Source organism: Amblyomma mixtum, chromosome 6 (assembly GCF_055824585.1).
Source record: "Amblyomma mixtum isolate Tamu chromosome 6, ASM5582458v1, whole genome shotgun sequence".
NCBI classification, from domain to species: Eukaryota; Metazoa; Arthropoda; class Arachnida; order Ixodida; family Ixodidae; genus Amblyomma; species Amblyomma mixtum.
In genome coordinates, this window is record NC_143017.1 from 118,915,173 (window position 1) to 118,976,120 (window position 60,948).

Consider the following 60,948-nt stretch of genomic DNA (forward strand, 5'->3'; position numbering starts at 1 on the left):
GCTAAATGCAGCTATTTTGCCGCACGTTGTGCCATTCTAACATTCTCACTTTTAAAACAGAGGCGCCACGATGTTTACCCCGTGATGCCATCTGTTGGTTAGGAGGGGAACCATTGTTGTCAACAAACCGACGCACCTATTAAGCCTAAAGGGGCAGAATCTTTACTCTAAATAAAAAAATAAAGCAAATTTATTACTCGTACGTTTTCTTATGGGTGAGATGAGAAGAAGCGAAAGACGGTGGCCCATTTATGGCCAGTGAACGCGCTGAAGAAGGCAGTAACAACGACGAATCCAGTACGATGCAAGGCGTCATGCACCGAAGGGTGCCGCTTCCTCCATGTACAAATCCGAATAACACTAAATTAAGAACACCACAGGCATTGAGCCACTGCAGCTGGTCAGAGAAGTAGCTTTGCATCCCACATTGAATGAAGCGGAAGCACGTACCTTCTCTTGCCGAGGTCTATATGCGTGTCCAGTGAATCTACAGGCATAGTGTGGCCTGTATCTAATGGGCAGACTACATACCCCTTCTGCAATTAGAACGGGGAAGGAAAAGGACAAAAAATGAGTCGATGTTACATGTGTGCAACATTACAAAACAGAATTAACAGGAAATGGCTGCAGAAACAATATAAACAATACTCAACTGCAAAGCAGCGATCAGATTTCCAATTTGCAAAATCTTTCGGCTGAAAGCAAACCACAAAAATTTTAAAAAGTACAGGGTGACCGAAAAATACTGTAGGTCAAATGTTTAGGGGAATCCCCCAAGGTGGAGTAGATTTGTAATAAGGGAGTAATTACTCATTGGCATCCTCCCAAGCGCAGCCATACGGCTACAAAGGAAAGCTATACAGCTTTCTCAGAAACTTCGTAGTTAAAGAAAAATTCGTCCTGGTCCGGGGTTCGAACCCGGAACCACCGCCACACCGGAGCAGTCGCTCTACCAATTGAGCTAACCTGGACTTTTTTTTTATTTTTTTTTATTTATTGCCTGACTTCGGCAAGAACCACAGTACACAAATACACTTACAGAGCGCAATGAGCAATAATTAACAACACTATCCGCCCGGGGGTGCGTGGCTTCATCATATTAAAACTCCTTAAGCGTCACCAAAGGCTCGACTCTTTCGAGCCACTCGGGAGCTTCAGGAGCAAGTTTCTGAACTTCAATATACTTATGCATGCACTCCCGAAAATAGATCCGTGCTGGCCGTGCATCAGGATCGCAATGATATCCTGCCATTCTGGAGCGCCAAATACAATGGAGGCCCATTAGCATAATGAGGTCGAATGGTGTCCCATCCTCACTCTCTACAGGCAAGTACCGAATACCATGAGCGTCGAGCGGAAATTCCTTTTTTAAAGTCCGTTGCAAAATGTCCCAAAAGTATACCCCCTCCCAACAGTGCAAAAAAACGTGGTCTATTGTTTCTGGTTGTTTACAAATTAAACAATGTGATCCCCAAGGTAGAAATAACTGCTTATTGAGCTAACCTGGACGGCAAGCTTATGGTAGGGCGAGAGCGAATTGATCAGTAACTCGAAGTGGCAAAAGTGTTGGTCAAATGTTTAGGGGCATCCCCCAAGGTGGAGTAGATTTGTAATAAGGGAGTAATTACTCATTGGCATCCACCCAAGCGCAGCCATACGGCTACAAAGGAAAGCTATACAGCTTTCTCAGAAACTTCGTAGTTAAAGAAAAATTCGTCCTGGTCCGGGCCTACCATAAGCTTGCCGTCCCGGTTAGCTCAATTGGTAGAGCGACTGCTCCGGTGTGGAGGTGGTTCCGGGTTCGAACCCCGGACCAGGACGAATTTTTCTTTAACTACGAAGTTTCTGCGAAAGCTGTATAGGTTTCCTTTGTAGCCATATGGCTGCGCTTGGGTGGATGCCAATGAGTAATTACTCTCTTATTAAAAATACTGTAACGTGTGTTGAATTTCATGTTATTTATTACTGTTTGCATTTTTAAGCATCCACATCGATTTTTTCATGTCACTTGTGTTTTTCTAAAATAGAGCTACTCTTTTTACTGCCATTGGTGCAATATTTTGTAGGAGAAATGGTCTCTGAAGAATTGCGGTACTCTATTGTTGCCCACCACAAGATGGGGATGCCTATTCCGAAAATTGCAAAGATGGTTAAATTGCACCGAGTCCAAGTGCATCGCGTCGTCAAACAATTCCAGTAGACCGGAGGTGTCCGCGAAGCGGAAGGCCTCGAACTGCAAGAGCCAGGGAACTTAAATTGGCTGTCAGCAAGAAAGTCAAGCGAAATCCCCTGAGGAGCAGGCGAAAACTCGCCTGCGAGCATAGAGTTAGCAACTCCACCATGCAATTACTTGTAAAAGAAGATCCAGGACTTAAGGTGCGCAAACCAGCAAAGGGCCAGCTGCTTATGGACCACGTGAAGGTCTCCAGATTGGAAAAGTGCTGCAGAATGAAGCAGCTGAGCCACGGCGAAGCCCTCAAACGGGTTCTCTTCACAGATGAGAAGATTTTCACTGTTGAACCGGCCTGGAATTCACAAAATCATCGAGAATTGCTGCCAGTCGGGTCTCCTCACAATGCTAGAGTGGAGAAAACGCATTTCCCCAAGAGCATCATGGTTTGGGGTGAAATTTCAGGGCTTGGGAAAACCAAGCTTGTTTTTGTCCCAAACGGAGTCAATAATCAATGCCGAGACCTGCCGTGAGCTCATCCTGGAGGGCGCCGTCATACCCTGGGTTGAAGGAAATGCAAAGAACATTGACTGGCAGCTGCAGCAAGACTGGGCACCTGCCCACGGAGAGAAGAAAACAATCCAGTGGTGTGAGGCGAATCTCTCTGCCTTCTGGGGGAAAGATGTTTGGCCGTCCAATTCCCCTGATCTCAATCATTTGGACTTTGCTGTTTGGGGTATCCTGGAGCAAAAAGTGTGTTCTTCCAAGCACAAATCCATCGAATCCCTGAAACGTGCTCTGCAGAAGGCCTGGAACGAAGTCACTTCAGAAGGCATCGAGTCTATTCTAAAAAATTTCCGAAAGCGTCTGGAGGCCTGTATAAAAGCAGAAGGTCGACATTTTGAAAATCAAATGTAAACTGTTTTTCAAGAATTTAGTGTGCTTACGAAAAAAAAAGCGTGCCTCAATTGGGTTGTGTTTTGAAAAGTTATTGTTGTCTTTTCGCGTTACAGTATTTTTCGGCCACCCTGTATGGTAGAGTGCAGACACTGAATAAATTTAGACCGCCTGTAGTACTTTTACGTGCTCTAAATCGCAGACTGTAGGTGTTCTTTCATTTCACAGCAGTAACATATGTAACGATTAAAGGTACACTAAACAAGAGTCTGAACAGGCCTTTTTACCACGGGAACTCTAACTACACGTTCCGAGCATACTTAAAAACTTTGAGTTATTGTCCTGTGCGGCCGATTTCCCTAATTTAAATCGGATTAAACGTTGCGGCTCCCGCCTTTTTTTGAACTCACCGCTGGCGGTATAAGGAGCCATCAGAACAGAATAGGCTCGGGCAGGTTGGTAATTCATTGTAACACAGTATTCATAGCGCGGGAAGAACGCAGGACAAAGACGAGACGGGACAAGCGCTAGACAAGACGGACAAAACGGGATAGCGCTTGTCCCGTCTCGTCTTTGTCCTGCGTTCTTCCCGCGCTATGATTACTGAGAAAGAGCATAGGAGCCAGCCAACGCGTGGAGTGCCTTTCAGCCAGTCCCGCCGGTTTGCCGCTCTGTCATCGGCGATCGGTGAAAGCAAAGAGTCCAGGCTTATTTTTATTTCCGTGGGCCTAATTTGCAGCTATGTTGTATCTGACTGGATCTATTTATTCATGGAAACCTGAAAAACAAAATAAAAGTGAGAGCGAAGCCACCCCGCGAATGTTTGAAAGGCACTCCTCGCGTTAGTTGACTCCTCCTACCTTCTGGAGAGAGGTAAAAAAAAAAAAGGCGAAAGCCGGGATTTAAATTAGGGAAGTCGGCCACACAGGAGAACGATTTGAAGTTTTAAGAATGCTCGGAACGTGTATATCGAGTTACGTGGTAAAAAGACGAGTTCAGATTCCTCTTTAGTGCACCTTTAAAGCTAGAAATTGTATCCGTAATATTGTATTAACCTGCAAATGCAGAACCAGCACATAGGTCGAACATCAAATTAAACAGTGATAAACGCCAACCAGTTCAATTTGGCTGCACTTGCTGTGCTAGTTAAAGTAATGCAGCACTTCTGAATTCGTTTGTGAAGTTATATGCATGCTCCCTGTACTTCCATATTAACTTTGGATGAGTACACGCTGTTAAAGATGAGGTAACATGGTCGGGCGCCGGAGAGGGAATGAAGGACGTCGGAGACGAGGATGCGGGAAAAGACATGGAGAGAAGACTTTATACAAGAAAAATTACACTATTTACAAGTGAGCTCGGTAACGAGACGCTCACTGCTGAAACGCTGCATGAGGACAGCACATGATCAGACCACCTGATGAAAAGCCCCTGATGAAAAAGCCCCTCGGCGGTACCGCTGCCGAGGTTTTAAAGGGTTCCCTTTCCCTAGGTTCCCTAGATGGGGGCCGGGCCTGCCGAGGAAGGGAGTTCTCAGTGGCACCAATCACAAACACACACACACTCCCGAGGGATCACCGCCGTCACGCGGTGGGAGAGGGGGAACGATGCCATCCACGTAGCGCAGACGCCGGAATGTCCATGAGCGGCGTTCCCGAGCATTTCATGCGTTCGAACGTGCGTTCACACTCGGTGTAGGGGAAAAGCTCGCTCAACCGGGCAGACGGACGCGGCTTCCGTGGCAATCCAGGCGCTCACCCAACGCGCGTCTCGGGGTTAGTCGGCGTTTCGCTGCAGCCATGCCGTTTTCTTCCCCACGACGAAGACGAAACGTAACAACGCCTAGTGTAGCCAAGTTCTTTGCTGGCTTACTCCTTCGGAAGTCGAAGTGTGGTAAGACGGTGATGATGAAGTGTAGGTGAGACAAGATAAGACCATTCTCTGAATTCTATGGTGACCGTTATTTCGTGAAAAGAGGAGGTGGATAGCCGTTCGCGGAATTAGAACTGTAAAGCTGAAGAGTCAAATCAAGCCCCACGAACAAGTTGGCGGCAACACATGGCAATACGTTGGCTGCAATTTGGCAGGAATGCCATGGTAAGCAGATGAGCAGGAATGCAGTCATTCATCTGTTCTGGTAGCAGTCGCGGAGCCCGAGTGCCAAGCTGCATCTGAAGTGCATGAATCGGCGCCACACACTCACAGCACCACCGTAAAACATAACAGAACTACTACAGCCAAATAAAACACCTTTTGAATAAGACACCAAATCTGAGGTATTGCACCGCCATGTATTCCACACACAAGCCATTCCACAGTAAATATGCTTAATTTGCAATTGTCTTTTTTAAGCTCCCTAGCTCCTTAGTCCGCAAAATCACTTTTGAAAAGGGCTTAGTACGAAGCAGTGTTCCAAAGGAATTTTCTTCCAATTACCAAATGTCTTTTTAAGTATGTGCAAAAAATATAGTCTTTAGAAGTAACTGTTGAGCGTTAATGCCGCTGGAGTACGAAGTAACTTGAAGAAGAGAATATATTTTTAGTTTTGCAAAATTTGGAAAGAAAGAAATCGTTGTCAAGTAGCTCTGCTTTCTTTCCTGCAGGTTCTGGCAAATAAATTTTCAATACGACCTTAAGCGCCAGCAAAGTCCTACGTGCGGAGACACTAGCGCCATCAATTGATAGGGTTCTGATTCTGTTGACTTCAGCGGCATCTAGTCGCCGCAACGCGAACTGAAAGACATGAAGTCCTCCGATATATTGGTACTCAAATGCTGCGCACTCTGATTTCATGGATTCCAAACAAGGAATTATTCGAAACATTATTTTTAATTGGTTGCACGTGTTTTAAAATTTTCTCAAAGTGAAAGTGGGCAGCGCGATAAAGTTTAGTGGGGTCGTATTTAGGATCTGTAGTACTCCATCGGAAAACTCTCTTCGTCATTGTGCTAGAGATGGTGCTGAGTGACACAAGTTGTGCAGGCTTTCAATTCGCAAGTAAGGTTAGCTTCGGGGCAGCCAGCCCTCTCGAAAATAGCCTTAACTCTAGTCTGGCGTCGAGGCTTCCTAGTTTCTTCCACGAATGTTCTACACGTTCCACCACATTTAACCGATTTTCAAAGAGGACAAAAATAAACCACATTATTAGTTGGCCAGAGGTGCGGACCGCCGAAGACTCACTCACTCACTCACTCACTCACTCACTCACTCACTCACTCACTCACTCACTCACTCACTCACTCACTCACTCACTCACTCACTCACTCACTCACTCACTCACTCACTCACTCACTCACTCACTCACTCACTCACACTCACTCACTCACTCACTCACTCACTCACTCACACTCACTCACTAACTTACTCACTCACTCACTCACTCACTCACTCACTCACTCACTCACTCACTCACTCACTCACTCACTCACTCACTCACTCACTCACTCACTCACTCACTCACTCACTCACTCACTCACTCACACTCACTCACTCACTCACTCACTCACTCACTCACTCACTCACTCACTCACTCACTCACTCACTCACACTCACTCACTCACTCACTCACTCACTCACTCACTCACTCACACTCACTCACTCACTCACTCACTCACTCACTCACTCACTCACTCACACTCACTTACTCACTCACACTCACTCACTCACTCACTCACTCACTCACTCACACTCACTCACTCACTCACTCACTCACTCACTCACTCACTCACTCACTCACTCACTCACTCACTCTCTCACTCACTCACTCACTCACTCACTCACTCACTCACTCACTCACTCACTCACTCACTCACTCACACTCACTCACTCACTCACTCACTCACTCACTCACTCACTCACTCACTCACTCACTCACTCACTCACTCACTCACTCACTCACTCACTCACTCACTCACTCACTGCAGCATATAATTATGGGGTCCATGGCGCCCCTATGGCTCGGCGCAACAGCCTTCACGGGCCGAGACATGTCATCCAGCGTCTTCAGGGTGCGTACGGGTGCATCTGAGTGCAACACCACCGTGTATATCCGGCAAGCTCTTTAGTGCCAGGCTGGTGAGCATGCACGCAATCTGTCCAATGGCTAGACCAAGGCCAGTCCAGCCGAGCGAACAGCGCACGGAGGGTTTCTTGTAAAATCGCGGTAATGGTTCTGTACCGCCCCCCTCAAGATGATTTAGATAATTTGTTTCGATGGATTGATTCTTTCCTGAACTTTTTAAACCTGAATAAGTGGCGCATTATTGTGTCAGGTAATTTCAATATTACTTTTGTGGAAATTAACCACCTGAAGACCAGATTAAGTGATATAATCCTGTCTATTAGTTGGGACAATGTTATTAATTTACCCACGCGCATATCACAGCACTCCAAAACTTTAATTGATTTATGCTTCACTAATTTTCATTAGATATGCTAGAATACCAGCTGTTTTTTTCATGGTGGTCAGCAATCAGTGGCAATCAGTAGCCCCAGGTAGCTGTCTGTATTAGGCCCGTGTTTTCAGTGATGCTAGACGGCACCGCAGAACTTATATCTCTACTTCTGTTCCGGCCAGAGCGATCATTTGGGTTACACACGTAGTTATAAACCCACATTAAAGCAACGTGGCTTCAGATTCCAGCAGAGTACCTAGGTTTTCACAGAAAGCGTAGACGTTGACCAAACGCCACAAATCGCCATACCTCGAAAATCACAGCCTATGAACCGGCTCTCCGCTTCTACTCGGTAAACAAGGGCAGAAAAGGGTATGCTCTTTTTCAGAAAAAGGAGAAATCCACCGAAAGACCAACATAATGTGACACAACATTGTAATATTCTCGAAAACGCCGGAGGGCTGGTTCTGTGACATCATAACTCTCAATCTTGGTCTCTTGTATAGCAACAAAGTCGAGCCGACCCCCCCCCCCCCCCCCCCGTTCTCTCCAAAGAAGACGTTGCGAATTGGTACCTGCTTTTGCTGTGTGTGGACCTTAAGTGTGAACCTACACCAACAAGCCCAGTTTGCCACACTTGTGCTATGTATGAAATCCAAATTCAGAGTTGCGAAGTTCAGTTGCTGGTCTGTCGATATGTTCGACTACTTGCTCTGAAAATACGCAGTTAAATGACCGGGTAAGGAGTCATAGGCCGAATACTCTCTTGAGGCAACCCCGCTTCTCCTTGCAGTGGCTTGTTTTCCAAGAAAGGAATGGCGCAGTAATTGTCTCATATCTCGGTGGACATCCGAACCACCCGCGATGGCTTGTTCTTTGACGCTTTGCGGCGGGGCTTTTGCCTGGCAGGAAGAACGTCGTCCGTTCCTCTGAAGAGCCATATGCTGGCGGTGCGCATGTCTTCGAAGCGAAATTTTCGCTGCATGGGTCTGATTGCGAACACATCCAAGGCTGCTGAACTCAACGCTCGTTGCTTCTTGGCGAATAAATGCGAACCTAGCGTACGCATTGCCTTACGACTGTATGCCAATGAGTAGGTGTGTCGTTATAAAGGAAGGAAAAAGTATGAATGAAAAATGTAATGATTTTGCCTTCAAAGCTTAAGTAGTTAACTGTTAAGTACAGTCCGTATTCCACCCGCAACGCTTCTCGCATTTCAGATTGTGCACAAACCTTTTTCGATACCTAGTACACCGCGATATACCTAGATTTATCATTTTACTGCAACACATGCATTCACAACGCAATCAGATGCCAAGCTTCTCGAATTCTGCTCCTTCTCGGGCCGCATGCCCTTTGCAATTTGGGCTTGTGTTTTCTTAGTGTCATTTTTTTCCTTTCTTTAGAATGCCACCAACAGGGACCGTTATTTTTATGCATTTAAGTAGGTTTTACTGCAATGTTGTATGAGGCCGTTACTGATAATGTATCTAGAGCTTTGCGTCGGATTATACTCGACTATGCAGAGCCTCGGAACATGTCATCTGAGTTAACGAAACTAGAGTTACCTTCCCTGCTCGCAGACTTTGTTGCTCCACTAATTTGGTGCCTGTGTTTATTCGTTTTGTCCAGGGCCCAATTTTGTTGCTCCACTAATTTGGCGCCTGTGTTTATTCGTTTTGTCCAGGGCCCAATCCTTTCTATTGAGCCGCTCTGACTTTCATAGCTTATCTGTCGTTGGCCAGTCGCCTTGATATTTCGCGTAGATTGAATTGAAAAATACTAACTTCGTCCTCCGGGTCACCGAACTTAATTAAGTCGTGACCCGCGCTCTCTGTTGTGGCAGCCCGTGCGTCAACTGTCTCTCTGGAATTTTGTCGACTCCTTCGCTCGAGAAATTTCGATTTTGGGAACATATTTTTCTGCATCCCTCTCTTCTTTCGCAATCGTCAGTTCGAGTTGCCTGATCTACTGCTCCAACGCTGTCTGTGACAAGGCACTACTATGGCTTCCTACGAAATACCTGTGAGTGCCAGCTCCCTTTCTTCCATTCCAGCTGCGGGCATCTGCCCCGTTGAGGTTTCGCTAGCGTTGTCGCTCCTGAAAACTTAAAAGCTTTGACATCACATGTGTAGGACGGAAACCAAGCGGGTATACGCTTTGCTGCCAAAGTCTTGTTGTGTGGCTCTCAGTGCCCCGGCTGGAATATATTAGCCAGTAAGGTCTGCCGCGTCTTCACGGTAGACCTCGGGGTCGCTCTCTTCGTCACTATTGTCGTTCTCACTTGTATCCAGCGAAGGTCTACAGCTCCATCTGAACAAATCCTGTTGATTACGCTCGGTATGATTATGAAATTCTTTTAGCTGCTGACATCAATTTTGACATACTTTGTTCCTATCAGACATCCACGGTTTATTTTGTCTTTTGTAACATGAATGAAACTGCCCAGATAATCCTACAGACTACAGGGTGAAGTTATTTGGTTCAAACAAAATGGCTCATCCAAAACCTTTACAGGGTACGCGATTAAATAGCACTCGCACACAATAGCCACCAAATGGGTGCCTAGTTCAGCCTATGGGTGGCACCGCCCGTCTCCAGTAATGTTACTCCTTGCCATATGCGATGGCCCCGAATCAGTGGCCCAGACGCACTCTCGCGATTCATCGCACACCATCGCGCAGCTTGACTTCTGACGCGCGTTCTCAGGTGAGCCGTACAGGTCCATCTAATTCCCTGAAGGGCTTCTTGTCGCCGTCGATTTCGCCGCCACCATCCCCGCTGTTGGGAAGGTCATATGGTGTTCTGCTGACGACGAAGTACTTGCACAAAGGAAGAGTTAACGTAGCCATATGTGCCTTCTTCGCTGCATGCCACCTTGCCTGCGGCGATCGGCTTGATGCCGCCAATGACTCTAGGCGCCGCCACAGTACCGAAGAAGCAAGCGATGGCCAGAGAATAGCGCAGGAGCAAAGCCAACGGTGCTTTACGCATGCGACTTGTTTCCGCGAGTTGAACCGAGAAAAAGAAGGTTAACTCGCAGCGCGACAATAGCGCTAATGGCTTTTCTTCGTCGCCTCTTTCCAATTTCGCCACGCCCTCGCGCTTGTCTATCCATTTGAAAATGAATAAGTCCGCGCTCACCGCGGTCTGTGCAATGACCCGCCTGATCGTACACACTGATGACGCTCCGCTCACGCGAACAAGCCTCGCACCCGCTTCCTTTAATGACTCGCTCTAAATCAGAGGAAACTTTTATTTTTAAAACGACCTGTCATCCTGTCTTGACATTGAGGCCCTCTGACGCGTGGAGACGTCGTGACAATGCATCAGGGATTGCTTTATGAACTCGTCTCAGTTCATCTTCGCAGGGATATCTTCCGCCTGCTGTAGGTAAAGATAGATAATTTGAGAATGGGTAAAACAGCGTCTAATGGTGTGTGATGCGTAACCTAAATTCAAAGACGCCTGGACCCGTGCTATGGATGTATTCATTAAGCTTTTCTGTTAAGTATGACCTTTTAGTGTACATGCAATGTCACAGTGCCGCCCCTCCCCCGCCAGGAATCTGCTGTCAGTGTGAAGTGTAGCGTTGTACCACAAACATGGATATATTTTTGACCTAATCGATGAAAAACTTGACTTTATTTGTACTACCTCGTGAGCATGCCCTATTTTGCTGCGCTCAAGAACCTGGAATATGAGTGCTAGTTTTGTAACTTTAATTTTGCCACTTAAGGCCTGGCTAGTTTTTTTCTCATCGCGGCAAAACAATTGTGGAGTTGTAACCCAAAGACACGGCAGAAATGTGAAATATGCTTTCATTATAACCTCTTCTGTGTGTATGAACATTCCACCCAAATATGACATAGACTGAGCGAGAGAGAAATTATTCTTTTTCAGGTCAAATTGAAACCTAGAGGCACTCTTATACGCAAGGACCATGAGCAGCTGATTTTGATGGACGTGCAGCTTTAGAAAACAGTGCTGAATATCTCATCACCCATAGTTTATGCCTGGATTTCTCGCTTCTAAGAAATTCAAATACATAAAAATAGGTAGCTGTGATCGCCAACGGCAAAGTTTCAAAATCCTGAAAGCCAGATGAGTCAAGTTCAAAGGCGACGAAGGGTACGAACGTCAGCAAAAAACATAAAAGTAGTAATGCCTGCTCAAAAACCTTCAGAAAATTATTGAAGTGAATCGGCTTCATACGTGCATAGCAAAGGCCGGGGAAAGCGGGCGCGAACCGAGATTTCGCCGGTGGCGCCACAGCTGCGGCATGAAAAAGGGCGCGCGCTTCCCCGGCGGTCAGCACACTTACTCTGAAATAAGTTTTCGTTGCGTTAGCAGCAATACGCCAGGTTTTCGCCTCGTCGCGTAGCCGGTGGCCAGTAGGCACGAATGGCCGTGAACAGCCGTTGCCTAACAACTGTTTCAGCCGAGCGCCACTCGTCGGCGCCGCGCGCACCCGCGCGCGTAGTCGCTCGCTCCCGCCAGATGCGTGGTCTCCGCCGAGGTAGAGGGTGAGGAGGTGGCCCTTCGCGGGGGTATATGCGTGCTTCGCCTCGGTGGAATCTTTTCGTTATGGGGAGCGCTAAAGAGAAGCAACGGTGACAGAACCAAGCTAGAAAGAGACAACGCGCTCGAGAGACAGCAGAAGAACGCGCTACATGACTCAAAAGCGTCGCAGCTAACGCAACTGACCAGGCTTAGCCAGAGCTAAACCACGCCTAGTTTTTTCCTTCCTCCATGGATTTGAACATGAAGGAAAACGACCCTGGGAGTATAGTGTCTAGATGAGTAGGCATGCTGCTTTCCTTCTTCCATGTTTCAATCGCATGGTTAAACTGATGCCGCTGGCAAACAGGTTGGACGGTTTCTTCCTATCTATCGCGACGACCTCTTGGTAGACCTTGGAACATCGCTGCAGTGGCCACAGTGTAAGATACATTTAGGTGTTCACACTGACCACCCGCCACGGCGGAGAGCGCACACAGATGTTCGCGCTCTAGTACATGCGCCGACCACAGCGCCGTTGCGCTGCGGGGCGTTGGCCAACAAGGGAAGTCTTTTTAAGGCGAAAACCTATAATGCCTCATCGTTGTCGACAGAAGATTGTCAGCAGAGGTGTCCCGCTTTTATAGTCAGACTAGAAAAGAATCTTTGTGCTCGTTGGTATTCGAACCACCATCCTTCCGTTCCTCAGCAGAGCGTGCTAATGGCTACGCTACTTCCTGCCAACGCATACGTAGCTGTCCTTGTCTAGGATGCTGGAGAGTGCAGAAAGGCGTCGAATCAGACGGATGCCTCCCAAACGCAAAGCTTTCGCCTCACCGCACTTTAGGTCTACAAAGTGCCCCCCCCCCCCCCCCCCCCCCTGAATTTTTTGCATACTTTTTTGCCAATTCCAAAGGAAGCTGTATAGTTATCGAGGCCAGGACTGGTTGCTTGAGGAAGAAGTGTGACCGGCAAAAATTTGACCCCACGGATGACGTTCGCTGTTGCTGCATACAACACAGGGAAACGATAGCAGATATTCTTATCCAGTGTAAGACGCTCCAACCCTCAGCTCACGATGCCACCGCAGGAACCCGCAGGAGGTTGGGAACCGCCACAACATGCTGAATAACAAAAAGCGACTAGAGGACTGGTGACAATCGTAGTATAGCCTTTCCAGAACTCGTTGATTTTGTTTTATGAGCGTATGTTAACATTTTACGTTTCAGATTTTAAATTTTTTTTTTAAACACCTATCTTTAGCTCAATGAAGCATTCGCTGAGTACCCATGCTCCAGGCTAAACAGAAATCGTTAATAAAGGTCAAGCAGTATTCGAACAAAAAAAAAAAAATAAGAACGAAAACGTAAGACTATAAAGTTGGCTTGAGCCATAGAGTTTATTAATATTTAGAAATTCTATGGCCTGCGCATATATCTCGTACACGGTAGGCGCGTGTATCGATCCCTAGTGCCTTGGGTAGAGTTTGTTTGAAACTATATTTATAAGTAAGGTAAGAAGAGTTAGACAGATGTGGGCACAGAGGTCTTCAGGGTGAGTAGTACCCCATGTCCGGGGCGGACCACTGCTGTCGATGTTGACACGCTTGTCCTCCATTTGACTCATACAGAAGTTTTCCGCGGGGGCGACGGCACTGCATCTGCTTCACTTGCTGGATTTCTGTTGGTGCGAACACCAGTGGTGAGAGTCTGTCTCTCACCAAGACCTCCCACCCTGCCTACCAGGTCGAACTGTCCAGGTATTCACCATTTTATTGGTAGAGCACCGTACCAAAGGGAAGCCTGCACCCATTGCTGCCGGGTACTCACCGGTTTCCTATAAGTACAATCTTTCCCCTGGCCTGCCTGGTATATGAGGCTCCTCTGGGGTGAAGTGCTGGGAAAATGGGCGTTTGACCCCACCTTATGTGATGTCGAGTTTTGGTCAAGCTGCACTAGCGCCAGTAAATTCATAATCGACATCATAGATTGGCTAATGGGTCTACAGGAAACAACACTGTGACGTTCGACCGAAGAAGCTGCGAGGCTGGAGCTGCATGGTGCTGCAAGAAAGCCCTATCAGACAGCAAATAGGCGGAAAAGGGTTGGATACGAGCTAAGCACACATTAGGCACCGGAGATGTATCTCACCAAGTGTTATAGCATGCAGAGCTCATCAGCACAGTGGGAAGTCCATTGTATATCACTCCAGGCGTTGGTTTTGTGTCCATGAATGCGTTTAAACGGACACCGAGGACTACTCCGTCCATTTTTTTTTAGATTTTATGCCGCTCTCTAGCTATTATGTTGGCCAGGCCGCAGCTGAGCTTCTGCAGCAGCAGCCCGCATAGGATGCCAAGTCCAGGCCGCTGCTGTGCTTTGCTGCTGAACTGTCTCAGTTTTCCACATGGTGTGGAGAAAAATAAGTCTTTGAAGCTTAAGAATTAGAACGCGAAAATTAATATATGCTTACAATATGGACAGGCCGCTGCTGCTGCTGCACCTAGCTGAGTACTGTCCTCACGTCCTGTCCCGTTGCTATACTGTCTGCCTAGCAACGACACGCTTGTGCTGCCTTCATTTTCCAGAGCGCTCTTTCTTGGTATAGCTTGACCGAAACGAAAAAGTACGCAAGTCAGTTTTAGTTTATTATCGATTCGGCGAGCGCGCTGATACAGGCTGCAAACTCTGCAATCTTCTGGGGAGAGAATGAGCTTCAGCGCATGAATAGTGCCTTCCAGGGCCCCATCAGGTTGAACACGTTGTGTTGGTCTTCCCAGCCGTCGCCCGCTACCAGTGGAGTTGTCAGCTCACCACGCAGGGATTCTTGCAGTTTCTGAAAGAGTAAACACGTGCTCAGAATCTCGAAACAACCCAGCCTAACCTTGCCTCTTTGAACCGAGTTTATGGTTTCCAACTGGATTGATCTCAAAGATTCGCTGGGGTGTTTTGATTAGTTTGCGGTAAGCAGAGGGAGTTGGGGAGCAAGAAAGGACACAAATTTGCCAGAGATTGATTTTAAAAAAGTCAGTGCAAAGAAACGTCCTCCATGTCACATTGACAGTGCAGTATGCGAATACCGCAATTGGCTGGGCATATTCCAATATTCTCATCCATAGTTCTGAAGTCTCGAATGAATTTAATATTCCCCTCACAGCCTGTGGCGGAATGAGACTGCTATAGCAGAGAAAAGTAAGCTATTAAAATAAGATATATTAGCTTTCTGAGTGACTGCCGGGTAACAGGTACGTCTTCGTATAATTAAATTGTGTTGAAACTCAACGCCCGTGTAGTCAGGACCTTGGTCATAGCCAAACCCAGTTTAGACATTTTAGTCTTGACATGATCTTTGTGTGCCCCACTTCTGGTCTCTCTAACAGTACTCAGATAGAGCTAGAAGCAGCTTTCTTAGAGAACGTGCTGCACACCATGCAAGCCCTCCTTGGCGCAGATGGCCTGTATCCACAAACGCATACTTTTCTCACTTCAAAAGAAAAAACTATTAAGGCTGTTTAAAATGTTTTTCCGAAGTATTTCCCGTCCCATTTTGCTATTTTGAGGCATTTCTCTCGGCACGATTTGAAACCGCCTGTTTCATTTCACAAGCGAATGACGTTAGTTGGGATCTCAAAGCACCTTACCTCACTACAACTTTAGGCTACAAAAAAAAAAAAAAATGTTTTCAAAGGTCAGGCACGGACAAGAGCGGCTTTGCAGAATTCTTAAGCACTGCGTGTTTAGTTTCTTGGAATATGTAGAAAGCGCGTCCTTTATGTACGTGGAATATGAACTTTGCAGCAACGTGGAGCAAGGTACGCTTTTACGCTGTCTAGTTTATTTCGTCTCTTCGTACTGCCATACACTTTTCTGTTGCAGGTTGATACTATTTCTTATGCGAAGGGGCAAATCATTACAGCGAAACAGTAGCGTAATAATCGCCATTTTCAGCACCCCTTGCGTTGAAACGAAGATTTGAAGAAATGTTGCATTCAACATGAAGGCCTAGGCCATGCCTCGACTTTCTGGAAGAATTAAGCGAGATACTCATTCGCAGAAAGTGTGCGCGCATTTAATTTAAGTATTACGGATTCCGATCTCTTAATGTGATGCACTAAATGGTGGCAAGTAAAATGTGCGGCAACAATGTCGGCCGGGGCGAGCAAAATAAATACAAGTACCATCGATCTTTGATAAAACCACCAGCAACTGATTTTAAAGAGGCACTGGCGGCAAGGGTTATTGCGCGTTTAGTAAAATTAGATAGTTAAGCCTTCCGCGGCTTCTGTTGACGTTTATTCTAGGCCAAATGCTGCTTTCAAAGATGAGAAATTTTGAGTTAAAGGTGCAATACTTGTTTCAGGCAATCCGAATCTAAAATAAGACGTTGGCGATGCGTTTGTTCAGTCCCATATTCCACGTTTAGTTTTTATGCTAGTTTTCTTCAGCGATAAATCTGCCCGAGCAGTTCCGAAACAAAAGTTCTGAACCAATCCTTCCCTTAAATTTTTCGCTTGACCTCATATATAAAAAATAATGTCAATTAAGCTGCGAAAACTTCTTGCGGTGGTGATTCCAGGGTTATATTTTTTGCCTTTTTGTACATTTTAACAACTGTTTTCATAAAAGTAACCCCCATTGTCTTTAGAAAGTGCAATCCATCAATCTAGGTCGATGTCAATTTTTTTCAAAGATCCTTTAAATAACACTTTTTTGTTCTCGCCACAAACAGCCTGTTTCGTTCCTATGGAGCCGGCTGTAACAGTACCTATACTAAAAAGAAAAACTGGGTCAGAGTTTTCGTGATCCAGGAAGGCTGTGTAGAGACGTCGTAATTTGACGCCATAGTTTTAGGATTTTTGTTATCAGTGGACGCTGATTTGTTACGTATGCAATGCTGGAAACTTTGTTAAGCTAGCCCAATAGCGTTCGCGCGACGCCAGAACAGAACAGTTTCTACTGTTCTAAAAAAAAAATTATTTCGACGATGACATGTGCCTGCGGGGCTGTTGCGTGCATATATCAGTACATAAGTAATGCTTTTGCGGCTTTTATCCATACGTGCGTACAAATGCAATTCACGCACAGCTACGCTATGGAGGTTGCCTTCGTGATGAAAATTTTGAATGAAAAGTAAGTTTTTATGCACATCCTTCCTTTTAGAAGTGGCTGTGAGGAAAGCTTGGCGCAAGCAAAATGAAAAAAAAAAAATTTTTTAGGCTAATAGAAAGTAATGAATTTAATTCAAGCGAGATTATGTACAGTACGGTACACTGTTAAAGGGAACATGCGATCGCGTGGCTTCCGCTCTTCGCGAAGCACTGCCGCCCATAACGTACGAGAATTGACGGCACAAGATGCATGCACTGTAAGCATGGCGGCTGGTCTTTCCGCGCATGCGCCTGATGCCGCCCATTCTCGCCGCATCTAGTCAACACGGCTTCGCAAAGCGCGGAGGCCACGCGATCGCATGTTCCCTTTAACAGTGGACCGTACTGCACATAGATAGGAGGTCCCGTGGTCTATGCTGCGGAGTACATTGCATCATCCAGTTGTACCCGATTGCTGTACCCGTTGAATTGATATCATGGCCGGCATAAATCAATATATGGCAAACTTTTTTGCTGTATGTAATATTCTCTTTACAAGCCTGGGCCAGCTTCATTGGTTCCTTTTAAGCCCACATTTCGTCGTCGTATTGTGATAAGAGTCGGCAGAATGAAACTTAGAAACCGGCTGTTTAGTGTGTAGTAAAAAGTGACAATACAAAGCACCACCAATTACTTCAACGACCATTTTTTTTTCGAAGGCCAATAGAAGAGAAAAGGACTAGGAAACCATGAAAACTGCAGAAGGAAGAAAAAAAATGGATCAGAAAAAAATATGGAGCATGCAGGTATCAAGCAGCTGTATAAACGATCGAAGAGTAATCAATTAACGATGTCAGGAAAAAACAAAAAAAAAAGCTTGAAGTGGTCGTGCATGCGCAGAGGGGTAGGGGATCGCATGATCTGAATCCTTCATTTAATTTCCTGTCAACGCAGAGCACCATAATCAAATATTTCCTATTTTGTGAAGCCGCTATGACACAGCAGCTCAAACTAAAGTTTATCTCTGGCTTACACGCGGCAAAGCGAGCCCAAAGGGCTCGCATTTTTCTAAACTTTTATAGCTTACACCGACAGGCCCAAACTTTTATGGCACGAGCATCACTTCAGAAAGGAAACGACGTTTATGAATACTAAAGCAACGGGACAGCCATAAGCTCAAGTTGGTGCGGATAAAATGTAGTGTAAACAGCAACGAAAACAGGAACACAAGAAAAAGTACAGAGGACAGCGCTGGGCTAACAACGTTTGTTTTTTCTTCCCGTCAGTTGTTAGTCCGACGCTGACTTTTACGTGTTCCCGTTTTTGTTGCTGGTTACATTACGTTTAATCCACACCAACTAGTGCTCATGGTTATCCTGCTGCTTTAATATTCATAAACTTTCCTTTCGTTTCCTTTCTGAAGCGACGCTTGCGCCACAAAATTTTGGGCCTGTCGGCGTAAGTTATAGAAGTTTAGTATGCGAGGAGACTGTCCGAAACGATTACGAAGGGTTGCTTGACGTCATAATGACATCTTGCTTGAGCGAAGTTCATGTTTTATGGTATGCGGCTTTTAAGCCCCTATAGGCTGTGCGCTGGCTATGATGGACGCGACAGTAGAGTGCTCCAATTTAATTTCGATGTTCTTTAACATACAGTAACATCGCACATCACGTGAACGGTTTCGCATTTCGCCTCCGCTGAAATGCAGCTCCTGAGTTCCGGATTCAATCTCGCGACCTTGGGCGTAGTGATCAGACAGCATAACCATTGCGGTGAGGCCATGTCATGTTTCAAAGGTCCTAGTTCACTTGTGCCCACAACAAGAAGCGTTCCGACGAGATATTCAGCTTCGACATCTAGTAGAACACGAAAACGGTGCAAGCGCCAAACGTTGTGACGCTAACTCAAGTACCAGAGGTGACGTTTACAAAGTACCAAACTTATCGGCCTGTAATTCGTTTTTTCTAAAGTCATTCTGCATGAGGGACATCTTGCGATGTTTACGACGGCGTCGTGGAATGCCGTGGCCAAAAACTGTCACGTTTATACGGAGGCCAACGAGCTTAAAGCCTAGTTGCCGGGGACATGCTGGCGGAGTAGTGGGTGATCTTGTCTTGACGCAATCCTGAAGCCAAGATCTTATGCGTTTACAAGCGCGAAAATTTGGATGATTATAAAAAAGCACAAGTAAGTCCACGCATATAAGACACGATGCCTTGCTTTCCAATACAGAATGTAATTTGTCCCCCAAAAGTAGCTGCACGCAGTCACCTGTTTCTTCTGCTCGTGTGTCCATTCGCTTTTCGAGAGCACATAGCTGAGCTTGGTCAGTCCGGCCTCTGGGGTCATGTCTGCACCGGGGATCACACCAGCTTGGAGCAGATCCTGGGTGTCAGAAGGCGAGAAGGAATTAAAAACTTTTGCACAAGGAGCAGTACATATGCTTGATTCATATATCCACATCTCTAAGCCAACAGCTTACGTTTCCCGTCTCGTAGGCGGGGTCCACGGCTCCGTGTAGGCACTGGGAGCAGTTGAGGATGAGGACTCCCCGGTCCGTAGCCTTGCGGATGGCGTCCATGAGGTCCTTGCGTGCGGTAGGCGCGTTGCCGGCGCCGTAGGTCTGCAGCACGATGCCTTCGACGGGCGGCTGCAGGTAGGCCTCCACCTAAGAGGGGTGCAACAGTTGAACATGGGTGAGGAGGATGCGCACAGCTGCCGTACCGTTCAACATCGCCAGCCTTGGCCTGGGAGCGTAACGAGCGCCTCAACCTCATTTTCTTTGCAAACATTAAGCTCACAATGAGAAGAGAAAAGAACAGGCGTACTTTACACCAAATGTATGCGGAGAGGTCTGCCTGCTCTAGATTTGAGAGAGCAGAGTGACGTCTATTCGCCCCTTCCCGCCTCTTCCATCCCATAATTTTCCGGAAAAGCCTACATTCTAAGTTTACTAGTGAAAACCATCATCGTCATGGCGCTTAAGTGCTGGGTACCGAATTAAGTTTTCTCTTATTATTCCGGGCTCTCATCTGATGACAGAAGAAAAAGGCAGGGATAGGAAGTTAGAATTACGCGCAATGAACTTATCGCGTGCTTTCTGAAGGTTGATGAATCGTGTATGCTATCAATATAGGCGCGAATCCAAGAGTACAGCTCACCAACGACACGAAGCTGTGTGGAGCTGTCCCAAGTCATAACCATGGCTACGGTGAAATGGAAATCTAGGGATATTTCTAGTTCATTGTAATTGTGGCGACTTACATGAGGCGTGCGCTTTCAGGAGTATGTCACAGCGGGAAAAAAAATGAATCTCTTATTTAGAGATGGCATGTTAACACTTGCCCTAGGCAATAAGCGAATGTAATCAGAATAACCGATCAGCCTAACTCGTAGCGGTAACCTGCGAGCCGGTCATAATTTCGTTGGCATAAGGTGTGGGTTAGAGAGATTAATGAGAGTTTTAAACGCATGCTGCCATGATTTTACGCGACCTATAGGAATATTTTATGCAAAAACATCGTGTAGCGCAATAGGAAAGAACTTGATGATGGTTGACAATGGCTGACTCCATTTCATTCAGGCAATGCTAATGCCGTCGTCTGGAACAGCTCCGCATGCCTATTGCAACCATGTCACTCATTTCGGGAGGCAGCTGGAGAAATGCTGGCTCTTTTGTTGAAGCACGTGAGGCATGTAGGAATGGTGTCCAGTGCTGTTGTGGTGGATATAATTAGACTCAAGCCGCAAAAAATGACAAAAATAAAGAAGATCGCAGGGGGGTTAGGAATGTGTAACGCGAAATTTTGAACGTTAGCTGTGGTGAAACGGCAAATAATTTATATTGTACTCTGGCCTAAACTGCTAGATTATCCTCCCATGCTCGATGGTGAAAACAATCATTGACGTATAGAGAAAAGTGGCCGATGATGGTTGGGAGCCCGAGTACATGGCTCCACTGCTCACGACCATTGCTTTGGCTCGTTCCGCTAGGTGACAGGCCTAGGATATAGAGAGGGGAACTCTGAATAGTGCGGAAATTTTTCCAGGTATTAAGAAAGCTAAAAGCGATTAGTAAGGAGAGGCCTTCAAGGCTTAAGCGCATGTAATGCGGCACGCGTCGACTTGTGCCCCCTTTTGTAGTATCGCAGGCTCTCTTATCACACATACACTGCGCAACCGGCCTCAGCAGCGTCCTGGCACGCTGCAAAATTCCCCGAGTGAGTCACCGCCGCCTGCGCTTCCTTCAGTACATAAACACGCCATGCCGTTGCTAGCGCGCAGCGTTCTGGCTCGATGCAAACGTCTGTACTGCATACGGCGCCCACGCAGACGACACTGCAATCGAGGGGCGACCCAAGAAGAGCGAAGGCAGTGGCAACATATTTGAAAAGGCGATTTACTGATGGTGAAGAAATCACAAGCACACGAAGCCGGTAAGGCAGACAGGGAAGAAACCACCCATGAGTGTGGACAGCTCACGCAGAAGTTAATTTTCCTCTTCGAAAATGTAAAAACAGCACAAAAGAAAAAGAGGGAGCCCGGATCAGCATCGGTTTGCCAGGCTGAACGACAATTCAAGATAAAAGAAGAGAAGCGAAATGCTCCAAAGAAAAAGAAAATAATTTAAAGGGCAGGCCTGTGCGCGACAGCAATGACGAAGAACCGCGGTTTAAAACCGAGGAACGAGTTAAGAAGGGCCTACGCTCAGAAAGAGACTAACCACTTCGGCGGTGATGCTGGGGAAGAGACGGAGCAGGCCCACGTCTCTGTTCAGCTTCTCATGGACACGGAACTCGTGCCCTATCGGGTCTTGGCGGATCAGGCGCCAGTTGACTGAAAAGCGGAGAGAGAAAGAGAAAAAAAAGAAAGTCTTGGGAGACAATTTGTAAGCCTGCAAGCCTCTTTCGCCTAAAAACGCGATACCTGTTTCAGTAAAGGGAAGCTGAGATTGGTTTTGAAAATCGGACGAGATTCTTGTCTGAAGCTTGTAAGCAAGAACTGGCCAAGTATTTTTTTCGCTATAAATTCGCAAGCTGAGGTTAAAGCCGTGACGATCTTGACTTTTCACTGCATTGCAGAAATGCAGAGAAGCCCACTGATGACGTCAGTGTAGCTGAAATTCAGCACGGGTGCGCGAATATCCGAAAAGCGAATAGACGATCCTTCTATTCTATTTGCTGAACGAAAAAAAAAATAGTATATGTACAGCCGCTGCGATGGCTCCGTGGTTTATGCTCGGCTACTGACCCGAAACACGCGCGTTCGATCCCGGTCGCGGTGGCCGCATTACAATAAAGGCGAAATACTAGAAGCCGAAATAATCTGGAGCCCTCAACTATTCTGCGTCCCTCATAGCCTGAGTCTCCTAAAGACGTTAAACTCCACAAACCAAAATCATAAAACCTACCAGTACATGTCCAGAATTTTTAGAAACGAATCGAATTCGTTCTCAAGGTTTTGAAGATTAACAGGCACGAAGTTCGAATAGAGCACGTCGTAGTTTTTTTTTTTTATGGCCGTTTCAAAACCGCAGAGAAGGAGGTTTTATCAGACCCGCGACAATGTCTGTGCATAGTACACGCATACAGGGTGTTTCACCAAAGACCTCTCAAAATTTTTCAAACTAGGCAATTTGAGATAGAAGAGGAGTTTTTCTCGGCCTCCCATCTTTCCGTGAATCAATTGATACCGCCAAGCAACGCTTCATGGGCTATATATACCAGGTGTCCCAGCTAAATGTAACCAAGCTTTTAAAAAACACGGGTTGTCCTAGCCTTATGAAACAAAATGAGGGTTGTTAAGAGTCGCGTGACCTAGTCTGTAACAAGGTACCCATGTGGGCTAGTTGGTGTACATCAGACATAACTTCACCAGCGAAAGAACGAGACACGAGGAAAAGAACACAGGACAATCCAGCGTTGTCCTGTGTTCTTTTCCTCGTGTCTCGTTCTTTCGCTGGTGAAGTTATGTCTGACCTAGTCTGCAGTGTTTTTTTTTTGTTCCTCAAGGCTGACTAATTAGTTAAGCTTAATTAAATAACTTTTTAATTATTGACTTGAGGAACAAAGTGTAAATGGAAAAGTTGTAGAGCGCTTTGAGAAACAGCTTACTGGGACATTTGCAGCAAAGTAATATTTACGTAAAGTAGTTTTTTTACCGGCCTGTAACCACAACCCGCACAATAAGAAAAAGCTTCCACATGACAACTGTGCCACTTCAACGTCCCAAGACGCACCTTAAAGAATAAAATCCGTTTTTCCCGAAGTCCTCTCTTCGATGAGACTTTGGGTGCACATTGGGGCAGAGAAGTGAGCGAGCAGCTGGTCACGTGACAACTTTCTTTTAAGGCCAATAAATGAAGCTACATAAATCGTAGCTTGACGGAAACAGCGCTACTAGCGGTTTTTCGAGGCGATCTATAACTTTTTCATTGACACTTTCTTCCTGAAGGCAATAATTAAAACGCTAGCTAATTAAACTTAGCTAATTAATTAACTACGATGAGCGAAAAAATGCTCAAAACTAGGTCACGTGACTATGAACTACCCTCAGTTGGTTTCACTGAACTAGGACACTTCGCCTTTTTTAAAAGTTTGGTTGGTTTGTTTATGGGGTTTAACGTCCCAAAGCAGCTCAGGCTATGAGAGACGCCGTAGGGGAGGTCTCCGGAAATTTCGACCACTTGGGTTTCTTTAACGTGCACTGACATCGCACAGTAAAAGTTTGGTTACATTTAGCTGGGACACCCGGTATATACCTTCGGTGGCGTTGATACTGCGTTGGAAATGTAGCGCCACCGTTCAAGAAACCTGAACGTCATCGCGGCTTTATCTGGCGATTATGTCACCATTTGAAATGCTAGCACAGAAAGATGTCGCAGGCTTCACCTACGGGTTTCAGACATTGGCCTTTTTCAGTCTCGACGAATTATGAAACCTCTACTGCAGTTGTCGCTTAAAGTATTCGGCTTTGCAAGCCTCTTCTGTTTTGGCGGAGGAGTGGATGCGAACGTAATATCGAAATGGACAGCACTATGCGGAAAGACCCACGGATACATAATGGAATTAGGGATGTGAATGCGGGTTATTTAATTTTAAGTATAGGGCACGCATATGTGAAAACACCTCGCGACCTTTTCGCTACTTTCGACAGAAATGGAGTTATTCGCGAAGGACCCGCTGAATTGTCAGTGCGACAATTCAGACAGTGCTGTAAGGCTTATTGCCGTCACTGGTGGTGCTGATACAAGTATCTTAGAGGGAACGAAACATGCATGTGGTTTTTCTAGGGAATAAATATTTTGAGAAAACAAAATAATGCTTGATCAAAAGGGGAGCTGAATAGTGTGGATGCTGGAAGTTATACTTAAGCGCACGCAGCACTCGGTTGTGTATACAGCAAGTACACCATTTAGTTTGGTTCATGGAGGTTTAACGTCCCAAATCGACTCAGGCTATGAGGGACGCCGTGGTGAGGGCGCTGGAAATTTCGACCACCTGAGGGTCTAATGTGCACTGAAATCGCACAGTACACGGGCATCTAGCATTTCGCAACCATCGAAATTCGACCGCCGCGGCCGGGATCGAACCCGCGTCTTTCGGGTCAGCAGCAGAGCGCCGTAACCACTGAGCCACCGCAGCGGCTAGCAAGCGCTCTATTGAAAGCTTTAAGACGAGGACGAAAAAAAAAAGAAAAGGCAGGTGAATTATTCAGCAGAACTTTCTAAAGGACTTACTTTCTACGTTGATACCAATGGTGACGAGAGGGGCCATGTTGAATGACGCAAAGGCGTCCAGATGGGCAACGCTGAACTTGCTCACGCGGTTGCCGCGGAACAGTTGGTTGTGGAACATGAGCCCCACCTGGTCGGCGTGGAAGAGCGGTATATTTAGGCAGCATCCTTTGTCAGTGTTGCGAGAAGGTGTTAGCTTTACGCACAAGGCAAAAATAAGTGCATGCTCCAGCGTCATAGAGATTTGTCCTTGCTGAAGCTCTAGCCCTTAATCACAGAAAGGATGCTGCTTTAGCTTTATGCTTGCCGAGTGGGGAAGGGCACTTGCTTCCGACGGTATTGTGATGACGAAGGAAATGGGAAAGAAAAAAGGGTCAAGGATTTCGAAAATGGGATGAAATCGGCGCTATTTGCAAGTGTGGTCCTGCTAGAGGCTATAAATACCTTAACCTTTCCGAGTACAGATCGGGATGCTATAGTAGAAGTAGTTCTGGTCGCTTCCTTGATACGCATATTAGTACAGCTGGTGGCAAGGTACCAAAGCTTGTTACTACAGTGCACTCACCTCAGGTATGACGTAATTTCCAGCCATGATAAGTGCATTCAGCAGATTATCTCGTCCGTCACTTCGGGGCTCAAAAACTGGTATCTGCAAAGGACATATATCAAACACGTGAAAAGGACACGCCTAATTTGTAGCGCACAGAGGCTGTCACAAGCACAGATTTTGGAAAGTAGAGCGCCTTTCGAAGGAACGATATACTTTCGATGTTTCCTGCAGAACCAGTACAACAATTGGTTTCCTAGGGGCGAAGACAAGCACCATTAGTCATTGACAAGAAGAGGTTGCGAAGTCCAAGGCCGGGTAACGCTTACAGGAAATGTTCTAGACTTACTAAGTTGGCAATATGGTTTATGGGGGTTTGGCATCCCTCACAGCCTGAGTCGCTTTTGGACGTTAGAGTGAAAGCCTCCGAGAATTTCGACCACTTGGGGTTCTGTAACGTGCACTGAGATCGCATAGTACACGGTCTTCTGGCATACCGCCTCCATCGAAATTAGACCGCCGCGGCCGGCATCGAACCCGCGTCTTTCGGGTCAGCAGCCCAGCGCCGCAACCACGGAGCCACCGCGGTGGCAAGTTGGCAATAGGTGCCAAGAATTTCCCACTAGGTGACCTGCATGGGTACTTTGTTTGGACACTTTGGTTTAAGAAGGCTGGGCTTTGCTTCACAGACTCTTTTTAGCTCCCAGGTTCCTGTGGAATACTAAGTATGCGATTTATAACTTCAGCATGCTCTTGCTAGGAATTCAGTCACAGAGCTCACTCTTCATATGTCGATCTGTTGATTTCAAAAGAAACAAAAAAACGCCTCCTTTTCTAGGCTGCTGTACCTGCGAGCCGGTGATGACGACGGTCTTCCCGAGGCACTCCAGCAGGAAGGACAGCGCAGACGAGGTGTACGCCATGGTGTCTGTGCCATGGAGCACGACGAAACCATCGTAGCTGTCGTATTGAGTCTGCACACAGAAATATTACCGTGTCGTAATTAGCGGCGTGAACTGAACATGCTTCGTGGCGGTTGACAAAAAACGCATCGGTACACTTTCAGCTTTCACTATTCAGTGGCCACTTTTGCCTGGGTTTGGCGTAGTCGTCATTACATTGCTTACTCGTCGAAGCTGTGTAGGGCAATAGAAACTAGAGCTTGTGTCAGCCAATCAGAAGAAGAGTTTACACGTAATAGGAGAGAGTACTTGCTAGGCGCAACAACCAACAATACGACGTGGGAATAGCGGGGCAGTCAAATCGTACTCATGAGCTCGACAATAGGATTCTGATCACATGATGATATGGGCGCTCGACGGTGTTCTGCTCTGGAGGGCAGGAATGTTTCTTGGAGCTTATCGACCACAGCACAGGCATGAACCAGAGTAAACTGAGCAGGCCCCGGTGTCCTAAATCCACCCTTTCCCGTGTTTGCACCATGACGCTCGATTTCTGCTACCATGTATGTCAGTGTCAGTGATGCGATCGCCAGAGCCCACAGGAAAATGTGCTTATCACTTTCCTATAGACAAAGCGCCAGTGGAAAGAAAACTGCCAACTAAGTCCTGTTATGTCTTGTACGTGCCTGCGTAAAGTATACTTTGTTGCGGAATGCCGTATGTCACAAGATCACAATGTGTGGTGTGCATCGCTGCGTCTGTCGGCTCTCGGGTCTTTACTCTTCATGGACTTTTACGAGCCCAAGCTGCATTGTAGGATATGGGGCATGCATTAGTCGGGTGTTGCAAACAGATTTTTCCTGCACGGGGTTCTTTAACATGTGTCCTTTATAAGAAACTACACTCAAATCCGACATATAGAACTTAAAGGGGATCGTGAAATATGTCAGTACATTGTCACGTAGTTGGGACTGCAGTCCGGCGAAGAGAAAAACAGCGAGAATCGCTTCTAAACGAAACTCTTTATTTGGGCTGACTTGCGCCCGCAAAGAACTTAATCACTCGGCGGCGGCGTAGCAACAAGCGTGCTGGGCGGTCGGCGAACAGAATGCCCGCCACTCTCGGCCGGGCTCTTTTTAAAGCCGATAGCAAACTTTCGAGATAAAGCTTGGAAAGTTACTAGAACACTCTGGAACAACGTAGAGTCGGCTCCGCCTGGATGCGATCAATCGAGATAAATCTAGGCGCGTCTTGCATCACAAACAAAGAGATATAGAGGCGTGCCGGTAGCTTTGAAGAATGAACAAACACTACAAATATTCGCGGCAATATTGATTAATACATATAAAAACTTTCTAGCAGATAAGGTTATCTTTAACCTAGAAGCAAGAAAACCTTGCGGCCACTCCAGTGACCCGCTTCTCTAGACTCAGTGACGTTCCGTTCCCTGGCGTGTTGGCAGCGTACCGCTTGCTAGGGACTAGCCACTGCCTGCCAAGACCGATTACTGGGGCTATTTGGTACGCCATGTTGAAGCAGACAACGCTACCTTTGTCAAACTTTGACGAAGGGAAGACCACAAAACGGGGCGACAGCTCACTTCCAGAAGGAGGGTCACACACAAAAACATATGCTTCCAACAATCACGTGGGCGGAGTGTCGGGAATGTTTTCTTTGGGGTCTTGGCTGCCTGATGTCGGATATCATTTCTTGGTCAATGCAATAAGTGGGCTGCCCACATGTTCATCCCCTTTCACTGTGATCGCGGAAAAGGCTGCACGTATCTGTAAGACTTATTTTTCCATTTTATTGCGAAAGCATTGCCGCAGCTGCACTTTCTGCGTGCGCGAGAAGTGATCAAAGAGCGCGTTTAGGAGAGCCGCCCTTTAGAGGGGCGTGGCTTACCATTCGATATATCGAATGTTCCGGAGAAAGTGAGTTCGATAAACGCGAACAATAGAGATATATTTTTGCATGAAATTTCAAGTTGATGTTCGAACTATTGGATATAAACAATGAATCGATAAATTCGGGCTAGATTTACTTGGCTTAAAATAGCGGGAACGTGTACTTCATACAGGGAACGTCTCCAGATAGGCTTGGAATGTCGGAAGCTAGCACCGAGTTTGTACATGAATGCTTTCATCGCAATGCTATTCTCTTACTTTTATGTCTCGAGCAATTTGGAGCCAGTCGTCCATGGTGGCATTGGATGAATCCAGCAATGGGTAGTACTCGGAGATGGTGTAGATCACACGCCGTGGATCTCCCGTTGCCCTGGATGAACAAGCAAGATAGCGTGCATCATGGAACAGGAACGCGGTGAAATGAACGCATGGCAGCGGATTAGATACTACACTGCTAAGTTCTGGGCACACTTATTCTTTTCGTTTACTGTAAAGTCTATGTAAAATGCGCTTTTTTTCTGGTATTTAGGTCCGATTTGTTTTTGTTATACTATCCATTTCTTCGAACAGCTTCAAGCCCTGGATAGAACAGCTTCTATGCAAAGGCAAAAGTTATAGACAAGCAGAAATTGATGAATAGCCACTGGGCTCAATAATCACGTTATTAAATTTGTGCAGAAAGGAGAATGTGGCAGGGCAAGGTGAAATCGACATTCTGAGCAAACATTTTACTGTTCGTTAAAAATAAGTGAAAGGGTACCTGCACAGAGCATAGTGGATCTAGTGCATGGAATGCCATTTCGACGCACTATTCTGGTGCTGTACGCATTTAAAAATAGGTTAGCAGTCTGGATAGCGTCGCTGCTGTGTTTTCCAAGAAGTATTTGCAACGCAATTTATTACGACCGCTGCCTTACAAAATCGAATCTAGCATGCTATAAATGAACAAAATATGGATGGACAAAAATAACAAACAAGATTTCATAATTTTCAGGCAGCGCTGCATACACGGCACACGTGCTTGAAACGGAGGCTCTCAGAGAAACGCTTCTGTAAACGACAACAAGATCAGTGATCCTAGACCATAATTATTCCTTGAGGTACGGATCAAATTATTTTCGTTCGTGCACAACTGGGCGCACAAGTCCTGGGATAATATATATAAGTGGAAAGAGAGCAAGAAAGGAACGAAGAGAGAAGGTTTTACTTTCAACTTTGTGCGTTGCCCTGGAAGCAAAGGATGCAACGAGGCGGAAAGATGCATAAGCGCAGACTGCAGCTTTCGATACGTGCATGGTCTTTGTGTGGGAATTTAATCTTGCAGCGGTATCCATGTTCAAAAAAAAAAAATATACGAGCGCATACTTGCACATTGCTTTTTGACCGCGGATTTCAACTGAAGCTTTATTCTCGTGACGTGAGAAAAAATATAACTATAGAAGCAATATAAACAAGATATTTCTCGCAAGGTATAAATGCGCACATGTTAAACCACATGTGGGCATGGTAAGCGCCGCAGGTTAGAACCACTGCATGCGCGCGCTTTTTGTATGGAATTGCAAAGATAATCGATATCAGTTTTTCTTGGATTTAAGACCTGCAAGATGGAAGTGTAGTATTTTGATGCTTCTTGAAAGCAAGTGTTGGGCGGTTCTCCGAACGAAATCTGGTATCGCGTTTTAGCCTCGCAGGTAGCCCGGAGCCTTAAGCGTTCACAAAGGAGCGCAATTGAAACGTGGAGCAATCTAATTTCCTTTGGGAAAGAACTGGGGCACCGTTGATTTGGTTGGCATATTCGGTAAAATCGATGAATGTCATTGATCGACGTGTATCTGGCTAATTCAAATATCTCTGATTATCATTGTCGAAGGTTGGAAAGACGAGGCAGTTATAAGCGTATTTATATGCAACAGAAAGAGCAAAGAGGACGCAAATCACGAGAAAAAGTGACAAGAGGCGTGCTGCCTGTCAACTTCTCCTCCTGTGTTACGTCCCCCCCCCCGCCCCTTCGCCCCCAAGCCCTGTTGTCCTAAATATGCCCGTTCATTCTTCTGGCGCAAAGCACGGCCTATCAGTCCTTTCTGGCGTCTGCAGCAACCCCGAATGCGTTCACTCACGGCAGGACCAGCGGAGGCTTTTCGCAGTCGCCAAACTGTTTCTTCGCGTACTCGTCATCGTGCAGCTGCGGAAAATCACGCAGCCGCTTGTCCAAGATTCCCGGCACCGGCTTGAGAACTGCGGGCAAGGCAACAGCAGCGAGTAGGTTTGTATACGGCACGCAGGGAGCACCACGGTTACAAGTCAGCTTCTGCTTGTTGAGGCAGCTGTTAATCCAACCCAATGTATAGTGAACTGGAAGGATCTGATTTCGCGCCTTCAGGAGCCACAGTAAGAGCCACACTTGATGTCTCAGAGTTGCGTTCACTATTAATTTGCTCTCGTTCGCCGATGAAGAAGCAGTTAATTTAATAGCGATCAATCCCACAGTACCACATGCTACAAAAATATTGCAGCCCACTTCGATACCCACCCTTACTCTGAATGTCCAAGTGCTGCGTGCAAACGAACAGGCTATGCTAAGCTGGCAAGTCGACGCTTCCACTTCCACACCGTGTTTTACCTTTGGTTCACGTATTTTAAAATTTGTTCTCCATTTAACCCAAAAGGAAGATAATTTTCCTTTGAAATAGCGGAAAAAATGCTTCAGAGCGTGAAGACTACACAAAGGACTGCTTAGAGCTGGCCTTTCACTCTAGTCATAAACCGAAGGTCGCAGCGCGGTCAGCCAGTCACCAGCCAGCACATTGATTTCAGCAGTCCGGCAAATATGGAAGTCGGGCCATGAACTATGAAGTTGGTGCTAGCACTGAATATCGAGAATGGCTACTGCGCACTTACACTTATTGTGCCTTGAAAGGACATAGCAGGAGACGAATTATTGCCTTTTCAAGCACACGAGTCTACTACAAAGGATCAGTGCGTCCAGCTGTCCAAACCAACGTAGTGGAGCGAGTTTAGCTTGATTTCCAGTGGAAACAGTTGAGTCGGCTGTTTTTTTCGACGATTAGGAAAGAGAAGAATACACGAACAAGAAAAAGTAGAGGCATCGGCATCAGTAGTAGTGCTTCACGCCATCCAGACTTCTGGCCAGGGGAAATGCGAGGAGACACAAGAAGCTTATGTACCGTGAAACTGGGGGGACGGAGAGAATAGCGGCACGGATAAGATAAGCACGTGATCGACGGGTCTCTTGACTGACGCGAATGAAGACACGTGTGCACCTAGAAGCAATCCAAGGACAATGTCTCTTGAAAGTCGATCTGGCATGGAAAGTTTTGTCTTGGGTCCATGGCTAGTTATCAAGGTGAGGCAAGAGCTGCTTCCACACGATGTGCTCGAGCGAAGTTAGCGAAAACAAGAAGTGTGTATTGGCAAGCGATACTGCCCCACGACTGCTACGCCCAGTTTACCCTGGAATGCTCAGTGCTAACCCTGGAAGGCAGTCAGCACACTGGCGATAATGCTACAAAGGAATCCATTTTTGGATGCTGCTATCTGTTTTGGACCCGCGAAGATGCTGCACTGACGCAAGTATCTTAGGAGAGCTCCTCCTTGGTACGTCTCGTGAGAACTCTGCTGTTGCTACACGTCAAAGGTAGCAAAATCGAGAAATGGTTTAAGTTGCGTGAATAATATGCAGTGATGAGCTAAGCGGTTTCTACTAGAATTCTCCTGCAAAGAAACAGCTGGGCAAATAAAATTATGATCGGGTGAAACAATAAAATAACCATGTCAAACGACCAGGATGAAGGCATCGACTGCACTGGTGTTCGTTCTTTACGTCAATCTAGCAAGTTACCCAGTGCAATGGTTTGCATGCAATATAAAAGAGCTGGTTAAGATCGGACGCAATGCAGGAATTGTAGCGGGCCATGCTACTTTACGCACTTTATGTTCAAACAGTGCTCAGTCAGTCGGTAGAATTTTGTTGGCGCTGGCGAGTAAGCATCCCCCCCCCCCCCCCCCCCCCCCCCCCTTCCTTTCATCTGAATTTCAGCTAACCGCAAACTGTGCGACGCCCACAGGCGCTAAAGTTTCACTGATAACGAACAGAAGGTGGCCCGAATCGATGGGGTACCGCGTTCTAACCGCAATGAGACCCCCTCTCAGCCAAAACGGAGTTTTTATAAGCAAGAAAAGAGCAGAAACAAGGTGGAGATGTCGCCATCAGCCGCCGGTTTCTCAAGTGAAATGCATGCGCTGACACAGATATTTAACCGCGGATCCCAGATGCTACGCTACACAGCCATTCACTGCGAAACTGTGGCAACTTAACAATTTCGGCAAGGACGTCAATTGTTTGAATGAAGCGGCGGCAAGATTTTAAAACCAAATTTTCCAGGCGACAAATGCGTATTTTGCTGCAGTACAAACGTCAACATAGCCATGTTTATTTTCGTCTCGATAGTTCGAAGGTGTTGAAGAAATTTTGTTCAAGTGAAAAGCTGGTACTCTAAATCCGTTTGCCGAGCCATTGCTCTGCACCGTTTCGCCTACTTCGACGGCACTTCCGTAGACAATTTCAGTACTCGACACTCATTAAGGCCTATTCACACGACAGTCCGTTCGCCCGCGGCCCGCGCATCACGTGTTCATGCGTCAGCACATTGAGAGGTGCACTGACCAGGCAGCGGGCCGACAGCGTGCCTCTCAATGTGGTGACGCATGAACACGTAGTGCGCGGGCCACGGGCGAACGGACCGTCGTGTGAATCGGCCTTTACCTGCACGCGATATCAGGAACAACAGAGCGGGTCTGAACTTGGACCAACGGCTGGCTGTCGTCCAGCTTTCTACTGTTTTTATGCGAAGCATACTAGCCGCACAGTTCAATTCAATTCATTTTATTTCGGACAACAATACATGGTGTCCGCGGGGAGAGGCTAAAGGAGACTATAGTGTCTCTTGACGAGGCCTAAGACCCGCTTTACACGTCGGTGCAGATGGTGCAGTGACATACAGTGAGAACAGTGGTACATAAAACACAGTGGGACAGGAATTCAACATAAGCAATTACACAAACACTGATCAGGCAGAAAATAATACTCAAGAAGTCATCAACAATGAGAGATAGTATAGAAGAAAAAACACATTCGCACAGAACAAAAAAGAAAAAGAAAACCGAGCTCTTCCTTGCTGCGCCGCGCGCGGCCGCGTAGCTGCCACTTGACCTACATCGGCGCACCACGTGATATGACGTCACAACAGCTGTGAAAACTGGGGCTCAACTCGTGCGCTCGCTTGCGGACGCGCAAGCCTCCGCCGGCGGTCTGCTTCGCATCCTAGGCTTAACCATAAGCTAAGCCAGGCCATTTTTTCGGTAAATGCCAGGGTAGCGAAATGCCCCGTTGCCTGCAAAACACAGACATGGGCTGCGCGTTATCAGCTGTAAATGAAAGGACTCAAGCTGAAACGAACGGGCGAGGAGCGAACAATAACGGAGGCAGGGATGCACGGCCGCTTGTCGCGCGAGTCAGTGATGAGGCGATATGCAGGCATGCTAATCGTATACTGCGACGACAGTCATTCCAAGCTTGCCGTTTTCCAGCGGTTGTCACTTCGTTCCTTGAGGGCCGCGCGCAACGGAGCTGTAGCTAACGTATTACGCAGCGCGAAACGTAGATAGCAACGCAGTCGAGACGCATGCAGCGATACGCATGTAGCGGTGGGAAGTGAGGTTTTAACATCCCTGTACTACATGTGGGCCTAGAGGGACGCCATATATAGTGGGTGGCTCCGAGTTAATTTGATCACCTGGCGGGCGAAAGAAAAACAAGGCTTTCAAAGTACTCAGTGCCTTGACAGATCGTGGACGACTGGCTCTAACAACACGGCTGTGTGCCTTATTCGTGGGATTACTAGTCGAAGCATTACACCTTACTTATAGCTGTGAAGAGCATAGTGCGATGGGCCGACAGGGCCGTCAAGGTGTATTTCACATGCTTTTGATCAGGTGGTTATGTAATACTTAAAGACAGCAGTCCAAGCTCGAGCCACAGGTGGTGCTGCTATCACAGCCGGCCTATTAGGCAATCATACGGCTAAATATGAGACAGGAGTGTCGCAGACTGGCCCTATACGAGCACTGCATAGGCACTGCGTATAATGTCATGTAAGCCACGACGCACCTTTCTGGAAGCGCCAAACGTGCGCTCTTTGCACGAGATTTACCTGAAGCAGTTCTAGGCTTCATAACTGCCGCCGGAGAGCTTCGCAAGAGCTAATTTGACAGGCGACAGTGAGAACACTGTACAGAAAAAAAAGACACCTGTACTGTTACGAACAGACGAGCTGCTGTACAGGTTGGCGGAACAAGGACGTACTGCCCTTCCCAGCAATGGCCACGATTATGCGCACGGATTGACGGAGTTTCATAACTGCCGTTGCTTCTCCCGTTATTGAATGACTGAAATGCGATGTTTGGTTCTTACCTCCGTCATCGTCCTTGACCATGCCAATGGTTCCTCCGGTGTAGATGACCAGGACGCGAGACTCGTCATTAGTGGCATAATGACGCCACGCCTCGCTTTCGTCGGTCAGCGAGTGCAGAACCTTGGGGACGTACGAGGCGTCCATGGGAACAGCGACCGCCATAGTGGAAACAACGTAAGCTACGCGGCGGCACGAGTGAATGCTGACAGCGAGCTTCCTTGAGTTATGTAGGCTTGGATTACGGCTCCGCCCCTCGGTGCGGAGAGCGATACGGCGCTGCCGTACTCTGCTCCCTATAAGGCCAGGGCAAAGATTTCGGAAGATAGGAAAGATACGAGCAGGCGGCCTGGAGAGGTAGTATCTAGTTTTCCTTGCTTTAAAAAGCGTGTACTCAAGTTGCAGGCGTTCAAATATGCGGGGTGACAGAGGACACATATGGCACCACCGTCCATGTTTATCGTCAAAGCGCTTGCCATTCGGGCTCAGCCCACATGTTTTGCTGTTTCAAAGATCATTGCAGGGCTCACTGCAAGTGAGATGACAGCTTCGCGGAATATTTATATCGCCATCACGATCTAGACCGACTAGGCACTGTGACAGCGTTATCTGCCCCTGCCCACGTGTGACTTTTAAAGTGCTGACGCTAAAGCGCAATCTTTGACACTGTTCGTTAAGCCTCACTGTTTGAGCTGTCATGGCGCGTTGCACGAGCAAAGAAAGTGAGGAGGCATGCACGTGTAGTGTTGGTATTCTTCCCATAATCGACATTTCAGCCATTTTAGCGTACTCAGCAATATTTACTGTATGCCATTTAACATTCCAAAACGGCTGCACATGCCCACTGTTGTATATGTGGTTTCGGTTCCGTTTTGGGAATCACCTGCCGCTAGAGGCACCAGTGTCGCTATGTGTATATATATGACTGTATGTGGCAATAAAGCGGGATTTGTTTGGTTGCTAGCAGTTCGTGTACTTGGGCGGCACCCGCCGCTACAACATTGGCGACGAGGGTGGGACCATTTCGGGGGGCGTGACTTTCGCCGCTTGCTTTCCGGCGCCATGAGCATTTCTGGAATCGCGCCGCCGCCCCCGTTCCTGCCTGTGCCTGGTCGGCCTGCTGTTGCGTGGCCGCAATGGTTCCGCATCTTCGAGAACTACCTGCTTGCTTCGGGGGCCTCTGACTGCACGCCGGATCGTCGCAAAGCACTACTTCTTCACAGCCTCGGCGTAGAAGGTCAGCGCATATTTTACACATTACCACTTCCATCGTTGGACAACGCCAAGCTCGGTGAGCAAACTGCTACTGATAAAGCGTCGGAAGATAGCAAGGGCACAGGCGACACAAGGCCTGAAGTATCGTCGTACGATATCGCAGTTACCGCTCTGCACGCTCATTTTTCGGCAACAAGCAATGTTGTTGCCGAACGGCATCGTTTCAGTAGGCGAGTTCAGCAAGCTGGTGAATCAGTGAATGAGTACATCACAGCATTGCGGGAGCTTTCTGCTACATGCTCTTTTCCTGTCGAAGAAGATTCGCTGCGTGACCAGTTCGTTGCGGGTATTTCGTCTCGAAGCTTACGCGAGCGTCTTCTGCTTGAAGGATCGTCTCTCTCGTTCGCTAGAGCAGTGCTACTGGCAAGGCAGTTTGAGCAGGCGTACAATGATCTGCAAGAATTTCCTTCTGTAGATGTTGGACGCATAAATACTCGTGGAAATACGCCTACGCGTACACCAGAATCCGACGAGAGCTCGAAGCGGGCGCACAACCGCCAGTCTCATTGTTACCGCTGCGGTTCATCCCAGCACAATGCAGCATCAGTTCGCTGTCCAGCCAAAAGCAAGCGTTGTCACCATTGCGGTGTCATGGGTCACTTCCGCTATGTTTGCCAGAAACGAGGCTCCGCTCCGGTGCGTGAGGTAGACAGCCAAGATTCTCCGAGCGAGGAAGTTTTGAGCATTCTGGCTGTGACGTCGGCCGCTCGCTCCGCTGTTCACGTCACAGTTTCGATTGGCCGTGCGGACATAACTTTCCTTGTAGATTCTGGGTCGTCAGTTTCCATTGTTGCACACGATCTTTTTAAGCAGTATTTTGAAGGCCAAGTACTTTTGGCCCCGACTGCTCGGTTACTGGACTATTCAAAACAGCCAATTCCGGTTCGTGGCTGTTTCTTCGCTGACGTTACGTACAAAGCTAGCACAACAAGCCTTCTTTTCTACGTCGTTGAAAAAGGCACCTCACTCTTGGGTATCGATGCCATCAAGGCCCTCGGTCTACAGATTGATGGGTCATCTCTTCAATGCCTTGAAACGACGCTAACTTCTAATTCTCGAAGGGAACAGCGCCCTGACCCGACGAAAGCCGTGCAGGATATTAACCTCCCAAAGGAATTAGTTGGCGAGTTTGGATCTCTTTTCGATCCAGGCTTTGGCCTCGCGAAAGGTTTTGTGCATCACGTCAAAACGCGATCCACGGTGCAGCCAGTGCAATCCAAACTTCGGCGCCTTCCGCTCTCGCTACGACCATTGGTCTCGGAAGAGACTTTACCAGATGAAACTGTATCAGTTGCCCTTATTTCTTCTTGCATTACCAGGGAAGAGTTTGAACAGGCCCAATCGGAAGACAGCACACTGCAACGAATCAAGGCCTACATTGAATCGTCCTGGCCTGCGCAAAAATCTCTGCCGGGTGAGCTTCAACCTTTCTTCAAGCTTCGCGATGAACTGTCAGTGGTGGACAATTTGATTTTGCGTGGCGAACGCCTTGTGGTTCCCGCATCACTTACAGCACGGATAATTACCGCTGCTCATGAGGCTCACCCTGGAATTGTACGAACGAAAGCACGTCTGCGAGAAAAATTTTGGTGGCCAGCCATGGACAGGCAAGTCGAGCTAGCTATTCAAACGTGTAGTATATGTCAGGCAGCGGACAAGAGCACGAAGGTTATGACTGCACCATTGAACCCGGTCCCCTTACCAAAGGAACCGTGGCTAAAGCTCGGCATGGACATTGTTGGCCCATTTGAGACAGCACCACACGATTGTCGATATGCGATCACGCTGGTCGACTACTTTTCTAAGTGGCCCGAAGTATACTTTTGCAACCAAGCCACAACACGCACAGTAACAGGCTTCTTGCTGTCAGTGTTCGCACGTGAAGGTTACCCTGAGGAAATTGTTTGCGATAACGGGCCACAGTTTTCATCTCGAGAGTTCCAAGCTTTTCTGCAGGATCGCGGCATCCGCTTGCGGCATTCATCCGTATACTACCCGCAAGCAAACGGACAGGTAGAACGGTTCAACAGAGTTTTTAAAAGCTTTGTTCAAGTGGCTACACTCGAGCAGCGTCCCTTACGCCAAACGGTAACAGAATACTTGGGCATTTACCGTTGTACGCCGCATGCCACAACTGCAGTTGCCCCAGCACTTCTCCTGCATGGACGTCTGCCAAGGACTCGGCTCGATGTCGTTGGGCATCCGTCAGCAATATTTGCAACCGACCCTAGTTCAGAGCTCCACCGCCTACGCGAACGGGTGAAGCAAAAGCAGTTATCCAGTAAACTATACACAGACGCTCGCAGGGCCGCAAGGGAAACCAAAGTGGATGTTGGTGACCTTGTACGAGTACGCAAACCGACAACTGCTTTTAAAGGTGACCTGGCCTTTAGCCGCCCAAGAAAAGTGATAAGAAAGCAGGGGCAATCGTCTTTCCAACTTGATGATGGAAAAACATGGAACGCTTCAAAGTTGTCAAGGATGCCACGAGCTTCTGCATCTCTCTGTGGGTGGGGGGAAAGGAGTGATACAAATGACACCGCTAGGGAAAGCAGCTCACCGCCTACTTTGGAGAGACCCGTTTCAGAAGCGCCAACCGGAACTGCAGCTGTGGCTGCTGCGAAGCAGCCGCCTATGCCACCAGTGACCGGCTGTGAGCCGGAAGAGACTTCGCCTGCCGCCAGTGGTTTCTCAGAAGCATCGGGACCTCAGCGTAGGGTACAGCCATCAAGGAATAGACGACCTCCAGACCGCTATGGACACTAAGTACAGCAAGACACGTTTTGCAGTGAACATGAACCTGTCACAATCTGCACGAGTGTTGAGTTTGCTGACGTTGTGAAATAGGGACATAAATGGAGTTGTATCTTGTTTTCCTCTTTTTGTTTTATATTTTTGTATGAAGTGCATAAGACAAGCACATTGTTGTTACTGTAAATATACTTCTGTAAAAGAGCACTAACGTACTAACACTACTAAATCACTAACCCATGTAGCTGTTCTTTTTATAAGGAAGGGAATATGTTGTATATGTGGTTTCGGTTCCGTTTTGGGAATCACCTGCCGCTAGAGGCACCAGTGTCGCTATGTGTATATATATGACTGTATGTGGCAATAAAGCGGGATTTGTTTGGTTGCTAGCAGTTCGTGTACTTGGGCGGCACCCGCCGCTACAACACCCACGTTTGTTGTACGGATGAAGTCTTTTGGCGTTGCTGGATCTCGACGCCTTGCATTTGGAACTAGTTCTTGACCTTACTGCGGCGCCGAGGCGAATATGTGCAGCATATAACTTCTGCCGTACTCTCAGTTGTATGTATATCACATTGCCTTTTTGCCCCCCTCGCATGCTGGGATACCTCATCTGACTTAAAGCAAATGAAATATTACTACCTGTGCATGCATTTTGGAGGACATATACTGCATGACGCACTCCTTGCTTGTGTTTCGTAGTGTGTTGCCTAAAGTTCATAAAAATAGAGAGTGCGGGGCTGGCGGCAGTCCTTTCGTGAGATCTAAAAAGAGCAGATTAAGCGGGGGCAGCACTTCCAGTCGCTCTTGTAGACCTTAATAAAATCAGTGTAGAGATGAGAGCGACACTGAGGGGGCGTATCACTGCTGCTTATTGCAATTAAATATAATTTGAACGAACCTCAGTTGATCGGACTTCTCATCTAAACGAGCTTTTGCAAAATTACCCCCAGGAACATCATTCTGTCCAGTGCAAATGTGTTTCAGTTGAACGAATTTCTTCACACTGCCGCTGTCAGTTCAGCGAACATTTTGGGAAGCATAAATGCGCTGCTTTGGGATCAGAATGCACCATGTCGGCCGTCATGCAGAAATTTCGGTTCGGGAAAATTCGGAAGCTACGTATCTGAACCTGCGCAGCTTGCGTATCTGCTTTAGTTTGCTGTGGCTACGCAGCTATTATCAGATACAACTCAAGAACAATGCGGCTTTTCCCCGATAAGGAGCCCTCTTCGAGCCAAAGGCGACGGGCAATTCTTATGGCCCTGGTAGTGTGACAATGCAGGGAGAGAACTGCCACGCAGGGAGAGAACTGCCTGCATAGTCTCACGCTAGCAGGTTCATGAGAATCAGCCGACGCCATTGGTTGGAAAAGGGTTCCTTGTCGGGGAAAAGCGTTCCTGAGTTGTATGAGTATAGCTTTCTGCTTGAGCAGTGGCCGAATCTGTTCGTCATCGTACTTGCCTACCTCCGAGTCCCAGGAATAAAACGAGAAAGAACATATTTTTCAAGAAAACCACGAGGGATTTCAACAAGAGTGGAATAATGTGCGAAAGACTTTGCTCCCCTGCAGAAGCGAGCAAACAAAAAACAAAAAGGGTGCACAGATGCATCGACGAACTGTCCCATCTTACGAAGCTGAGCAGAAAATTGAGTATAGTAGAAAATTACTGATTTTTATAAAAAGCGCCAAGTACACGCTAGATGTGTGGAGTTTTCAGTAAGGTCAAATAATCACCTTTAGGAATAGCTCTGATGCCTGAAATTTTGTTTTCATCCAAATATGTTACTGCATGCTAATTTTAATTGAGCGAACTTTCACTTTAGCGAACAATAAGTTCGTTCAAGTTCCATTGTAGTGCATCGGTCAAACTTTGTTTAGGGAGTATTCAAAAATACTAAGGCATGTTTCCAGAACAGCGTAAGTGGGATGTGTGTGTATGTGTGACAGGGAGGGGGGTACTGAGGTATCGCATCTTGCCATTAAAAACGCATAAAGATAAAGTTGAACTAAATAAACTTATTACGTATGCCATTGATCGTGTGTTGTTATGCGAAGTATTCCTTGCCAGCGGAGAAGAGGCCGCGCTCTCCGACAGAAGAGTCGACGGTGGTGCGACAGCCTTCCGGTTGGCGGACGGAAAGTGTGACGTCACGCCGCTTGTATGAGGGATCACTTCGCGCGCTCTCGTGCCAATAGAGACATTTAAAATAGGGGGTCCGAATCTATTGGGGGGGATAGGAGAACAGGGGGGGGGGGGGGAGCAGTGCGCATGCGCTAGAGGGGTGCTATTGTTCCACGCATGCCCATAATCCCTATGCCCCTAACCTATAGTGTCCCCTTATTCTAAAATTCAGCGGGCACTTTGGCTCTCTAAAGTGCTGCAAGGCGAAAGCGTTTCCTGGCCACTGTTTGTTTTTATTTACTTTTTTGTTTTTCATATTTTGTTTTTATTTATTCTTTTGCTCCTCTTCTTAATTTTATTGTTTTTTATTTTTATTTTCACATCTTATCTTTATTTTGTTCTAATTTTTGTTTATTTTCTTATTTTTATTTTCCCTCTCTTGCCTTTACTCCTTTTATTTTATTTATGAAGCCCATGCATTCACTAGATGCGCCTTTATTCATGCTGGAACCTTGAGCCTTTTAAGCAGTGACGCCGAAAGGCGGACGAATCTGCCGACGCGTCTGTCGACACGGCTGCCGACGCGTCTGTCGACACTCCTGCCGACGCGTCTGTCGACACGGCTGCCGACGCGTCTGCTTACGACAGTATGCGGCATTAAAGGCTTTCGCCTTAAAAGTCTCTATTGCTCATCTGGCCTCCGGAGCGTACTGACGTACAGTGGAGCTAGAACCATGTCCTTCGCGGGAACTGACAGTGGCGGAGAGGCGCACCGCTGCTGCTGAGCTGAAGCGGCGCTCTCGCCGGAACGCAGGCGTTCGCGAGCTTGAAGCAGGCACGCGCGTCGGGAGAGGCGACAGCGCTATCCGACACTGAATGAGAACAACGCCGAGCAAATGCGATTAAAGCGCAAAGAGGACTCGGAACTGCGGCAACGTGAAGCGGAGGCGAAGCGTGAGTCCGAAAAAGCTCGGCGCAAGGCACTATTTCGGGCGGCGACGAACATATTCCAGCGTGCAAACCATGCAGCAAATCACGCGAAACGAAAAGAGGTTTTCACCAATAAATTGAATTATCATTGTTGTACATTCTACGCTATAATATTCTGTGGTGGGCAAACCATGCAGCAAATCACGGGAAACGGCAAGAGGTTTGAACCAACAAATTGAATTATCAATGTTGTACATTCTATGCTCTACCATTCTGTGGTGGGCCGAGTGCCCAGCGCCTCTCGAATGTTTCGCAGGCGAATGGATCTGCATTGTAGCCTGCTTTAAAGCTCTTCGTCTGAGAAAACTGAGTTCATGGTTTCGGTTTCTTTTATTTTTTATTATTCGGTTATCACAGCGCTTTTCTTCTGAGATCTTCATAGGGGGAAATCGCCTATCGTTACGCTTATTTGTCTTGATAATTTTTCAATCACTGCTGATCGCCTACTGCATCTATGTATTGTTCGTGGAGCCTGTTTTTGGTTGTCTGCATTTCATTCTGTTAACTCTGCTGGCTGCTGCATTTCAAACGACGCAGATGCTCAGTAAGCAGCAGCTTGTATATACTATCAGCGTCTACCCCAAAACCGCCAAAACAAAACCCGTCGCGGTTTCTAAGTGGGTAGGGTGCTCGGCTACTGCGCCGGATTTCCCGGATTCGAACCCGTCTGCAGTGGCTGCGTTTTGACTGAGGCGAAATGCAAAGGCGGCCGTGTGCTGTGCGATTTCAGTGCGCGTTAAAGATAATCAGGTGGTCGAAATTATTCCGGACCCTCTACTACGGCACCTCTTTCTCTTTAATTTCCACATTCTTCCCTTCCCTTACGGCGGGGTTCGAGAGTACACCTAGATGTGAGACAATTACTGCGCCACCTCCTTTCTTCAAAACGCAATTTTCCAAAAAAAAAAAAGAACGCAGGAATAATAGCTGCCGGAGAAGAAATACATGTAGGGATTATTGAAAGTAATATGTAGCAGTCTTCGCGCAATCAAAGTTAAACTCAAATGTACTAATAGTCGGTCTATCGCAAGTAAAAATTTGTTTTCTTGCTACTTCCATTTCAACCGCCACAGTTTCTTTAGATGTTTCACTAGCCGCATACAGTACGCTTTTTGTGAAAGTTTTTGAAAAATCGTTTTGCCAGAAGTTTTTACTAATCATCCGTAATCCTTCGGCTCGCTGCATCACTGAAATGTGCCCTAAGGGGCACACCCTGTTGCATGCTTTATTTATGCTGAGAATGATGTCTAATATCAATTGGAAAGCGTTGATGTTTCCCATCGCATGTAGTTTCTCATCTACGCAGTGGTTCCATTGGATTCTAGGTGGTTTTAGAGTTGCTATCATTTGTTCGAATATCACAGGACATGGTGGCAGCAATTTCAGCTGGCAGCAGTTTCAGGGCCGTGGCAAGCCCCATTTGAAATAGTTTCCTTGTGTTCTATTCGCAATAAAAATGACGCTTTTCGAGAACCGCTTGCGTGCGTGTGATATTTGGCGAATTCGAGCTGAAATTTAGGGGTAGCACCAGAGCAGATGTCAATGTGTTTTGTGTTCGGATCGCACCGGCGGCGTGTCCTTGTTTTTTCTTCTTCTTTCCAATCAATTAAATTTCAGCGATAAAATAATTGCCCTATTAATTACCCATTTACCGACACCAGAAATAAAAAAAAAACAATAAGGACATTCCCCTATTATCTTTGGTTTCGGTCACTGTCGGCTTCTTTCATATATGCGTATTGCGGTACGCGTGAGCACGTGTGGGCAAAGAAGAAGACTGCCTGCGAGAGCAAAGGCGGGAAAGCTTCTGTTCGCCGCCCCCTAGAAGCCATGGCAGCAAGCAACGACCCGAAGCCGTGCGTATATTGACGCTACTACAACTTTTTCTTTCCTGTCACTTGAAGCCACGGCCCAAAGCTGTATATTTCAAGCGTCTGTAGAAAAGCCTCTTCGAACCGTCTGAGGGGGAGCGGGGTGGAGGAGTATCTCAGCGGCTATGGAGCTCTGGTGCTCAGAGTGAGCACGGAGCTTCAATTTCTGACCGCACCGGCCGTGTTTCGACAGGGATGAAAACAGCGTGGAGTTAGCTTAGCGTGGTATGAAAGTGGGCCGCTTGGTTAAGATGTTTCATCGTAGACCAAAGCGCTCAACCTGGGTGCAACCGACAGATGAAGTGAGCAGCACACAGCACTCCACTTCATCTTCTGTTCCCAGTCCTTTTCTCTTTGCTGTGGTTTTAGCTACAATGGAAATAAGTTTCTTTAGCTGGCCTCTGTATACTCAGAAAGAGAAAGAGAGAGAGAAAGAAGAATACAAGTGCAGTATGTATCCTCTGTATACCAATCCTCTGTATACTGAGAGAGAGAAAGCGTGCAACATTCAGCCCCGTGGAATCTACTGCTGGAATCGGTTAACGGATGGCTGTATACACGAAGGTGTTCACACAATGACCGGCTCGTGATAGATTCTCTGTTTTGGATGTCGCATGGCCAGCTATCGTTACTGACAAAGCCATGGGCACTAGACAATCGCCAGCCGTGTCTATGTGGAGGCAGCCGAATAAATTTTATCTTGATCGACTGGCGCTACTTCAGGATCGACAATAGCTCCTCCTTTTTATATGAGAGAGCTCAGTGCTTGTCAAGACACTGCGTTAATACACCGAATTGTGCTGCGCAGGGCACACACGCGCACCGATCCGGACGGTGGCCGCACAGTCCAGCCACGAAACCCTCACTTGAAGGGCATGAAAGTGGACGTCCTCTACTACCTTGGATTCTCCACCGGCACACACAATCTGAAGGAAATGTTCGGTGACATCAAGGTAGCCTCTAGAGGCAGTGGACATCAATAATTCAACAAAAAGGAGTCTATATTGAAAAAAAAGAAAAGAAAAACATGATGAGGGAAAGACTGACCAGACTGCCAGGCTCTTTTTTCTGATTCGTAACATTGCAGTAACACAAAAAAATTGCAATTGCATACCTGTAGCTCGGACGTAAACTTTCGAGTCCATTTTTTTTTATTACCCATGGAACCCGCCGAACGTGCGCAGATTATGCGCCGTAATTGATTTGTTTTATTTGTTCATTATAAATACCTCACAGACTCCTGCACGAAGTAGGGTTGTGCCTGTGTCCCTCCTGGTAGACTCATACAAACGTTCTTGGGCGGTCTTTCAAATTGCTGTCGCACAGAAAGCCACCACAGATACCGCCCCTCACCTGCGCAGTCTCTAAAACGTTGCGGCACACGCTCGCAGTTCGTGTGCATGGGCGGCACCTCGACGCGGATGCATCGCTTCGCCCAGTTCATCAAGGCCGGCCTGGACATCAAGCTACCGACGGGCGCCGACCTGTACGACATCAGCAGTCACTCTTCGCAGTGCTACTCCATGTACAAGATCGGGCCCGTGCTCTCTGTCAGTGTGAGTGCCGCCTATATGGCACGCCATCTAGACGGGTCGTCACTATACTCGTGGCCAGAAACAAATTAACGCTACAGCGCAAAGGAGATCGTGTCGCCGGAAATCCGGCGTCGTCGTAGTTGGCATCGTTGAACTTCAGCTAAAAAGTCTACGAAAAATACCAATAGAAGCGACCTAGGGACCAAATGGTCAACTGAGGTAACTTTACCTTGTGGCGTCACCACAACCTGCCACAGGATTGTGCGAAAACTGCCCACCGTGGCAGATGACAGTTAAATTAGAGCAACCTGGCACGCAAGCCCCACCGGTGGCAGCACTTGGCATCGCAGGACAGTGGCGCATCGCTTAACTGCTGCACCACGGCGCCAGGAATGGTACGAGGGGTCCCAAGGATCTATGAATATTAATTAGGCAATGACTAGTTCCGCATATACGGACGTTAACCCATTAACGTTATCACGTCATACTTCTAAGGCAAGCAGTGTTGGAAAAGGAGCTAGTTGTTGTTTTTTTTTTCGTTATAGCACGCTACTACACGACACAAATGACAGACGAAGAAACACACGCAAGAAACGAAGCGCGGTTTTCTAGGTGCACCCAAGATGCAAGACCTTGGATGCAAGATGCTCACAAGAGGTCTTGCACCCAAGATACAAGACCTTTAAGGCGCAGCTTGAGTGTCCGCTCTAATCTTTTTTTGTGTTGCAGCCGTGCAACTCGCGCCTACTGCTTAATGCTAAATCATTCCTAACAGCTAGATCTTTTGAGGTGAACAGCGTTGGTCAAAATTTCCCTCGACACTTAATTTGCTCTAGAGTTTTGCAGTGTTGCGTTTACAACACCTCCAAATCTCAAAAGCTCTGAAGGGAGAGGAGGATTGTCGCCCTCACTCCTGGTTACCTTAATAGCTCCTTTGGCGCCGTAAGTGCTCGTCTAAAGTGCTTAAAAACGCAGACCCTGTGGCCCGGGGACCTTCGATCAATTCTGTGCGATCTGTTGTAAAAGTTCCCACGCCAGCATGCCTATGGCCAGAATGGGGCGGAACGCATCTCCTTGTAAACCAGCTGTGTTAATTTGTTTGCACAGAATCGATAGCTTTCGCGCCTAATGTCCTGAAATAAAGAATAATAGCAAAACCTGCAAGTGGACACAATCACTTCGTTACTGCAGCAGGAAAGCGCTCCTACCAGTGTCACTGGTGCTTCGTCGTATAGAACTTAGCGGGAGATGGTATCTAAATGCATTTGAATGCAAAAAATAGCTATTTCTATAATTTTTACCTTATTTATTTACGTTTAAAGCTGACTGAGGCCACAGTAAAGCCTCCTTGCGGTTTCACAGGCTGAGCTTCTGGGATAATTGAACTATTCTCCGATGAAACGCTTTGTCGAATTTCTCTCCAAGACCTTAGCAACGGAAGGTCAGTAACCAGACGCAGGAGAAGGCAAGAGAAGGCAAGCGTAGCAGGGAGTGGCAGAAGGTTAGGCAGGCGGATGAGATAAAGAAGTCTGCGGGGATACGGTGGCTGCAACTGGCAAAGGACAGGGTCAATTCGAGAGACATGGGAAAGGTCTATGCCCTGCAGTGGGCGTAGTCAGGCTGACGATGATGAACCAGACGCTGTCTGAAGGTGCCGTAAAACGCTCCACAGTTTTGATGCAAAGATATATTGCACTAAACGTCATTACTGACGCTATTTTCTGCAAACGAGTTTGTCATGCAAGAGTAGCGCTGAAATCAACTACTACGTCTGAAAACTGCCTCCTCACACATCTTTCTGTGGCGCAGCATGGCATGGGCTCTCCTTCGCTGTCCATCGTGATGCACGAGCTGCTCAAGCTGCTGCACTACTCTCACTGCACCGCCGACGTGGTTATGATGCGCCTTGGGACCTGCGGTGGCATCGGTACGGGTCGTGCGCTGAATTATACTGTGGCGGCGCTGTAACCATCCCCGGCGCTGCGTCGCGTCTGCTCGCGACGCGCGCTGGCTCTGGCGGCTGTAACCATGCGTCAGCGAGAATAGAGAAGTAGTTGACATCTGGCACTCGGTATGTTCGTCTCGTTCGCGTCGCAGCTTGTAGGGGAACCAGTCTTCGTCTGCGTTCAATACCGAACTCCTGCAGAAGTACTCAAGAGATGCTACCCTGCTGGGGAATAGCACGCGGAAGCAAGCAGTAACCATGCTGATAATTGCGAAGATAGTGGTGTTCTCCGCAGAAGGCGGTCTGTCCTTATTAGTTAGCGGTGTTTTTTTTTGAGGGAAGATGTTAGTTACGTTCTGATGCGGTTAAAAGAAGAACATTCGAAAAAATTTAAAAGCTTTATATCGTGCCTACTATTTGCTGTCAGTGAGGGAATGGCGCATAAGCAGTAGCGATTCAGTAACGCTAATTGTTGTCGATGTAGAAACTGTGCGTGGTTTTGAAATAAGATAGAGTCACTTGCATAAGCAAGCAGGAGTCCTCGCTCGTTGTTTTTTTTAGCATTTTCACTGTGGATGTATGTCGTAACTTAGCAGTACTGAGCTAATGCACTTATTGAGCTGAAAAAAAAAAAAAATTCCATGCAAAATGAAACTGCCACAGTTTATTACCTCTCAAACCTAAAACGACACATAACATAACATAAGCACTTCCCAGGCTCTACATACGTGGCTTCGGCAGGCGGAAACCTTGTGAATTTTTTCCTCCTTTCTTTGCGTAGTATATTTGATTATCAGCATCCTAATTTATTTTTACCTTAAATGTTCCGTCAGGTACAATATTACACGAGGGGTCACCCTTTTATAAAAAGTATTTGTTATCTGTAGTTGTTAGAGGTCATCATCATCACAATCAGCCTGGCTACACCCACTGCAGGGCAAAGGCCTCTCCCATGTCTCTCCAATTAACTCTGTCCTTTGCCAGCTGCATCCATCGTATCCCGCTGCGAGCTTTGCCATCGTTTTAAGAAATTGTCTTGGAAATAATTTTCTGGAGAAAAATTATGTAGAGAGAAAAAACACGCTAACATCTCACGCATACTTAAAGAGCAATGATTACTTCAACGCAATCAAGGTGGTTCCTTTCATATTGTTTACACCTGTGTGGAGTACCCTGAATAGCCGAAAAAACGTTTCTCCTTGTCACCGTTTTTGTTCAAACTTTCCAAGGGCTTTTCTGTATTTCTCCAGGCCTGAAAGTTGGTTTCAGACTTAAAAGCGCATTTTAGGAAGGGTGCATGCAAGTGAAGCTTGCGATTTCGACAAGAATAAGCAGTCTTGTGCGGACTAGAAATCCGCTTAAGTTGATGCGGGCTGCCAGTCTGCGAATGTAACGACCATTGTAAGGTGTGAATAATAGAAAGTAAAGCTTTTTAATGGTATCGAAGTAACCGAGACAAACTCAGCTCAAGTGGATTTTTTTTTCCAACGCGCATTAAAGAACGATTACTGATTCTACCTCCAGTGCGCTCTCTCACATAGCCTAGTCGCCAATACAAATCTTCCCACCTGTCCTCTCTCACAGGAATTCCCCCAGGATCAGTCGTCGTCAGTACAGGAGTCATGAACGGGCTCCTACGGGAAGAGCTGGAAGTCGTGAGCACTTCGTGTTTTCTCAGGCTTTGTGCTACCGCTTCTAGTTAAAACACGGTAACGAGACCATCTGCCGGCTGATTCGGGAGCGCAGGTAGATAATTCTTTGTCGCACGCCACTGATGAATTGCAGGCATTTTCATTGGTATCAACACAACTTTCTCGGGCTGTTTAGGCTGAAGTGTTTGCTGTGGATCTCATGAACGACGCAATACGGCTGACTTGCCAGCAGCAAATATGCGTTTCGGTGCTTGTTGGATCGATGCTAACAGATCCATCCCTCTAAAGAATAAAAACTTCTGTCTCACGCATCTTACATTTGCTTCTAGAGAGGGGATTTGGGAGCATCTACACTCTAAACACGAAAGGTGTAAAAAGAGAGTAGGCTATCCATTAGCGCAGTCCCTTTACGGGACAGGGTATGCTGTCCAAGGACTGGGGTAGATTTCCATCATTAAAAATACAAAATACTTCAGGATGGCAACGGAAATGAATGCCCTGTTCAAAACATGCGAAGTTCTAGTAGTTAGGAAGATTTTAACCCATGCTTCAACTTCTCTTATTGGCTAAACTTAAGACCTACGGTGTCGCATTGAAAAACCTCTTCCCGTTGTGAGCTGCATCAAGTTACTGTGCTTTGCAGTGGTAATATATCTGCGTGGCCAGGGGTAAGCATTTCGGATATTTAGTGACCGGAATCGACTCCGGGACTTGGACGGCATACCCTCCCACTAAAAGTGTGTGCGCCAGAGGACAGCCTACTCGCTTTATACCCCCATAAAGGCTTATTCATGTTTAGAGTAAATCACGCCTACTGTGTTCAGTTTGTACACGTTCGAACATTGAATGTGGAGTTTGTGCCTCCCGCACCGGTGTCGCCCCATATGACAGCGATATAAAAAGCATTGATAGTACTTTTTCGGTGGCGTTACTCGAGGAAGATACTTGTCTCGTCACCCGACTAGCGCTGGATCTGTTAATGCCATCAAACGCAGGTTATCACACACAGCCAGACTAACATGACGAATATGCCATGTCGTCTACTGCGTGGCATATTGCTAGCTTTTAGGCTAACGTCGATGGCGCCGGCACATGTTTTATCTGTCGCTACTCTTTATGAACCATATAGAGCTCCAGTGTCGACTGCTGTAATAGTGTTTACATGGTTAGTTCTAAACCATTACCAGCTGCGAATAAGAAAGTCAGGGATATCAGTAGCGTCACTGACTGAAAGTAAAACGGTTTGGTTAGCCACTCGCTTTTCGTTCCAGTGGCACGAGTTATATGGTAAACTGTGCTGTTCGCTATGTCCTGCTGCCTAGTTCATCCTTGGCGAGCGCGTGTCACGTCCCTGTCGGTTGGATGCTGACCTGGTGCGAGAGATCATGGATGTTGGCAGCCGGTTCCTACCCGCCGTGCGGCTGGTTCAAGGCAAAACGCTCTCCACTGACGACTTCTACGAAGGTGGGCGTCCCTCGCTGCATACGTGCCAACCTTACGTACGCAAGCGCGAAAGGGAATCTGCGAGTCGCTTTTTGTCTTTCATGAAGTTCATGGAAAGTTGGCGCCTGACTGTTTCTCTCGGTAGGGTTAGGCGCGATGTATGTTTACCGTCTCCAGTGTCGTCTTCCTTTAAGCACAACCCAAATGACTTTCCTATGACACAGTGAAACTCAAGTAAACACACTTATTTTTTTCTTACCACGAATCTTTACGCTCTTTGGGCGTGTCTTATATCAGCTAATCCTACGCCGGTAAATAATTTTTATCCATATCGCACGAACATAGCACCTCGGACCCGTCGCGGTGGCTCAGTGGTTATGGCGCTCGGCTTCTGACCCGAAAGACGCGGGCTCGAGCCCGGCCGCGGCGGTTGAATTTCTTTGGAGGAGAAATTCTAGAGGCACGTGTACTGTGCGATGTCAGTGAACGTTAAGGAACCCCAGGTGGTCGAAATTTCTAGAGCCCTTCACTACGGCGTCCTTCATAGCCTGAGCCGCTTTGGGACGTTAAACCCCAATAAACCGAACCAACCATAGCACTTCGGGGTGGACTTGTGCCGTGTAAAAATAACTGCGTTCATAATTTTCGTGCGTAGCCCTTTTCGTGCATGCGTGAGCGCCACAAGGGAAGGAAACAAGTTTCTACAGTGTTCGAAATGTGCAGGCCAAGGTCGGTGTGACGGCGCAGTGTGCGAATACACGGAAGAGGCCAAGCACAAGTTCATGGAGAAGATTCGAGCCATGGGCGTGTGCAACATCGAGATGGAGGCCTGCCAATTTGCTGCCATGTGCCACCACGTAGGAATCAAAGGTCGGGGCACTTCCGGTTTGAAGATCACGGCGAGCAGAAAAATTGCAGGGACATTCAATTGCCAATCCGCTAACGCAAAACCACGCGAATTTGAGAGTTGCTTTATGTAGCGATAAAAATAGTGAAACACAAAACAGGATGCTACATGACTGCGATGTCACAGCGTCATGGACGACGCTGTGACATCGCAACTATGTTTAGACATACGGTGCGCACGAGTTTCATGGGGAGTAGACGAGTGCCAATAACTATGCCTTGGCTATACTGTACCAAATCGTTGTCCGCCTCGCACACCTCGCTTACAGTGGGATGGCCTTGCTTCGCTCAGTTGGGAACACTGGTCATCGTGCACGTAATTAACGACATTCAGTTAAGCCTATTCAATAATGGCCAGCGTGGTTCGCACACTGGGCTCATGTATGCCTTCAAGTTCGTCATTTTGTATGCCGTTCAAGTTTGAAGTTCGGAACTGTTTACCAAAGGCCGCATTTCGCGCTTAGGCGTACGCTCTGGCGAGTTCTTCCTATTTTTTTTTCTACTTCTGTGAGGTTATATTACTCACTTGTTACACGCTAATTTCGTCGAGAAAGGAAAGTCTCCGCAGTAACGTCTTTTAGCAAATTTTTTCTACTCTCCTCGTGGCTACCATCACGCTGTGTCTTACGCTGGTGCAAGCAGTTGAACGTGTTCAACCCGCAGTTGTCTAAACGTCGACTTTCGTCGTTGTTACGTCAGCAGCATAGGAGTCTTCTTCGTTGGCGCGCGCAGGGGCCGTGGTGTGCACGACCATTGTGGACCGTACGAAGGGCGACCAGGTGACCGCCACCGCTGCAGATATGACCAAGTGGCAGGATCAAATTCAAGAGCTTGCCCTCCAGTTCATCCGCAACAGGCTAGGCTTGCAACCCACAGCGAAAAAGTAGACGGTGTGAGACGACGTACCACGGGGCTCCTCTGCGGACGGTGTTGGCTTAGGTAGTATCATGCTGCCTCTAGCGGCACGATTTAGAATATGCGGTGCGTTGTCGAATATCGAGCAGTTCAAGCACGAAGCAAAAGGAACTGAGTCCCATTGGACGTCCATTCATATCGGTGGAAGGACTCCGTTTCAAATAACGCTGCTACCGCGTGTGGCCGCTGTCAAGGTTTGCGTCCCTTGGCAGTCAAGCTCGCTCGGTATAAATATCAGAAACCGACCGAATGTTTCAAGCTCTTACTCGTTTAAACCTTATTGGCGTTGAGCTCATTACGTGTGCCTTTCGGCTGCCTTTTTTTTCTGTTGACACCATTTCTTCTGGACTCTTACCATCCCCGCTAGAGTTAACCGTCTTTGATCTCCATTGTTTTTGTATGCTATCAACAGTAGGCTGTGAACGCGTCAGTGGGTCTAACTTCTACTGGAGCATGCGTATTCCAGCTTTTCTGCAGGAGCAGGAGCAGTCCAGACTGCCCCTGCTCCCATCTTCCGCTGCCTCGTGCATCTAGAGAACGAGGCGGCGAACATTTCGCGAGAGTTTTGGAACGTACGGTTATTTCGTAATGAATAGACTTTAGCACGGATGATAAATAATTTAATGTACGCAACGCCTGAGGCTAGTTATAGGAAAGAGGGAAACCCATCAGATGTAGTGAAAAAGTGTCTGGTATCTGCAATATACCCTTTTCTTTTCTTTCTTTGAAGCGAGAAATTTTTGCGATTCATTGCCTCCTCTATGAAGTTGTTTTACGCTGGGAGAGGCGGTTTTGTATCGCTTGTGAGAAACGGCACCAAAGCACTGACTCGATGGAAAACACTAAAAAGTAGCTTTGACGACTGTTGTGTAAAAACTGCAACTTTCGGGCGAAAAAATAGAACGAAAACGGATGGATGCGATCAACTCTAATCGCGGCAGGAATACTGTGTAAGTAAAAGTTTTTGGAGACATAAAAAGTGGGGAAAAAGAAATTTTTAACAGTGCTTCACCTCAGGCACAACGTGAATGTGCCGTGTCTAGTCCCAACCCTGAAGCGCAAAACGACGCGACCAAAAACTGTCTTGCCCTTATTTGACAAATGGTCGGCAGTTCCGAGCGGACGCAAGAGGAGTTCAGGAAATGAACCACTTACGAGGCGCTGTGACATGACAACTGTTAAAAAATAGAAACGGCAAACCGTTAACGGTGAGCCCTTACTGATGTTGTTCATTGTCTGCGAACACCATCCTTTATCTCTGGCACCCACCTTTCCGAGTCTCTTCCGTTCTTCCGTTTTCTTCGGCTCGTTGCTGCTCGCATTCTAAGGAAGCGTGCTGTAAGCTGTCACGGAGGGCGCGAGAGACTGCCGCCCTAAGCGCAAAACTGAGACAGGACGGACGGAGCCTTCCGCTTCATTACGCTGGTGTCCGAAAGGGTTGCACCGGCTGTGGTCGTTATTTTTCAGTCGCCGCCGCACTGTCGTGTTTTTCGCTTGCCTCTGGTCTCTTGTCTTTGGTAAATGCACCCAGGTAAGAGCAAGGTGCAGGTGAGAAACAAGGCTGTCGTCCGGTCTGTACGCGTGAAGAATACGCCATTACGTACCTTTGCTCCTCCCTTTTTAAAGTTTTCAATCCGCCTGAACTCGCTCTTTAATGTGATGTTATTAAAAGTTGCATCACGAATAAAAAGCGGCGTCATAAGTCTCGGGTGGAAGGTGGCGCCACCTGTCACCTAATTACCTGCCACCTGTCAACCATGGCAGGTAGCCTGAGGTGTAGAGGAAGAGCTCTGGAAGAACACTGAGTGGTAGGGGTAACCCGAGTCCCAAAAGCCTCGCCAGTCATGTACGGTACAAGAGCGTCAAAAGCTTCGAATGGTATCGCGTTGCCAGCACAATGGAAGTGGATGTCCCTGTGATTTTTTTGTTGGCGTTTTTTTTATGTATCTCGTTAAAGCCTTCCTGTTCTGTGCGCTTAAAGCCATCGATGGAACAGCGCAGTGAAGTGGGTTGGGCGACGCGCACGAGCGCACAAACACAAAAAGCGATAAATACGACTTCGTTTGTTAGGTGAAAGTTATTTGGAAAGGCTAGTGCTCTAGCTTCGTATACAAACTCCTACCTCTGTCTTTATTGCTTTTGTTCTGTTCCATTTTTTATTTTCATTTTAGTTCTATTCTGGATTTGATTTCGCCAATTCATGCCTATTTTTAATTTTTTCTGGTAGTAGTTTTCTGTTTCACTGCTTCGCAGGCTTGTTGCGGACAAAAGCGAGCTCTTCTTTTCCTGGATGTATAAACTAAGTGAAAGCGACCAAGCTCAGTTTCTTCTCATGAGGTCAAAAGTTAGAGCTCAATGGGGAGGGGGGCATGAATTCGGCCTCACTTTTCAATCTGCAAGTTAATGTTCAAAAAATTCTTCCACCCACATTTTCATTCTTTAATGCATGAGCCGACTCCGCAACTTTCTTCAAGTGACGCCTGCCACAAAGTGTAATTCTGCGCTCGAACTACCTCGCTTGGCGTGAAGGTGACCTCAAAGCGCCCGACTTCCACATTGGAACATTATGCGCCATCATATTTCTCTATTTTTTTTTTTGCGTTAGGTGCGCAGATCTGTATGCAATGCCATGTGCGTACGCGCACGCACGCACACACATACACAAAGGAAGAGATAAACTGCCAGTTGCTGACTTGGCGTACGAAGCCCACTTTTTTTACAAGGTACTTTCTCTCGAAGTTCTGCCGGAATAAATACGCTACGAGGAACGGAGAGCCGGCCAAAAAATTTTAGCTCCTAAAGTGACTTGAACCATTTGTAAGGAAGATGAGAAGCGATGGCCATCTTTGTGCGCGCTTCATCCTCATGTTGGGTTCAAAACCAAGCAGCATTTCGGAATCTGAGGCAGGTAATAGCATCAGTGAAAGAGCTTTTCGCGCATAAAAACTACCAGCAATAGAATAGAGCCTGTGGTCCGAGGTACCAGATGGAATTGCGTAATGGCAAGGTGGACTCACTGAAGAGAAGAGGGAAGCTGCCGCGGTGGCTCAGTGGTTATGGCGCTCGGCTGCTGGCTCGAATGACGCGGTTTCGATTCCGAAATGCAAGAGGCCCGTGTACTGTTGGTTGCCAGCCCCAGGTGGTCGAAATTGACCGGCGCCCTAAACTACGGCGTCCTGCATTTCCTGAATCACTCTGGGATGTTAAACCCCTTAAAACCAAATCAAACCAAGAAAAGAGGGTGGCAACGCAAATGCTGTTGACGCCTTAGGCGTCGCTCTTCATTTTGTGTAAACACGTACTGTTTTGGGTTAACATTATCGGTTAATTAGCAGCCATTGTCGGTGTAACGCACAGTTCCGAAAGGGGGCGGAAGGGCAACCAAGCCAAGAACCGAGCAGTTGATTGGGCGGGAATTCTTCGAGGATCGTATCCTTTATTACTTAAGCCGATTGCCACTTGTACAACATGCCAGAGGTTTTGAGTAAGACATATATTAATCAAGCCACCTTTCGCTTTGTAATTCAGTCTTGAAGCAAGATAAGTGCGAGGGAAAAATTTATTCTTTACTGCTGTCTTCATGAGAAGAATACGACCAAAGTGTCTTGCAGTATGCGTCACAGTTGAGTCCTGACTAAACAGGCAGAAAAAGGAAGACATTGAGTGTCCCTCGTCAAGTCTTCATTTCGATCGGAGGAGCAAGTTCCGACACGCAGCGATCTATTTGGAACAGAGATTAGGCTGAATGCTGGGGGCTTCTTACTGCAAGGCACATTCGCACATGTCGCAGTGAGTAGGGCAGACATGCACAAACAGATTTGCGTCTGGCATGTTAGTCCAAGCTGCGCTTACGATAGCCAGAAGGTGCCCAGAAGTCGCCACCACAGCATGATTAGCCAAGATAAGGGATTTATATAGTAATAACGAACGTGCACCCCCTTAGTTGTTCGCGGTGCGCAATTATTCAATTTGACATCATTTCTCACGAAAATATAGTTTCTCTATTTTACGTAGTTTCTGCTGTACCCTTGTTCACCTCATTTCTTTTTCCATAGCCTCTCTCAAAGCTGAGCATGGCTCGGTTCTCGACAAAAAAAAAAAGTGTTTCTTTTTTACTTCCTAGTTGACCCAGTTTCCCAGACTGAATTCAGATGAAGCTTCTCTAGTTATTTTGTCTCCCTCTGCAGAATGGAGAAAGCAGACTCGCTGCTGAGATCGACACACGGTATGAGCGCCGCTGCTGAAAGCTCTTCAAATTCTTTTCGGGAGATTGTTGATGCTGTTACATTTGTTTCTAAGTGGCACAAATACTTATAGTTTCTCACCGACACTTAATGGATTCGAAATTCATGAATTTTGAGGAAAGACCGAGAGAACGCTTTTTACAGCGATCGAGGCGAAGGAAATATTCTCACTTGTCGTGCAGGTAAATGCGAGAACATAGAGGTGAATATGAGAATAAAGCATTCGCGCCGACTTAAGTGTTAGGAAATAAGAACCCCTAATAATTAAGAAATCAGAGTATCTTATTATGGGCTATGAACGGTTAATCATTACCAAAAAAAAAGCACACAGATGTAGACGGGACCCTAAGAATGCACGGTGACCTGGGACAGAATTTTGTATTTTTTTTGCAATAAAGCTTAATATATGTTCAGGGCTTATTTCCAGTTGCGGATTACGGTTGCAGCATTAAAAACAGCGCTGACGAGCTTCGGAGGAGGAAAACAAGAAAGAAAACAAAGGAAACAAGAAAACAAAGAAGATTTAAAAGTCCCTCAGTCTTCGCGGCACGAATTGGTGGATAATTACAGTGGCTGAACTTCCAATTACTATCAGGTTTGTATAATAATATTTGATGCACAATACATATAGTTTCAACGCCATGGCGCTATAATAACAACATAACGGGCGTGCAGAGGACAGTCGCTGAATAGCTCGCAGATATAAGCGCAAAAGATACAATCGATATTATCTAAGTGTTCTGGCTTGTTTTTCAGTTTTCCCGAGGAGCAAACTTTTGTTGACCTTCCATCCCTCCATCCGGCAGTAAGTAATTGACCTGCCGATGGAGCCTTGCTTTTGAGCGAAGAAAACAGAATTAAGTTTCGAGCAGGGGCTTAGACGGCTGGTGCTCCTGCCTGTTTCTCGCTTAGTCAATCAATATCAATTTGATTTGGCCCCCGAGTTTTCGCCGAAGGCAGCTGGCACTCTTCTGTGCGCACTCCGGTGTTGTGCTCACAGCTCGGAGTCTTGCGACTTTCTTCTTTGGTTTGTTTTCTCTCGAGTCTCTGCAACAACGACTCCTTAGCGTGCATACGCTTTTACGCTACCTATAGAACTGTGCAGTGTTATGAACGCTGGAACCAATTTCCGCGAATTAGAATGGGAATCCATGAAGCTAAAGGTATACAAGAGTGACTCGCGATTGGCCCACGGCTTATCTGTCGCTAAATATTTTGTTGTGACAGGGCACCGTACCGACGCCTGGTCAGTAACAAATCATCCTTACATGGACAACCTTGCGATTTGGGTACCTGAGTGGTTGACGAGTAACCTGCAGCTTCCGTAACGGTGCACAGTAATAGTAAGAAAGAGTATCGGAGGCTCGTTCATCTCTGTATTACTTCTAAATCCGGCAGGCGCAGGTGCTGTCTTCAGTCAGGCGGAGTTTGGAGCCCAACTGAACGGAAGCAGTTTTCTCTGCAGTCACTTTGCAGGCGGCTGATGAGCGTTTAAGCAGCAGAAGGTCCGGGACAAAACATGTTAAACAGTGTCTGCGTTAACGGTGCTAGTTAACGCTGCTTATTTATTGCTAAACCTTGCACATCGCACCGCTCACGTAGCTCGAGGTTATAGCATAAAAACTCAGCTTATTCCTTCGTTTATGTCATGCTTAGTCACGGTTGAATGAACGTACGTTTAGGTTCGGGGGTGACAGCGCAGTTTCTTTAGAAGCTGTCACTGATCTACTGTTCGATTAAAGAAGTGCCACAACTTATGGCTGGGATATTACCTCGGCCATTTTTTTTAATGCTCGTGGTCTACTGGAAAATGATCGCAAAGTTCAAAGTTGTCGCGCCATTATGAAGCAGACATTTCAGTGAGCGCAAAGGAGTAAAGCAAAGGAAGCCGATTATGTAAGAACGATCGCGCATGCTATCATTCAGAGTGGAGTTTTCAAGCAGTGTTGGAAGTTTGATGTAACCTGTACGATGAAAAGTTCATATATGTTTTACCAAAGTACCCGTGAGGATATAATATATAATCACCTAATATTTTAGGTGATTATCGCGCTATCTAAAACGATGGTATAAGTTATTCGAGAGGCGCTGTATTTGGGAGATGGTCAAAAAGGGCACGCATAAAGCAAGAAGGAAGATTATTCATCGTAGAAACAGTGGGCCACTCCAGAAGGTTATAATGAAAACTCTGTCCTTTGAATATGCAGCCTCGCTTAATCACCCGCGTTGGCTTGGATAGAAATGCCAGATTAATCAGTTCTTCAGTGCCCTTTACATTTATTTTCATTGAAGACTGAAACGCAGTGTCATTCAAATGATCTTAAAAGTAAACAAATGTTAGAATGGTACAAAAATTCACTCTCATCTTCATGAAGCAAAGTTTTTTGGGATCATTACCCATTAATGATCCTGCTTCCTCATCAGCTCAAAAGAAACTTTATAGCTTTTGCTTGAAGCCAGTCTGGTAGTCGCTCAACGTACCGTACAAGAGAGGAGCTGCAAGGAAAAATAAAATCATGCTCTCGTTCTAGCGTCGGCCAAACTAGGACAAGAGGTCCACTAGGGGAAAAGTGTGACGCAGAAGCCACTCTCTTTTTTAATCACCGATAAGTCGCATTCGGGAAAGAGAAAGGTCCACAGTCGAAAGTCGCATGCGCTTTCATGCCTGGGTCTTCTCCAAGCTTAAAACAATGTATTCGAGGAGTACAGTGACACGAAGGGTCAGACTTCACTTTCCAGCTGGATGGCACGTTGTTGTAACGGCCAGGACTCAGTGGACTTGGCACTAGTGCAATGTTCCAGGCAGGTGACCTAGTTTCACTGGCATTGACACTTAGTGTGACGGCAGCTGCACCGGAGCCTCGCACTGTCAGTTCATAGACTATACGACATCTCGTTGCGGTTGGCGCGCGTACGAAAAGTCGGAGTACATTCATGCTTTAAAAACCATGATGACCTCATAAATGCAGACTTCAACTATACTATCTCTCACTGCTTTGTATTATTTTCTGTTCGCCACTGCGCAGGTGCCGAGAGGGCGTAACGATAACCATAACAAAACACCACTGATGACATAAGATTCGTGGCAAGGGGCGTGAGCGCTTTCAACTCCTTTCTAAGGCCTCTGGTATCTTGTGGGAAGGTATAATTAACGAATCCATTCGATCTTTCATTTTTCTTTCTGTGTTCTTGGCTCAAGCGACGCCGCGCGCCAGCCGTGTCTGGGCGTGACGTGGCGAAGGGGGAACTCAGTGTGTGACGTCGCCTGAGCGAATCACAAAGAGGAAAAAAGAATGGAACCGAATCGAAAAATGGAATCGTTAATTTTTATCAGTCTTGTTCTAGAAGAGCCACAAATTAGCACTATGATCTCACTGTCCCAGCTAGCTTGCACATGTGCGCTTCAACAAAGAAAAAAGTATTTGGGCGCATGCTCAGAGACTAGGTCAAGGTGGCAGCGACAGCCACAGCCGTTTTCATATAATGCCTACCACTGAATCTTCAAGTCCTCAATTTCGCTTCGTAAAAATCAATCAATCAATCAATCGGTTCGGTCCGTTTGGTCCGTTCGGTCTGTTCGGTTGGTTCGGTCGGTCGGTCGGGCCGGGTCGGGTCGGGTCGGGTCGGGTCGGGTCGTGTCGGCTCGGGTCGGTCGGGCCTGTCGGGCCGGTCGGGCCGGTCGGACCGGTCGTATTCGAGAGTAACGATCTATGCAGTGTCTCACAGTTTATTGGCGCCAAAGTGGAACCTGCAGCTCGCGCGATAGAATCCGAACTGCCAATTATGAACTGCCAAGTATTTCTCCAATTATGAAAATAATTCTGCACAAGTATATTTTTTATTAATTGGCTTTCGTACGCAGGGATACCAGAATCGCTCAAGTCCCATGCACGAGTAAGTCACGAAAAGTCTTGGCAAGCGAACAGCCTTGAAAACTCAGATTTACTGATTCCAGGTCAACGACCGCTTTCGCGCCAACGAAATGATGGGAAGAATACAGAAAACCTGGGATGCCCAGGCGGAGCCTACAATTGTTTCAATGCACGCCTAAAAACTGGCAACGTCAGCCGCATGGGTCGCGACAAACGCGAGGCAACGTTTTGAAAGATTTGAGTGGAGAGAATGGCTGTTAAGATTCCTTACCTAGGTGCTTTCGGCGAAGCCTCGTTAGCTGACGCACGCCACGTCTGCCTTCGGGGCGCATTCCTTCGGTAGAGCGGGGAGGAGGAGAAAGAACGAGCTTTATTGAAAGGACGATGGTTGAAACTCTTGTAGTCCCCTGGGAAATGTACCCTATTGGTCCAGGAGCCGGAAGCTCATGCCTATAAACGCAGGCAGGTATTGTGAAAAAGCAGTACAGGTGCGCAAGAAAGTTTTTTGGTCCTTCCGCTGTGATGTGCGCTACAGCGCTGCTATCAACACCGCAAGCTTCAGCATAAGTTGCCTTAGGACATTCGTCATGAAGACCACATTTCTGTGGGCTTTAGCCCTTGAATGCCTGAACTAAGTAAATTAAAAGAATATAAGTATATGTTGATGTAAAATGTTTATTTCACATCCGAATCCAGAATCACCCTATTATTGATATGAATATTTTTATAAACACCAATTTTTGGGCCATCCTACAATGGTGGACACTAAACAAATACGCTACCCACTGCGTGTG

General features: G+C 47.0%; 2 protein-coding genes and 1 pseudogene across 2 annotated transcripts; 2 read left to right on the plus strand and 1 right to left on the minus strand.

Annotated features, from left to right (window-relative positions):
- Positions 1-14,603: 14,603 nt before the first annotated feature.
- Positions 14,604-35,474, minus strand: LOC149340198 (uncharacterized). Its single transcript, XM_089548976.1, has 10 exons — positions 34,632-35,474; positions 30,259-30,376; positions 28,400-28,511; positions 26,181-26,306; positions 25,351-25,434; positions 24,789-24,915; positions 21,774-21,886; positions 19,533-19,718; positions 19,322-19,435; positions 14,604-14,796 (listed from the first exon to the last, which is right to left on the minus strand). The coding sequence occupies exons 1-10, from the start codon at positions 35,065-35,067 to the stop codon at positions 14,677-14,679; spliced, it is 1,536 nt and encodes a 511-aa protein (XP_089405102.1). The 5' UTR covers positions 35,068-35,474; the 3' UTR covers positions 14,604-14,676.
- LOC149340199 (uncharacterized) lies at positions 35,469-37,076 on the plus strand (annotated as a pseudogene).
- A 6,525-nt stretch (positions 37,077-43,601) lies between these two features.
- On the plus strand, positions 43,602-52,010 carry LOC149340200 (uridine phosphorylase 1-like). The gene is made up of 9 exons (XM_089551066.1): positions 43,602-43,627; positions 44,155-44,180; positions 44,489-44,595; positions 45,034-45,198; positions 46,987-47,104; positions 48,707-48,777; positions 50,097-50,238; positions 50,941-51,087; positions 51,856-52,010. The coding sequence occupies exons 1-9, from the start codon at positions 43,602-43,604 to the stop codon at positions 52,008-52,010; spliced, it is 957 nt and encodes a 318-aa protein (XP_089407192.1).
- The last annotated feature ends 8,938 nt before the right edge of the window (positions 52,011-60,948 follow it).

Bases quoted from the DNA above. Each gene is read 5' to 3' on its own strand.
- LOC149340198 (XM_089548976.1), bottom strand. From the start codon at position 35,067: ATGTGTCCTCTGTCACCCCGCATATTTGAACGCCTGCAACTTGAGTAC. The intron at 26,307-28,399 runs GTAAGAGAATAG...TTCTGTGTGCAG, and splicing joins AAATTGCTCGAGACATAAAA to ACTCAATACGACAGCTACGA. The intron at 19,719-21,773 runs GTTAGTCTCTTT...CACCCCTCTTAG, and splicing joins CCAGCATCACCGCCGAAGTG to GTGGAGGCCTACCTGCAGCC.
- LOC149340200 (XM_089551066.1), top strand. From the start codon at position 43,602: ATGGCAGCAAGCAACGACCCGAAGCC. The intron at 47,105-48,706 runs GTACGGGTCGTG...CCTCTCTCACAG, and splicing joins TGGGACCTGCGGTGGCATCG to GAATTCCCCCAGGATCAGTC. The intron at 50,239-50,940 runs GTGGGCGTCCCT...CGAAATGTGCAG, and splicing joins CACTGACGACTTCTACGAAG to GCCAAGGTCGGTGTGACGGC.